The sequence below is a fragment of the Rana temporaria genome, chromosome 10, assembly GCF_905171775.1.
Source record: "Rana temporaria chromosome 10, aRanTem1.1, whole genome shotgun sequence".
Classification (NCBI taxonomy): domain Eukaryota; kingdom Metazoa; phylum Chordata; class Amphibia; order Anura; family Ranidae; genus Rana; species Rana temporaria.
The window spans coordinates 98,518,723-98,590,811 of NC_053498.1; the positions used below are offsets into that span (position 1 = coordinate 98,518,723).

Below are 72,089 nucleotides of genomic sequence, written 5' to 3' on the forward strand. Positions count from 1 at the left end.
AACGCCATGCATTAAGGCATCTAGACATGGTGAAGACAACTTGCTGAAGTTCAAACAGCATCAAAATGGGGAAGGAAGGAAGAGGATTAAAGGAGCAGTAAAGGAAAAAAAATGTTTTGCTGAAATGACTGTTTACAGGGTATAGAGACATAATAGTTAACTGATTCCTTTTAAAAATGATTAAAAATAGATAAAAAAAAATCAATCATATAATGTACCTACAGTTTCTGGTTTCGTTTTTAAACTAGTTTCATGTTTCTGTGAAGTACAGACACACACAGAACAAAAACAAACAAACACAGGGCAGTGTTCGTTTTTAAAATGAATCTGATTGGTTCTGAGGAGTTTTAGACACACAGTAATCACACCTTCTTGATAATGGACCACAGTGAGAAGCTCGCATGAGTTTTTTCATAAGGAGCCAGACAAGCAGGAAGTGTGGAGATCAGAGCAGAATTACAGCAACTTCAAAGCAAAAACGAACAATGAGGACATGAAACCAGGACTGCAGTTAGGTAAAGGAAGCTATTTAGCTAGGTAAAAAAATTCCTTTAGTGTCCCTTTAAGTGACTCTGAATGTGTCATGGTTGTTGGTGCCAGAAGGTCTGGTCTGAGTATTTCAAAAACTGCTGATCTACTGGGATTTTCACATACAACCATCTCCAGGGTTTACAGAAAATGGTCTGGAAAAACAATGGCAGTTGTAGGGACAAAAATATCTTGAGATGATAGGTAACAGTAACTCAAATAACCACTCGTTACAACCAAGGTATACAGAATACCATCTCTGAATGCACAACACATTGAACCTTGAAGCAGATGGGCTACAGCAGCAGAAGACCATTTGTCAGCTAAAAACAGGAAACTGAGGCTACAATTCGCATAGGCTCCCCAAAATTAGACATTAGAAGATAAGAAAAATATTGCCTGGTCTCATGAGTCTGTTTTAGCTGTGACATTCAGATGGTAGGATCAGAATTAGGCGTAAACAACATGAAAGCATGGATCCATCCTGCCTTGTATCAATGGTTCAGGCTGAACGGACCTTGGTGAATCTATGCCACAAGAATTAAGGCAGTTCTAAAGGGTAAAGGGGGTCCAACCCGATAAAAGCAAGGTGTACCTAATAAAGTGGTCAGCGAGTGTATATACTTGTCTATGATAACAGAAATTAAAGAAAATTGATAAAATATGTACAAGAGGAAGAGCTTACAGACAACTCCTGTCAGGGAGCACTGCAATCAGAAAACCTCGGGGCAGATGGATGCAGGATCAGGATACAAATAAGAATTCATAACACAGCAAGAAAGCTTCAAGGACAATGCAGGAATTTTAGAAGGACTAAATCCCTGAAGGAGAAAACAATAGTATACAGAGCCTTAGGCTAAAAGTGCCGACCTGGCACTGACGGGACGTTTCATTACGCAGCAGTTTGATGATTCATAGCTGTTAAAGAGCTTTCTTTTTTTAATTAATTAGAACCGATTTCCTGCGCCATTGGCAGCGACTTTCCATCGACGTATACGTACTCTAGTGATGGCTGCATGCAGCCTCTTGTAGTCTATCAGACGCTCATGTGACAGGGTGATGGTGTAGAACAGTAGGGAGACCGGGGCACAATGTTACCCTATTACAAGGACTATCATGGCAGAATAAGGTCTGCTTATAAATCCAAGTGTCAAAATGCTTCAGAAAGAAGAAAAAAAAAAAAACACACACACATTTGTACATTTAGGCATCGTAGCTTGGGGTTCTGCCCTACAGCTGATGCCCCCTTCTGGTAAGATCTCGGGGGATGGTTAGTACCTCAAATCTCATTAGAAGACGCCCCTGAACTGTGCTGGAGGTATGTGACCCGGAGTACTCCACACTTCCTGGGATCTTACATGAGCGATTGTGATGCCACGCTCTCTCCTAGGCCTCAAAGGCATGGGAAAGGTTTGTATAGCAACCCCCTCTGGCTGCCTTATCAGACTTTCAGTGGGCAGTAAAAAGGCAGCTTAACTGCCCATTTTTACCAGGCTTAAAGCAGAGGTCCACACAAAAAGTGTGGAAAAACTCCGCTTTTCGGAACCCTTCTGCCCTCCAGTGTCACATTTGGCACCTTTCTGGGGGGAGGGAGGTGCAGATACCTGTATAATACTGGGAAACACACTGGTCCCGGGAGACAGCGGGGACCAGTGAGGGCGCGCGTCATGCGCAGTAGGGAACTGGGCAGTAAAGCCGCAATGCTTCATGATTCCTTCACCGAGGATGTCGGCGGGTGGGGTCGCTGAGAGACAAGTTATTGCTCGGCCTCGGCTGCTGACATCGTGGGCGCGCTGGACAGGTAAGTGTCCATTTATTAAGTCAGCAGCTGCTGCAGTATTTGTAGCTGCTGACTTTAGAAAAAAAAAATTGGGTGGACATCCGCTTTAAGTCTACATTCACATTGGCAATTAAGGCCAGTGAGAATTGTAGCAGCAGTTCCTGGTGCTGCCTTTCAGCAACTAGGTGCGGCAGCCAGCCCTGTTCGCTATAATGACAGGTCACCACTTTTTGCAGCACTCTACACAGCCAGCTATTACCTGTGGTGTTTGCTTCTGAACGCACACAAAATAGCTGCAACTAATCGCTGAGAGAAGCAGCAGGAAGCCGATTCCTGCCATTACTTTTCGCACCAGCTCTAATCACCAGGGTTAATGTAGCCCTTAAATGGGTAGATTTACCAAAACTTGAGCACTCAGAATCTGGTGCAGCTGTGCATTGTAGCCAATCAGCGTCTAACTTTTTCAATTACGTTTTCACAATAAAACCTGGAAGCCGATTGGTTTGCATGCAGCTGCACCAGCTTTTGCACTCTCCAGTTTTAGTAAATAACCCCCATAGTGTCTGGCATGCATCCCAGTCCAACTCTGCAGCCTAAATAGACTGGTTTACACACCTGCATGATCCTAAGTAACAGAGTTCCTGTTTTTCAGGTTATCCAACTGCTAAATTGTATACACGGCAAAATAGAAGCGGCAACAGGATTCTCAACAAAACAGGACAACTTTAGAGCAGCAAATTCTTCCAAAAGTGAGCATACACCTCATTCCCTCTGGCCATACATCATGTTCACATAATAAGCTTCTGTTGGAGAATAGTGCAGTGTTTAATTAACCTCTTGACCACTGGGCACTTAAACCCCCTTCCTCACCAGACCAATTTTCAGCTTTCGGTGCTCTCACAATTTGAATGACAATTACTCAGTCATACAACATTGTACCCATCTGAAATTTTTGTCCTTTTTTTCCCCACAAATAGAGCTTTCTTTTGGTGGTATTTGATCACCTCTGCGATTTTTATTTTTTGCGCTATAAAAGAAAAAACACGGAAAATTCTGTAAAAAAAAAATAGTTTCTGTCATATTATTTATTTATTTAAATGCTTATTGGGAGCGCAGTCATTACCAGCAGGCCTCGATGCGCTCATAGAACCAACATATAAAATACAGAACACATCTATCATTACTATAAAATCACATAATAACATTTAAAAAAGCTAAAATACCATACTAATACTACTATCTTACCCTAATTAGGACCATACACTTGAACAAATAGGAAAGTTTTTAAAAACGTCCTGAATTTTAATAGATCCTTCTCACGTCTTATATATAGAGGTAGAGAATTCCAGAATATTGAGCCCTGCGCATCCAACGTATTAGCAGGTATTGCGGAGTAATGGGTGGTATTGCGGAGTGTTGGGTGGTATTGCGGAGTATGGGGGGGGTGGTATTGCGGAGTATGGGGGGGGGGTTTATTGCAGAGTATGGGGGGGGGGTTTATTGCAGAGTATGGGGGGGGGTTTATTGCAGAGTATGGGGGGGGGTTTATTGCAGAGTATGGGGGGGGGGGGGGGTTTATTGCAGAGTATGGGGGGGGGGGTTTATTGCAGAGTATGGGGGGGGTTATTGCAGAGTATGGGGGGGGTTATTGCAGAGTATGGGGGGGGTTATTGCAGAGTATGGGGGGGGTTATTGCAGAGTATGGGGGGGGTTATTGCAGAGTATGGGGGGGGTTATTGCAGAGTATGGGGGGGTTATTGCAGAGTATGGGGGGGGTTATTGCAGAGTATGGGGGGGTTATTGCAGAGTATGGGGGGGTTATTGCAGAGTATGGGGGGGGTTATTGCAGAGTATGGGGGGGGTTATTGCAGAGTATGGGGGGGGTTATTGCAGAGTATGGGGGGGGTTATTGCAGAGTATGGGGGGGGGTTATTGCAGAGTATGGGGGGGGTTATTGCAGAGTATGGGGGGGTTATTGCAGAGTATGGGGGGGTTATTGCAGAGTATGGGGGGGTTATTGCAGAGTATGGGGGGGTTATTGCAGAGTATGGGGGGTTAAATGCAGAGTATGGGGGGTTAATTGCAGAGTATGGGGGGTTAATTGGGGGGTATGGGGGTATTGCAGAGTATGAGGGGTTAATTGCAGAGTATGAGGGGTTAATTGCAGAGTATTGCACAGGGAGGGAGGGATGGATCTGTGACTGCATGTGTCACAGATCCATCCCACAGCAGCTGCTTCCCCCTCTCCTCTCACACTGTACCGATCGGTACAGAGAGGAGAGGGAGGAACCGGCTTCATGACATGACGCCGGTTTGTTTACAAGTGATCGCTCCGTCATTTGACGGAGCGATCACGTGGTAAACCGCCGCTATCAGCGGCGATTTACCGCGATCTGTGATGCGCCGGGTCTTCTAGACCCGGCACTCACAGATGATTCCGCGAGCGCGCCCCAGGGGGCGCGCGAGTGAAGGATTCTGGGAGGACGTCCCAGGGACGTCGTCCCGGAATAACTACACTGCGCTGTAGCAGTATTTTCGCTATGGCGCGGTGGGGAAGAGGTTAAATGTAGGGATTGCATTAAAGTAAAAAGCACCCAGCCTTTAGAACCAAGTGTCGGTTCTTACTTCTGCGAGATCGATGTGATGCACTGCAAATCACATGCGATGTCCGTGCAATGCGATTTCAACCATACATATAGTATGGCTGCTATTGCATTCAGACCAAACTCACACAGGAACCTTTTTTTGGTCCGCACCAAAATCAGATTGCATGGTCTATTCCTTTCGGTAAACCTTGCATGCTGTCACAGGGTGAAGGCTTGGATTACAGCACACAGTAGTCAGAGAATGGTGTCACATTTGCGATGCACGATTGATCACCACTGAATGTGGACTCGTTGGACTTTTTCTATTTGTTCATTACACTAAATCTGTGTTATTGTGTTTTTTCATGTGATGGATACAATAGCGCAGCACTTTGAATTTGCTTGTGTCACACTATGTTTATATCACGAGATATACTGCAGCTGTGTCATCCTGGTTAATGTATAGTGTTACCAAAGGACTGTATACATTCTCTTCTCTATATAATACAGAAGAAAGCAGCAGTACCTGAATCTCACAGCCCCATTCATTCTGTGGGTCTGGTGTGTAAGTGATAACAGGATCCCCGTATACATTTACAGCAGGATGGTGTAGAAATAAATGAGGTGTGTGTCAGAGTGAGAATGTCTCCGCACATACAGATAAATCTATCACTACATACGATCAGTTACCTGAACACACAGCCGCAGACCAGCTCCCCCGCACCTTCCTTCCTGCAAAACCGGAAGTAGGAAGCGAGCGGCTCAGGGGGAAGGTGGAAGAGAGGACACGCCCGCACTTAGGTGACACGTTCCGTGTGTTCCAGGCGGCGCAAGGCGACTGGGCGGAGCTTGAGCTTGCTGCAGTGCTGAAAACCACAGAGCTGACTGCGAGGAGGACGACAGGGTCAAAGTCAGTCACGTGCTAGCTCCCCCTGCTGGTGGCTGGGGTTATTGCAGATGTGTGATGATGAGCTGATTATATGGGGAGAACACCTATCAATGCAGTCATGTATTCATTCCAAATTAAAACTGAGTCTTAGATTTTTTTAACAATAAATGGTCCTATACCCCGAATATTAGAAAGCAGTACCACATTCCAATGATGTGTAACCCATTACCTGCACACTGCTGCTACATATAAACATCCTCCATTAATCCCGCTGGATACTGCTTAGAGCGGTGATCTCTCAGTGATGCAGGGGTTAATAACAGTGGCTGTGAGTGTGAATGACTTATGCCACTCCACTCGTTTATCATTTCGTGTCCCATAGCCATTCACACAACTTTTGTCTCCTTATAGTGATGGTCAGTGCAGACGTGGCCCCCTTACATTGGTGGTCAGTATAGAAGTGGTCCCTTACATTGGTGATCAGTGCAGAAGTGGCCCTTTACATTGGTGGTCAGTGCAGAAGTGGCCCCTTACATTGGTGGTCAGTATAGAAGTGGCCCCCTACATTGGTGGTCTGTGCAGAAGTGGCCCCTTACATTGGTTGTCCAGCAGCCAATCAAGTCCTCCATGGGAAGTGACCTCTTAGGAAGTTACCTCCACACAGGAAATTACCTAACAGGAAATCCTTCCAACAGGATGAGTTAATACAAACAACCAATGAATAATGGCTAAAGGAGTCCTATGGGTGTATCTGAGCAGAGACAGGGTGCATGGAAGCTTTGCAAAAGAAGCCGCATGGCTTTCAAGCATGGACTCCGTCTCTGACTGTAACAACCCAAAAACTCCTGTATTTCCACTGATAGGAATCCTTTTTCTGTGTTGTTCCAGAGAACAAAGCATACCCGGATTATACTACCATTCCTTGTGGATGGGAGGCTATCTGCAAGTGTACGCTACAAATCTCAACCTGTGCTGATCAGACACAGCAGAGACAAGAGCATACATCCCCCTATAACCGATAATGTCCTTGCAGAGCGAAACATATCCCCCCCAGATGAATGTCTGTGCTAATGCACAGGGGCCCCTTCGCTGGCGGATATATCCCCACACCTCTCTCCACCTCTCTCCAACCCCAGGAAGTTTTCCACTATCAGACGGGACTCAACCAGCGTCAGTCTGCCCCAGTCAGCTCTTTAGAGCGAGGTGCGGGTGTACTAACACTGGGTGACACTATGACAATACATATTAAATACATCTTCATAAAATTTCCACAACAGTGTAGAAGTGTCCCCTTACATTGGTGGTCAGTATAGAAGTGTTCCCTTACATTGGTGGTCATTGCAGAAGTATCCTCTTACATTTCTGCTCAGTGCAGAAGTGTCCCCTTGCATTGGTGCTCTCCCCCTCCGGTGTCACATTTGGCACTTTTCAGGGGGGGGGAGGGTGCAGATTCCTATCTGAGACAGGTATTTGCACCACTTCCGGGTTCTGACTCCCGCGGGGAGTCCAGCCCCGTGACATCACACCCTCGCTGTCTTCTGGGAAACACATTTCCCAGGAGAGAGCGGGGACCAGTGACGGCACGCCACGATCCTCGCGCATGCGCAGTTCATTTTGAGTAATACACTGGGACAGATTCAGGTACATCTGCGGCGGCGTAACGTGTCGCATTTACGTTACACCGCCGCAAGTTTTACGGGCAAGTGCTTGATTCGCGAAGCACTTGCCTGTAAAGTTGCGGCTGCGTAGCGTAAATCCCTCCGGCGCAAGCCCGCCTAATTCAAATCATCCGGGTAGGGGGCGTGGATCATTTAAATTAGGCGCGTTCCCGCGCCGAACGTACTGCGCATGCTCCGTTTTGAAATTTCCCGCTGTGCTTTGCGCGAAATGACGTCGCACCGACGTAATTTTTTGAACGTAGACGTAAGTTGCGTCCTTTCCACCCGATCGGGTGAGGACATCGCGGGCACCCTGGATGGGTAAGTGTCCATATTTTTAAAGTCAGCAGCTGCAGTATTTGTAGCTGCTGACTTTTATTTAATTTTTTTTCAGTGGAACTCCGCTTCCACAGAATCAATCAATGACATTTATTCACCAGGCATGTATTCATACAAAACAGTTATATATATATATATATATATATATATATATATATATATATATATATATATATATATATATATATATATATGTGTGTGTGTGTGTGTGTGTGTGTGTGTGTGTGTGTATATATATATATATATATATATATATATATATATATATATATACTGTGTGACATAAAATGATGTTTGGGGGTTGTAAGTAATTTTCTAGCAAAAAAAAGATTTTTAAATGTAAAGCTGTGTACACACGATCGGTTAGTTTGATGAAAAAAGTCAGATGGACTGTTTTCATCGGACAAACCGATTGTGTGCAGACCCCATCGGTCTTTTTTCCATCGGTGTAAAAAAATAGAACATTTTTTAAATTTTTCCTATGGATAAAAAACCGATAGGAAATTCCGATCGTCTGTGTGGAACTCCATCGGAGGAAAATCCCTGCATGCTCAGAATCAAGTCGACGCATGCTCTGAAGCATTGAACTTCATTTTTTTTGGCTCGTCGTAGTATTTTACGTCACCGTGTTTTGGCACGGTCGGAATTTAGTCTGATAGTGTGTATGCAAGACTGATGAAAGTCAGCTTCATCGGATTTCCGAATCAGAAATCCGATCGTGTGTACGTGGCATAAGAGCAAAGTGCTGAAATGGGCCCAGATGGCAAGTGGTTAATTAATTTTAAATATTCAACACAAACTCCCACATCCATCCATCGTGTCCCTGATTTCGAGGGACTGTCTCTGATTTGGAACAAAGTCCGTCTGTCCCTCTTTTCTCCTCATTTGTCCCTAATTTTGGTCTGATCTATATAGTTATATATAAAATGCACATTTTATCTTTCAAATAGTGTTTCCCAGTGCTAAACCTTTCATCCAATTGCTGTCTAAATTGCTGCATTTGTAAATGTCAAAAGCCAATATAAAGGAATAGTAGTGGTAAAAAAAATGTTGGGAGATAAGCATCCATGCTTTATTTTGCTGATAAAATACTTTAAGAATCATCGCCTAGCATTTCTAGCCAATGCCATCTTGAGGGCAGATGATTCATATAACATTTACTTTCTGGAATCCATCAGCCTTTAGCTCAGGTATACAGGCATTAGGGTGTGCTTAAAAAATGCCCCTGAAGACTCATTGGGTGTTTGGCATCATTTGTGCCTAGTCCAGAAATCAGGAAGCAAACGAAGAAATATAATATACTTTTCTATCTATGTACTAATTTTAGCAGCATAAGGATTCAATATAGTTTTTGTTGATTGAAATATATGTTCAGTTAGATTTCAGCTTCATTTTTATTTATTTTTTTGTACACAGGTGTTTTATATAAATTCTTGCTTGTTTTCTATACATGTAAGTGCATGTAAAGCATGTCACATAAATCTCATAAATTTGTGTACACAAGTCCTTACATTGCTGAAAAAAGTGACTACAAGGACTCGTAGTACAGTATATCCATATTAGATAAAAAAGGTACGCTGCTGACACCTGCTGGGCACTTCAATTATTACAGATTTCCTTTCCCTTTTAAAAAAACAAACACCAATTTGAACCACATTTTTCTAATATAAAAGAACAAACCCAGTAAATATAGGAAAGGCAAATGCACAAAAAACTTAAGGGTATACACTGAAATAATAATCCAAAATATACTGTATACTCTCTAAAAATGTCCTGTGCTTTCCCCTTAAGAAAATCATTGTTTGGAGGAGGACTAGATTGTATGTTGTGTGAATATTGTGAGACCCCTTGCACACTGGGGCGTTTTTCACGCGCTTTAGCGCTAAAAAAAGCGCCTGAATGAAGCCTGATCTGCAATCCCAATGTGAAAGCCCGAATGCTTTCACACTGAGGCGTTGCGCTGGCAGGGCATCAAAGGCAGGGCATCAAAGATAGGGCATCAAAAAAAGTCCTGCAAGGAGCTTCTTTGCAGCGCTTTAGGAGCGTTGAATACACTGCTCCTAAAGCCCCCTTCCCATTGAAATCAATGGCTGCTTTTAACTCTTTATTCAGCCACTAGTAAAAAGCACCCCGCTAGCGCTTGAAAAAAGATCGATAAAGCGCCGCCAGTTTTAGCGGCGCTTTACCAGTGTATTCTGGGCTCTAGCAGTGTGAAAGGGCTCTAATGGCCCGTACACACAATCGGAATTTACGACAACAAAACCGTGGATTTTTTTTCGACGGAATTTTGGCTCAAACTTGTGTTGCATACACACTGTCACACAAATGTTGTCGGAAATTCAGAACATCAAGAACGCGGTGCCGTACAACACGACGACGAGCCGGGAAAAATGAAGTTCAATGATTCCGAGCATGTATAGGAGTTTTGTGCGTCGGAATTGCATTCAGACGATCGGAATTTCCGACAAGAACTTTTCCCGTTGGAAAATTTGAGAACCAGCTCTCAAATTTTTGCTGTCGGAAATTTCGACAGAAAATGTCCAATGAGGCCTACACACAGTCAAAACTTTTCTTGTCGGAAATTCCGATCGTGTGTACACGACATTGGAGTATGGATTTTTTTTCATAGGTACATTGGTCCAGCTTGGAGCGAGTGCTGAAGTGGAGAATCACTATAGTAGCCACCATTACTACACTGATGTCACAGTCTTCAGGGTCCTGTGCCAAGAAACTGCCCTGCTGTATAGTGAACCCAGGGGGTTGGTCGATGGGTACAGGCACCATTCACAGAACGCCTTGCATTTTTCTTAATTAATGCAAAGCATTCACTGTTTGGAGAAACTAGAGATTGTTACATCACCTTCCCTCCTCTCCACCTCATCCAGTCAGAGAACCCCTTGCATTCATTGCCCTGAAATACAAATCTGGTAGAACTATGTTTTTCATCTGTGTTCAACTTTAACACTGTAGTTCACATCACGCGCAGTCAACCAACTCTAGATTAAGAGGTCTGAAAACTGGTCTTTCGGCATTGTACACCTGTTGCCGCACACGTCTGTGCCTCCTTGGTCGTCTTAGGGGCATCATGCACAGCAGCGAGAGAACATTTTTTACAGCTCTCAACAAGTGGCCTGGAGGTAATTGTAAATCATGTAAAGAATCAATCCTTCGCGCTAAAGGTACTAATTAGTGATTAGGCCTTCCGCTGCTGACATAGGTCAAAACATGAAATAAAACTTCTAGTTGGAAAGTTCCTTTCACAGGTGCCTTCCACTGGTTCTACTGTGATAGAAAGTGCAAATTAATATTAAGCATGTGACCAGTGAAAGTTCCTCTCAAAAGTGCTTCTGTGCGAAAAAAAAACATATGATGCTGTAAACAGGTGCATACAGTAGGGATGAGATGTTTAAGTCGAACATAAGTTCGATTTGAACATTGGGTGTTCGCTTGTTCGCCAAATTTAGAACATTATGGGGCATTCACTGGAAATTTGAGCGCCCGCGAAATGCCCCATAATGAATGGCGAGACCATCAATGCACTGCGAGATCACAGTGCATTGACGGCTGCTGATTGGCCAAAGCATGCACCTGACCTGCATGCTTTGGGCAATCACAGCACGCTCTGCTGTGAGAACCATTATTGCCCAAAAGCAGGGTCCCTTTGGCCAATTACCCCGTACTATGTTAGGCTGCTTAGATAGCGGCCATACATAGTTTTATGAATGAGAGCAGCAAAATTTTGTTTTTTAAGTTTTCACTGGTTACATGTGTAGCGCCCCCTTGCTTTCAGCATGGGCACTACGCTTAAATTTAGTGGGAAGGGAGAGTTACTTTGCTCCCTTCCGGTGTTTGTTTAAATTTGGGACCTCTGTCATTCTGGAAATGTCCACTGGGTCAGTCTGCGGTCAGGGAGTGCAATGCCACCCCTGGCCGGCAGCTGGCGCCAGAGGGGTTCTAGCAGAACAGATCTTCTCTCAGCAGCCAATTAGAGCATGTTTTCCCTCGCAGGGCATGCTGGGGGAGGGTATATCTGGAACAGAGGTCATGTGTTGGGGGCCTTCTTTTTCTTCTTTCCGCGGGGTCCCCGTTCCAGGTGCGGTACCCACCTTCAGGGTACATGCATCCATGGACCCCTCAGGCGTGGCCCACCTGGCCAGAGCTGAACTCTGCAGCGAACCTCATCCTGATGAGAGAAGGGACCTCAGCGTTCCACTGGCCTATTGAAAGAATCCCAGCCTGGGATTGGGTGTCCGGACCACTGACAGGTATGCTTGCTGTCATCCGGGGACCATTCATAGAAAAGACTACTGGGAGGATTCTCTTTTGTTATTCACTCAAGTCCTCTATTGAAATTTGCCCGTGGCAGGGGCCCTAGAGACAGGTCTGTGTGAGAGACCTGTTCCTCCCAGTATTATCCTAAGTGACGCTCCGGCTGCCAGGCCTATCATAGGGGTCTGTCCGAGGGCACTTCACCCACTCAGAGTAGAGTGGCGACGTGTTACCAAATTGGTTCAATGCAGAGCAGTGTACTGCTCGGTTCTATATCCAGGCCTGATACCGCATGGTTCTCTTCTTCTTCCTTCATCAACTTTGATCTCCCTAAATTGTGTTGATGTTGGCCGTGTTTGACCTAAGCAATAAAGCATTGAAACCTTTTATTGAATGTCTGGACCTCCACTCACTGTTGCTGTTTTCACTGTTACACCCCTAGACACTGCCAGGGTAACTTAGTAGGCCGATTCCCAAATCAACCAGCGGCTCCTTCGGGGGTGGCGCTACACGTGCTTGATACATTTTTGCATTGTTGGATTGTTTTGCACTTAATTTTGTATGCACTACAGTTGCACTTTATTGTGTTCATTCAGGATGTCAGTGCTGTGGTATCTATACCTTTTTCTTTCAATTGTAAATCATACTAACCTCCCACTGTGCTTTTATTCAACTGTGCATGCCTTACTAATTCAGAGCAAAGTATGAGATTAATTTAAAGCAGACCTTGCGATAGAATGCAAGGTCTGCATATAATATTTGGCCCCCTCACCCTTAAAAATCGCCCAGTGTTAGTAGTTTCAAAATGTACCCATATAGAAGGTCCAATTTATGTGCCACACCTTGCAGAAGCCTTCACTTGCCCTTCTATTTGTGTTCCACAGTCCCTCAAGCCTCGTACACACGACCGGATTTCCCGTCGGGAAAACTCCAATGAGAGCTTTGGCCAGGAATCCCAGCCGTGTTTATGCTCCTCACAGTTTTTCCGACGGGAAAACTACCCAAAAACTGTCAGACAAAAAAAAGAGAACCTGCTCTCTTTTTTCCTGCCAGGATTCCCGGCTGACTTTTTCCCAGCAGTTTTCTTATGGGAAATACACACAGTCAGGATTCCCGACCAAAGCTCTCATCTGAGTTTTCCCGACAGGAAAACCCCTTGTGTGTATGGGGGAAAAGTTACTGAGCAGGTTCTCGGTTTCCCCCCCCAGGATTTCAGACTGATCTTTTTGATAGAAAAAAAGCATGACGGAACCACTTAAATATGAGATCTGGGGTCAAAAAGACCTCAGATCTCATATTTACACTACAATGCAATAAGAATAAAATAAAAAATGTAATTTGAAAAAAAATTATAATAAAAAATAAAAGTCCCTTTAAGATCTAAGTAATCTAAGTGATGTTTCGACGTCGCTTCCACCCTGCAATGGTATGTAGGTGGGTGAGGATCATCTTCCCCCATCTTCCTGTCAAGCTGGAAAAATGATCCCATCGCCGCTGTCAGTGCCTCTGGTAAGCGGCAGAGGGCACCGGAGCACAGTGGTAGGGGGGGCCCTCTCCCGCCACCGATAAAAGTGATCTTGCGGCGAATCCGCCACAGAGACCACTTTTATCTGAAACTAGGCTGCTCACTGAAGAAGAGGATACTGGGGTTATGGCAGCTAGCTGCTGTAATAACAACGATATCCCTTTCAAAGTGTGGACGTATAACGACGTGAGCCGGTCCGGAAGTGGTTAAGAACAGTTTTGTAGATGATTCATTCCTTTTAATCACTGAAAAAATGTTTTTTTTTAGACTTGGACTTGGCTTTATTCTTTTCATTAAAAAATGTTTATTGGGTTTTACAACATTACAAAACGTACGTTTCAAGTCAGGTTGTACATACATGACTGTTCATAAATGTTATGGGATGTGAAGCCAGCATATGTCACATGCACCAAGCATAGTGACAGTCATCTCAGTATGTGGGCTGAAGCTAATTATGTATGGGGTGCTGTGAAAAAGTGCAGAGAAAACACTGTTCCATAGTATAGACCTCATTGTACTTGACTCAAGCCTGTAAGAAGATAGAAAATAGAAAAAAATGAAAGAAAAAAGAAAAGGGTAAAGAGAGAAAGTGTAGTAAAGAGTGCAAGAAGAGGATATAAGGACAATGACAAGCAAGAAGGGGAAGGAGTAATTAAGCTGAATGGGGCAAAGGGAGTTTGGGGGTCTGGTGGGGGATCAATAAGGGTGCTTGTAGTCCACTCGGACATCCCACATGGAGTGTTGCATCAAAATCATACTAGACGTCTATCAAAAGTAAATGGAGATTTTGTCAAATGTGACCATTCTGTCCAACAGCTTGCCATAGTTTTCTCATAGATTAGAGTATCCTTGATACGGCTTTGACCTTGTGGAAATTTACAGTGGAGGATTTCCAGGATTTGACCATGTCTATTTAATTTGGTTTGTGGCTTCATTCTAGATGTGCATCCTCAGTTAATGTCACTTGTTCTTGAAGGTAAGTGGACACTTGGAGGTGTCCCAACAGGGCTGCCCTATGCATTGCATTAAGGCCCAGACTGTCTTTTCTATTTAGAGAGGCTCCATCCTGAACCAGCAACTGTATGACACTGAGGTGTCCGGCACCCGCTGCTCTGTGTAGTGCTGTTCGTCCATGCTTATCTGGGATGTCCACCTGAGCTTTTCTCTCCAATAGCAGCTGGACCACCTGTGAGAGTAGAACAAGGTTGGAAAGTTAAAGTGGATCTTCACTGAATCTGAGCACCACAGACCAAAAACACCATGTAATTCATTTTCAGTATTCCAAGCAAATTCCTCCAGCCATCAATATCTCTATTCTTTATTTTGTTGAGAAATCAATTTGAAAAACACCCCCTAGCATTTGTGGCCTTGGCCATCTTGAGTAAGGGCAAATGATTCATGTAGCATTTACTTCCTGGAATCCATTTGCCCTTAGCTCAAGCATGAATGCAGGAGAGTGTGCTTAGCTGAGATAACCCCTCCTCCTCTCCTCCCATCTTGAAGATCCCTGGGATGTATGACATCATTTGCCTAGGCAAGAAACCAGGAAGTAACTGTTTAAAAGTTTAAAACAAGTAAGGCTCCATTCTCACTTGTAGGACTCCAAAATTTCTCAGACTTTGGAGTGTAACTTTGGATGGGTGCAACTTGGATACGACTTTGGCTTTGACCAGTGATAATGAACAATTGTTGCATTGTATAACATTTAGGTATGAATTTCATGCAACTTTTGAGGGTTAACATTGAAATCTATGGCCCTCAAGTTGCATGAAAGTCGGACCAAAGTAGTGCATGAACTACTTTGAAGTCGCTGAAACTTTAAGTTGCACATATATTAATGGTTATCAATAAACATGTGTACACTGAAATATTTTGTTTCGGAATTTCGTTTTCGTCAGAAAAATAAATCAAGTTACTCCCGAAATTCGTTTTTATGTATTCCGTTCGTTAAAAAATGCATTAGTCCGAAAATCCGAATTAATTAAGGTCGGAGCAGTTAAACTGTACGTCAAATCGTACATTTCCGGTCGAATGTTCTGCCTACAAGCTATAGAAGAATTCTAATGTTGTATGACACTAGTAATAATTATATTTATTAATTATTATTACTAGTCAACCAACATTCAAATTCTTCTACAGCCTATGGGCCGAGCATTTGACCGGAAATGTACGATTGCGGAGTCGTACAGTTTAGCTGCTTGTCGAATCTTCTTAGAACTTTCGACAGACACCATAAGCCTTCAATGACAGATTCAACGTTTGTGGGCCAGATTCACATACAATTGTGTTACGCTGCGGCGGCGTAACGTATCCCATTTACGTTACACCGCCGCAAGTTTACAGCGTAAGTGCTTGATTCACAAAGCACTTACCTGTAAACTTGAGGCGGCGTAGCGTAAATCCGCCCGGGGGAAGCCCGCCTAATTCAAATGGGGCGGGGACCATTTAAATTAGGCGTGTTCCCGCGCCGAACGTACTGCGCATGCTCTGTCCCTAAAATTTCCCGACATGCATTGCGCTAAATGACGTCGCAAGGACGTCATTGGTTTCGACGTTAACGTAAATGGCGTCCATCGCCATTCACGGACGACTTACGCAAACGACGTGAAATTTAAAAATTTGACGCGGGAACGACGGCCATACTTAACATTGGTTAGACCACCTAGAGGGCATGCTTAGTTTTACGCGACGCATCTCTACGGAAACAACGTAAATTTAGATCGACAGGCAAAACGGACGTTCGTGAATCGGCGTAACTAGTAGTCATTTTCATATTCTACGCCGACCGCAATGGAATCGCCACCTAGCGGCCGGCCTAGAATTGCAGCCTAAGATCCGAAGGTGTAACACAGTTACACCTGTCGGATCTTAGGGCTATCTATGCGTAACCTGATTCTATGAATCAGGCGCATAGATACGACAATCATATCTCAGAGATACGACGGCGTATCAGGAGATACGCCGTCGAATCTCTTTTGTGAATCTGGCCCTGTATGTTTTTCGCTGCTTCGTCAAATTTTTGTCATTCATGTCGAATGGTCTATAATGTCAAATCTTTTCTCTCTATGTCAAATCTTTCCTCTCTATGTAGAATAATCTTGGACTAATAGAGTTAAAGGGTCACTAAAGGAAAACATTTTTTTTGCTGAAATGACTGTTTACAGGGTATAGAGACATAAAAGTTAACTGATTCCTTTTTAAAATGATTACAACTAGATAAAAAATCAATCATATAATGTGCCTGTAGGTTAGTTTCACTTTTAAACTGGTTTCATGTTCCTGTGAACTAGAGAGATACACATAACAAAAACAAACAAATCCAGGGCAGTGTTTTGTTTTTAAAATGAATCTGATTGGTTCTGTTAAGTTTTAGACACACAGTAATGACAGCTTAGACCTACAGTGAAAAGCTCCCAGTACGATGGTTATAAGGAAAAAAGACAACCAGGAAGTGTGGAGATCAGAGCAGAATTACAGCTACTTCAAAGCAAAAACGAGCAATGAGGACATGAAACCAGTAATGCAGTAAGGTAAAGAAAGCTATTTAGCTAAAAAAAAAAAATTCCTTTAGTGATCCTTTAAGGTTAGGCACATTCGACTGTAGGTTTGATAGACACAGATTGCTATTGTCAGCGTCATGTCGAATCTCCTATCTATATCTAACTGTTGTAGCAACAAAAACGGCAAAAGCATTTTTTTATGTCGGATCTTTCAGATTTCGGATTCTGCGCGTTCGTTTTCATTTGTTAAAACGATATTGAAAATACCCAAAATTCGAACGAAAATGCATTTAGACGAAAACGAATGCACATGTCTAGTTATCATTGGAAACATGGGGGAATGATTGTCAAGGCGACTTTGATGTCCAAACATGCATGACAAGTCACACAAGTGTGAATGGAGCCTAAATATGATATACTTTCCTATCTATTTACTAATGCTAGCAGCGTGAGGATTTAAAATAATCAATGTTGATTGAGAGAGTGAAGTTCTTTTTCTGACGGAATGGTGGAATTTCCAATCGTCTGTATGCAGGATTAGAGTACCTCAGGTGGATGGATGGAGCTTGATATCCATAGAGTGGAAGCTGAGATTGTGAATTCCCAATGCGTGACTTCTGCATTGGTAGCTAGTGAAATAGTGAGTGCGGTTTTACCCTCAGTTGCACATGGTGTTCCCTTTTTTGGATGGTGGAAGCAATGCACATTTCTGAAGTCCAAGGACTTTTTAGTTCATTTATGCATTTTTTGTGTGTGATTTTCACTTCATTTACTTGATTATTTTGTTTGTTGTTGCTATATTAAGATGATACCTCTTTAATACTATTATACAATTATATATTTTCTGAAAGTAAAGACCCTGGAGAGTAATTATCATTATCACTTGTTATTAGTGCAAGTGTTCAATAAACCTATATTTCCAGTAACAAAATACTGGTCGTACCTTCACCAATGTGTGGACGTGACTGACCAGCTTTACAGATGGTAAATTTCTCTAATTGAGTCCTGGGTATCAATAAAAACCTGACAGGGGCTCAAACTCTTTAACATTCCACCCATAACTAAGAAAAAAAGTTGTGGCTTGACATAAACTTTAATGCTGCGTAGACACGATAGGTTCGTCTGATGAAAATGGTCTGATGGACCGTTTTCATCAGACGAACCGATCGTGCGTGGGCCCCATCAGTTTTTTTCCCATCGGTGAAAAAACTTAGAACCTGTTTTAAAATTATCTGATGGTTAAAAAACCGATAGAAAAAAACGATCGTCTGTGGGGAAATCCATCGGTTAAAAATCAACGTATGCACAGAATCAAGTCGACGCATGCTCGGAAGCATTGAACTTCATTTTTCTCAGCACGTTGTTGTGTTTTACGTCACCGCGTTCTGACACGATCGGTTTTTTAACTGATGGTGTGTAGGCAAGACTGATGAAAGTCAGCTTCATCGGATATCTGATGAAAAAATCCATCAGACCGTTTTCATCGGATGAACCGATCGTGTGTACAGGGCATAAGAGGGGGGAAAGAATTATTTCACCCCAGTTGTATGGGTGGAAACCATTGGACACTAAAAACATCTTTTTCAAACTGGCTTAAAAGGATTGTTAAGGCAGTGCACACAGCCACTGCGAGCTCCTCTGCTAGGATTTCATGTTGTACAGTATATACTATATGCCATTTTTTTAAATTCTTCTTATAAATACAGTTTTTCTAATCCCTGATCAGCGGTCACATCGCCCGTCTTTCTCCGCTGTATGTATTACAGAGGAAGGGGGCCAAGATCTCCCTTTGATGTCTGCCGGCGGTCACATGACCTGACCTTCCTCTATAATACAAACATTGGAAGAAGACAGTGCCGGGCGGTTATGTGACCCCTGATCTTAGAAAAAGAAAAACAGCATTTATGAGAAGAATTTTAGAAAATGGCATAGAGTATATACAACATGTAATCCTAGCAGAGGGGCAGTGATTGGGAGCAGTAATGTGCGAAATGCTGATATGTGATAGAAGGTGAGGGGAGGAAATGGCTCACACACAGAGCTGACAGGCATGGAGGGGAGGGGGAGGAGGACACAGGAGCAGAGGAGAGCATAGAGCAGGGCTGCAGATGACTGAGGCACGTAAACTGCCCACGGTGTCAGGCTCAGCAGCCATGATACACCTTGGTCAGTTTACAGGGGGAGGGCAGAAACTGGCAGGATCAACCAGGTATTACAGGTGTTATAAGGGGCCAGATGACACAGCACAAGCACTGTGCTGTATAACATACTTTAACCACTTCCCGCCTGGTCAATAGCATATTGACGTTTGAGAAGTGGTTCTGTTATCCTGACTGGACATCTATTGACGTCCAGCAGGATAACATGCCGGCGCAAGCCCGCGGGGGCGCACAGCGTGGCGATCGTGATAAGAAACCTGTCAGAGGCTTCTTACCACGTGATCAGCTGTGACCAATCACAGCTGATCATCGCGTGAACCAGAAAGTGCCGGTAAACGGTAAACAAATTTGCACAAACTTTACGTGCTAGGAAAATGCAACTCAAAATATTCATGTCCTTGAGTGTCCCACAACAATATTTCAGAATTCAATCAAAACAAAGTCCTTTTTGTAATCATAAAGTGCTCATAAATCTACCGTGGCTTAAAAATTCTTTAATGCAATGTCCACTGCAATGTTGAGGGTGTACACTGACCTTATAGGATGGACCCCACTATGTGAATAAATAAGAGGTCAAATAATGCTTAAAGGGGTTGTAAAAAATAAAATAAAACTTACCTGCTCTGTGCAAGGGTTTTGCATAGAGCAGCCCTGATCCTCCTCTTCTGGGGTGCCCCACTGGTGCTCCAGACTCCTCCCCTTCATCGGGTGCCACCACGAAAAATACATGGACACAGACAGCGGGCCTAGCTCTCCGTTCCCGTGTCACTGGATTTGATTGACAGCAGCAGGAGCCAATGGTTTCTGCTGCTATTATTCATTTCAATGAGGATAGAGACAGACGGCGGCTGGAGCCGCTGGGCTCGTGCACATCACTGGATTGGTTCGGCCTCAGGTAAGAAAAAGGGGGGGTCTGGAGGGGAGCTGCAGCAAGGAAAAATGTTCACATTAATGCATAATGACCTTTGAGAAAGACTGGGAGGACGCAACATGTCAGTTGGGCAGAGCAGTGTGACATCATCACACCAGTCATTTGCAAGGTGTCACCTTGGGTTCCTTGTATCAGTGTTTACTTACTGCTGTAATAGTTTTTGTCTATATAAATAGCAGAGCTTTTTTTCTCAGAAAATAGGTGCAGGAACTCAACCACGACCCTGTTCAGATTTCACAAACAGTAGAAGGGTCTTAAAGGGGCATTAAATACCAGGATTGCATTACATACAGAGTGCAGATATCAGAGGGGTTACACACAGAGTGCAGAGCTGTCACTTGTAAACACAGAAACCAAACTTCTGTGTTTACAAGTGATTGTGGTGAGGAGGCACCAAAGGGTCTGAGCCAGAGGTGGTGGAACTGAGTTCCCCCAAGTTCCCCCTGAAAAAAAGCCCTGTGTGTGTATATATATATATATATATATATATATATATATACAGGGCTTGACAAACTCTGGGCGCCAGGTCACGATTGCGACAAGAAATAGTGACCTGGCGCCCGGGGAGCTTAGGCCTGTAGAAGGCCGCAAAGCCGCGGCCTCAATTACCGACTGTGTCTCTGTGCGCCCCCACCTCCCCCGCCGCTTCTACAGGCCTAAGCTTCCTTCTGTGATCTTGTGGTGCGCCATCTTGTGGTGCCCGTTGGCATTACAAGTAAAACAGCAATCCAGCAATTCTAATGTGTTTTTCACTGTGTTTTCACTGCCATCTCCTTCCCTCTAATTAGAGCCCCTAAACATTATATATATTTTTTATTCTAACACCCTAGAGAATAAAATGGCGGTCATTGCAATACTTTCTGTCACACCGTATTTCCGTAGCGGCCTTATGAGCGCTCTTTTTTTGGGAAAAAATATACTTTTTTAAATTAAAAAAATAAGACACCTGTAAAGTCAGCGCAATTTTTTTTATATTGTGAAAGATAATGTTATGCCGAGTAAATTGATACCCAACATGTCACGCTTCAAAATTGCGTCCGCTCGTGGAATGGCGACAAACTTTGACCCTTTAAAATCTCCATAGGCAACTTTTAAAAAATTCTACAGGTTGCATGTTTTGAGTTACAGAGAAGGTCTAGGGCTAGAATTATTGCTCTCGTTCTATTGATTGTGGTGATACCTCACATGTGTGGTTTGAATACCGTTTACATATGCAAGCGCTACTCACATTTGCTTCTGCGCGCAAGCTCGGCGGGATGGGGCACGTTTTCTGGCCCCTAACTTTTTTAGCTGGCTCCTAGATTCCAAGCAAATTTGTCAAACCCTGTGTGTGTATATATATATATATATATATATATATATATATATATATATATATATATATATATATATATATATATATTATCTTCTCACAAAAGTGAGTACACCCCTCACATTTTTGTAAATATTTTATTATATCTTTTCATCTTTCAACACTGAAGAAATTACACTTGCTACAATGTAAAGTAGTGAGTGTACAGCTTGTATAACTTTTGCTGTCCCCTCAAAATAACTCAACACACAGCCATTAATTTCTAAACCTCTGGAAACAAAAGAGAGTACACCCCTAAATGGAAATGTCCAAATTGGGCCCAATTAGCTATTTTCGCTTCCCGTTGTCATGTGACCCGTTAGTGTTACAAGGTCCCAGGTGTGTGGGGAGCAGGTGTGTTAAATTTGGTGCTATCGCTCTCACTCTCTCATACTGGTCACTGGAAGTTCAACATGGAAACTCATGGCAAAGAACTATCTGAGGACCTGAAAAAAATAATTGTTGCTCTACATAAAGATGGCCTAGGCCAGTGATGGCGAACCTTGGCACCCCAGATGTTTTGAAACTATATTTCCCACAATGCTCATGCACTCTGCAATGTAGTTGAGCATCATGGGAAATGTAGTTCCAAAACATCTGGGGTGCCAAGGTTCGCCATCACTGGCCTAGGCTATAAGAAGATTGCCAAGACCCTGAAACTGAGCTTCAGCCAAAACCATACAGCGGTTTAACAGGACAGGTTCCACTCAGAACAGGCCTCGCCATGGTCGACCAAAGAAGTTGAGTGCACGTGCTCAGCGTCATATTAAGACATTGTCTTTGGGAAACAGATGATTGCTGCAGAGGTTAAAGGGGTGTAGGGTCAGCCTGTCAGTGCGCCGCACACTGCATCAAATTGCTCTGCATAGTTACATATACATAGTAGGTGAGGTTGAATAAAGACACAAGTCCATCAAGTCCAACCTATGTGTGTGATTATATGTCAGTATTATATTGTATATCCCTGTATGTTGCGGTCGTTCAGGTGCTTAGCTAATAGTTTTTTTTAAACTATCGATGTTCACCGTTGAGACCACCGCCTGTGGAAGGGATTCCACATCCTTGCCGCTCTTACAGTAAAGAACCCTATATGTAGTTTAAGGTTAAACCTCTTTTTTCTAATTTTAATGAGTAGCTACGTGTTTTAATAAACTCCCTTCTGCAAAAAAGTGTTATCCCTATTGTGGGGTCACCAGTACGGTATTTGTAAATTGAAATCTCAAGCGTCTCTTCTCCAGAGAGAATAAGTTTAGTGCTCGCAACCTTTCTTCATAACTAATATCTACCAAACCCTTTATTAGCTTTGTTTCCCTTCTTTGTACTCGTTCCATTTCCAGTACATCCTTCCTGAGGACTGGTGCCCAGAACTGGACAGCATACTTTAGGTGCGGCTGGACCAGAGTCTTGTAGAGCAGGAGAATTATGGTTTTATCTCTGGAGTTAATCCCCTTTTTAATGCATGCCAATATTCTGTTTGCTTTGTTAGCAGCAGCTTGGCATTGCATGCCATTTCTGAGCCTATCATCTACTAGGACTTACAGGTCCTTTTCCATCCTAGATTCCCCAGAGGTTCTCCCCCTAGTGAGTAGATTGCATTCATATTTTTGCCACCCAAATGCATCATTTTACATTTTTCTAAATTAAACCTCATTTGCCATGTAGTTGCCCACCCCATTCATTTGTTCAGATCTTTTTACAAAGTTTCCACATCCTGCTTAGCTTAGTATCATGCAGTTAGTATATGAACGCATTAAATAGGATTGGTCCCAGCACAGAACCCTTTGGGACCCCTCTACCCACATCTGACGAGTATTCTCCATTTATCACCACCCTCTGAATTCGCCCTTGTGGCCAGTTTTCAATCCATGTACTCACCCTATGGTCCATGCCAACGGACCTTATTTTGTACAGTAAACTTTTATAGGGAACTGTGTCAAATGCTTTTTGAAAAATCCAGATACATCACATCTACGGGCCTTCCTTTATCTAGATATCAACTCATCTACACATAGAAGGTTAATAGATTGGTTTGGCATGAATCCATGCTGATTATGGCTAATGATACCGTTCTCCTTACTAAAATCTTGTATATAGTCCCTTATTATCCCCTCCAAGAGCTTACATACTATTGATGTTAGGATAACTGGTCTGTAATTCTCAGGGATGTATTTTGGGCCCTTTTTAAATATTGGTGCTACATTGGCTTTTCTCCAATCAGCCAGTACCATTCCATGGCTGTCGTCCCAGAAGGAAGCGTCTTCTAAAGATGATTCACAAGAAAGCCCAGAAACAGTTTTCTGAAGACAAACCGATTAAGTACATGGATTACTGGAACCACGTCCTGTGGTCTGATGAGACAAGAATAAACATATTTGCTTCAGATGGTGTCAAGCATGTGTGGCAGCAACCAGGTAAGGAGTACAAGGACAAGTGTGTCTTGCCTACAGTAAAGCATGGTGGTGGGAGTGTCATGGTCTGGGGCTGCATGAGTGCTGCCGGCACTGGGGAGATACTGTTTATTTAGAGAACCATGAATGCCAACATGTACTATGACATACTAAAGCAGAGCATGATCCCCTCCCTTCGGAGACTGGGCCGCAGGGTAGTATAACATGATAACGACCCAAATACACCTCCAAGACAACCGCTGCCTTGCTTAAGAACCTGAGCATAAAGGTGATGGACTGGCCAAGCATGTCTCCAGACCTAAACCCTATTGAGTATCTGTGGGGCATCCTCAAATGGAAGGTGAAGGAGCGCAAGGTCTCTAACATCCACCAGCTCTGTGATGTCATCATGGAGGAGTGGAAGAGGACTCCAGTGGCAATCTGTGAAGCTCTGGTGAACTCCATGCCCAAGAGGGTTAAGGCAGTGCTGGAAAATAATGGCGGCCACACAAAATATTGACACTTTGGGCCCATTTTGGACATTTTCACTTGGGAGTGTACTCACTTTAGTTGCCAGCGGTTTAGGCATTAATGGCTGTGTTGAGTTATTTTGAGGGAACAGCACATTTACACTGTTATACAAGCTGTACACTCACTACTTTACATTGTAGCAAAGTGTCATTTCTTCAGTGTTGTCACATGAAAAGATAATAAAATATTTACAAAAATGTGAGGGGTGTACTTTTGTGAGTACACCCCTATATAGATACAGACACTATATTGCCAAAAGTATTTGGACACCTGCCTTTACACGCACATGAACTTTAATGGCATAGCAGTCTTAGTCCGTAGGGTTCAATATTGAGTTGGCCCACCCTTTGCAGCTATAACAGCGTCACCTCTTCTGCAACAGCTGTCCACAAAATTTAGGAGTGTGTCTATGGGAATGTTTGACCATTCTTCCAGAAGTGCATTTGCGAGGTGTGGACGAGAAGGCCTGGCTCGCAGTCTCTGCTCTAATTAATTTCATGGGTGTTCTAGTGGATTGAGGTCATGACTCTGTGCAGGCCAGTCAAGTTCCTCCACCCCAAACTCGCTCATCCATGTCTTTATGGACCTTGCTTTGTGCACTGGTGCGCAGTCATGTTGGAACAGGAAGGAGCCAACCCCTAAACTGTTTGGGAGCATGAAATTCTCCGAAATGTCTTGGTATGCTGACGCCTTAAGAGTTCCCTTCACTGGAACTAAGGGGCCAAGCCCAACCCCTGAAAAAAACACCACACCATAATCCCCCCTCCACCATATGATTTGGAGGGGTGGCCCAATACTTTTGGCAATATAGTGTGGATGAGCGAGTTTTGGGTGGAGGACTTGACTGTCCTGCCCAGAGTCCAGTGCAGAGTCCTGACCTCAACCTGATAGAACACCTTTGAGATCAATTAGAGCAGAGACTGCGAGCCAGGCCTTCTCTTCCACATCAGTGCCTGACTTCACAAATGGTCAAACATTCCCAAAGAGACACTCCTAAACCTTGTGGAAGAGTTAAAGCTGTTATAGCTGAAAAGGGTGGACCAACTCAATATTAAACCCTATGGACTAAGACTGGGATGCCATTAAAGGTCATGTGTGTGTAAAGACAGGTGCCCCAATACTTTTGGAAATATACCGGTGTGTGTGTACATATATATATATATATATATATATATATATATATATATATATATATATATATATATATATAGGCCCGGATTCACAAAGCACTTGCGCCGACGTATCTCGAGATACGCCGCGTAAATGCAAATATGCGCCGTCGTATCTGTGCGCCGGGCCCACAAAACTAAGATACGCCTAAAAACAGGCTTCATTCCACCAACGTAACTTGCCTACGCCGGCATAGTGTGGGCGCATATTTACGCTGGACGCCTTTGGCGCTCCCATTGATTTTCTATTCAAATATGCAAATGAGGGAGATACGCCGATTCACGATCGTACTTGCGCCCGACGCAGGCTACGACTGGTGCGCGTAAGTTGTACGTCTGGCGTAAAGTTAAGCCCCATAAAGGAGGTGTAACCCAGCAGCAGACATGCAAAGGTCTGCACCAGGGAACTCAAGCCGGCGTATTTTACGTAATTTACGTTGGACGTGAATATGGCCGGGCGTAGGTTACGTTCACGCCGTAGGCAGTGATCCGGCGTATCTTAGGCGTGGTTTTGAGCATGCGCACTGGGATGCGTCCACGGGACGGCGCATGCGCATGTTATACGTATCTGTCTGGTGCTCGGCCCATCATTTGCATGGGGGTCACACCTCATTTGCATGGCTCACGCCGACTTCCACTTACGCCGACTTACGCTTTGGAAACCCAGCGCAGTTTTGGGAGCATTGGCTTTGTGAATTCAATGCTTGCTTCTCTGCGCAGTATATATATATATATATATATATATATATATATATATATATATACTGTATATAAAGTTAGTTTTTTTGTTGCTTTTTTATTTATTGTCCAGACATTTTGAGAGTAACACAAATGTAAATCAGCTATTGGAAAATTCAGCATCAAATGTTAAAGCGGGAGTTCACCCGAATTTTTTTTTTTTTTACATTAGATTGATGCTCATTTTGTCTAGGGGAATCGGGTAGTTTTTTTAAAATCGAAGCAGTACTTACTGTTTTAGAGAGCGATCTTCTCCGCCGCTTCCGGGTATTTTCTTCGGGACTGGGCGTTCCTATTTGATTGACAGGCTTCCGACGGTCGCATACATCGCGTCACGAGTAGCCGAAAGAAGCCGAACGTCGGTGTGGCTCTATACGGCGCCTGCGCACCGATGTTCGGCTACTTTCGGAAAATCGTGACGCGATGTATGCGACCGCGGGAAGCCTGTCAATCAAATAGGAACGCCCAGTCCCGCAGCCCATACCCGAAAGCGGCGGAGAAGATCGCTCTCTAAAACGGTAAGTACTGCTTCGATCCCCTTGACAAAATGAGCATCAATCTAATGTTAAAAGTTACGTTTTCGGGGGAACCTCCACTTTAAGTCATCAAGTGTTTCATTTGATTATATTCCATTGTCACTAGGACAGGAACTGAGGGGAAGTCTTCCCAATAGGGAGAGAGACAGTCATAAAACTGACTACATTTCAGTCTTCCTTTCCCTATTCAAAAAGACAAATATATGAAGAGAGGATAAACTATTTCACATGCCTCTCTAACCTTCTGTGTTGTCTAACAACGTGCCCGTATATGTTCCTGCACGTGAATTTATTCTCCTTTGTCCAGATCAAAGGCATCTTTACAAGAGAACAGTCTCTGCCAGGACTAATTACCTGTCTTTCTTTCCTTGTGTAATGTAATTAAGTACATGTTGTTCTTTGTGTGGGGGAATTCAGTCGTCCTAGTTACAGAAATGAGAGTTCCTTGCCATAATCTGTCTAGCTCTATTGCTTCGTTTACTCACCTCCAAGTTACCATTATTGGCTGCCACAGCCAGAGCAGTCCGGCCTAGCTGGTCTTGAATATTCACATCAATTCCCTTTTCCAGCAGGTAGTACAAAGCTTCTAGTTTTCCCGTCTCTGCAGCAATATGTAGTGGGGTCAGATTCCCCGCAGCTTCTAGTGCTAGAGGGACCCCGTAGTCTTCAAGCAGCTCCATGATATGGACATGATTACTTACTGTGGCCCAGTGCAAAGGACTCCATTGGTTGTTATCACCTATACACGGGTCCAGGTTTTGTTTTAGCAATAGCTGGGTGATGAGTGTGTGCCCATTGGCAGCAGATAAGTGCAGAGCTGTGAGGCCTCCCTTTGTAAGGGCTGTGGCATGGGCCCCACGGTTAAGAAGCACTTCAGTCAGGTTGGTATGGCCACTCCATGCAGCGTGGTGGAGAGGGGTACAGCCTGAGGCATCTTGGATATGAAGAGAAGCTCCCCGTTGGATCAAAAGTTTTGCTGTGGCCGAGTGACCATTTGAAGCTGCACAGTGTAGAGCGGTCCATCCAAGATCATCCCTTAATGAGAAATAGATATGTATTAAATATTTAAAAAAATTATATTAAGAAAATAGTTGCATGCATTGTAAGTATGCGTTCATATGCAGAAAGTATGTGCAGGATCCCGTCGAGCCAAAAAGAGAACATGTCTTCTTTTTCCTCGACGGGAATGGAGAAACTTGCCTTGTCGAGTTCCACGACAGCCTAACAAGGAACTCGACGAGCAAAACGATGTGTTTCGCCCGTCGAGTTCCTCGGCCGTGTGTACGAGGCTTCACTCAGTTTTAGCACTGTTCCTTGTTGGAACATACATTGTTCCTGACCACTGGGCAACTTAGGCTTATGCAGGGCCGTCTTAATAGCATCCTGGGCCCCTGGGCAAAATAATGCTCTGGGGTCCCTACAATGGAGACATCAAGTAGGTAGGAGGCAGACAAACGGAGCTTCCCCCTTTTGGGTGGAGCTCCACATTAACTACATGAACAATCATTCTGTGCAGAAAAGAAACATTGGGAAAATACTACATACATAAAGTAACAAAGCTGTCCTGTGCATATAATATACCTGCTAGATTAATGCCTCCCCAGCACTCTGACCCATCTATATCCCAGATATCCCCCCAGCACTCTGACCCCTCTATTTCCCAAATATCCTCCCAGCACTCTGACCCTTCTATATCCCAGATATCCCCCCAGCACTCTGATCCCTCTATATCCCCCCAGCACTCTGACCCCTCTATATCCCAGATATCCCCCCAGCACTCTGACCCCTCTATATCCCAGATATCCCCCCAGCACTCTGACCCCTCTATATCCCAAATATACTCCCAGCACTCTGACCCTTCTATATCCCAGATATCCCCCCAGCACTCTGATCCCTCTATATCCCCCCAGCACTCTGACCCCTCTATATCCCAGATATCCCCCCAGCACTCTGACCCCTCTATATCCCAGATATCCCCCCAGCACTCTGACCCCTCTATATCCCAAATATCCTCCCAGCACTCTGACCCTTCTATATCCCAGATATCCCCCCAGCACTCTGATCCCTCTATATCCCCCCAGCACTCTGACCCCTCTATATCCCAGATATCCCCCCAGCACTCTGACCCCTCTATATCCCAGATATCCCCCCAGCACTCTGACCCCTCTATATCCCAGATATCCTCCCAGCACTCTGACCCTTCTATATCCCAGATATCCCCCCAGCACTCTGATCCCTCTATATCCCCCCAGCACTCTGACCCCTCTATATCCCAGATATCCCCCCAGCACTCTGACCCCTCTATATCCCAAATATCCTCCCAGCACTCTGACCCTTCTATATCCCAGATATCCCCCCAGCACTCTGACCCCTCTATATCCCAGATATCCCCCCAGCACTCTGACCCCTCTATATCCCAGATTTCCCCCCAGCACTCTGACCCCTCTATATCCCAGATATCCCCCCAGCACTCTGACCCCTCTATATCCCAGATATCCCCCCAGCACTCTGACCCCTCTATATCCCAGATATCCCCCCAGCACTCCGACCCTTCTATATCCCAGATATCCCCCCAGCACTATGATCCCTCTATATCCCCCCAGCACTCTGACCCCTCTATATCCCAGATATCCCCCAGCACTCTGACCCCTCTATATCCCAGATATCCCCCCAGCACTCTGACCCCTCTACACCCCAGATATCCCCCCAGCACTCTGACCCCTCTATATCCCAGTTATCTCCCCAGCACTCTGACCCCTCTATATCCCAGATATCCCCCCAGAACTCTGACCCCTCTATATCAACCCAGCACTCGGACCCCTCTATATCCCAGATATCCCCCCCAGCACTCTGACCCCTCTATATCCCAGTTATCCCCCCAGCACTCTGACCCCTCTATATCCCAGATATCCCCGCAGAACTCTGACCTCTCTATATCCCCCCAGCACTCTGACCCCTCTATATCCCAGATATCCCCCCAGCACTCTGACCCCTCTATATCCCAGATACCCCCCCACACTCTGACCCCTATAAATCCCCCCAGCACTCTGACCCCTCTATATGCTAGATATCCCTCCAGCACTCTGACCCCTCTAAATTCCCCCAGCACTCTGACCCCTCTATATCCCAGATATCCCCCCAGCACTCTGACCCCTCTAAATCCCCCCAGCACTCTGACCCCTCTATATCCCAGATATCCCCCCAGCACTCTGACCCCTCTATACCCCAGATATCCCCTCAGCAGTCTGACCTCTCTATATCCCCCACACTCTGACCCCTCTGTATCCCAGATATCCCCCCCCCAGCACTCTGACCCCTCTATATCCCAGATATCTCTCCCGCACCCTGACCTCTCTGTGTATCCATCACTCTCAGTGCCATCATGGGGCCCCCAATTTGAAGGCAGCGTGGGCTCAAGGACCAGCTGCTTTGGGAAAAGTGCACGGGCCCCCCATGCAGCTGGGGCACCTGGGCAGTGCCCAGGTGTGCCCTCTCATTAAGACAGCCCTGGGCTTATGCGTCGTACACGAGGTCGGACGTTTGACCATGCAAAAGTCCGCCGTGAGTCCGTCGGAAGTCCGACGGAAAGATAGAGTACAGGTTCTCTATCTAAGGTCTGTCGGACTTCCGATCAAAAAAGTCTGATGGAGGCTACACACAGCTTGACTTTCCGAGAAAAAAAGGCTGTCTGATTTTTTTTCTCGGCAAGTCTGACCGTGTGTACGAGGCATAAAGAACAGTGAGGAAGGTTGGAGAGGATAGAAACCCCTATGTATATTGAGGCATAGCAGAGTAAGATGGTTATCCTTCAAGTGATTCTGCTAAAAATTATATAATACATTTAAGTATATTTGAATCGTTGTGTCCTGCTTATTTATATGGGTGCTTTGGTAGGTGCTATTCCTGTCTTTCAGTGGGAACATTGTCTTCCAATACTTTCTGTCCTACTGTCCTACTGGTTGCTATTTTAATGGAAACTCTGAGGCCAGGCTACCCAGGGAAGAGCTTTTGGCTGCTAATGCCTCCTTCTGCTGCCATTTTCCAAAATTTTCACAAAATTTCTTCTGGTGATCCTGAAGTGATGGCAATCCTTATCTCAAATGCTACAGTTAAACCTGGTGGAGGGGATTAGGGTTGGTCCAGGATATATTGATTAAAGTGGACCTTCATCCTGTTCACCTACTTTGCATACTCTAATGCCGCGTACACACAACCGTTTTTTCCGTTGGAATAAACTCCGACGGGTTTTTCCGACGGATTTCCGCTCAAGCTGTCTTGCATACACACGGACACACCAAATTCCGACCGTCAAAAACAGGTTGACGTACAACACTACGATAAGCCTAGAAAATGAAGTTCAATGCTTCCGAGTATGAGTTTTTGAGCATGCATGTTTTTTTCTCCGTCGGAATTCCATACAGATGAACGGAATTTGAAAAAAAGAGAACATATTCTCTTTCTAAGTCCCTCGGAATTTCCGACAAAAAAAGTCTGATGGGTCATACACGCGGTCGGAATATCCGATGAAAAAATTCTGTAGGACTTTTTTCATCGGAAATTCCGACTGTGTGTGTACGCGGCATTAGAAAATTATCGGATTGGCCTAAAGCCCCGTACACACGAGCCAAATGTTGGGAGACATCAGCTGGTTCAATAAAAACCATCGGACATTCGCCCAGTGTTTATGTAAGCTAATAAGTGAGAGCGCTTATCAGTGTTCTGGCTATGGTTGTCCGAATACAACAGCTCAGTGGGGGAGATTGCTGTACTAACGTTGGATGGTTAGTACAGCGGCTCCGACCGGAGCTGTCATTTTTTCCCATTTAACCCCACTGAAAAACTATTAGTGCCAGATTCACGTAGGGCGGCGTAAATGTAAGCGGGCGTAGCGTATCGTATTTACGCTACGCCGCCGCAACTTAGAGAGGCAAGTGCAGTATTCACAAAGCACTTGCGTCTAAAGTTATGGCGGCGTAGCGTAAATGTGCCGGCGTAAGCGCGCCTAAATCAAATGAGGAAGAGGTGGGCGTATTTTATTCAAACTAATCATGACCCCACGTAAATGACGTTTCGAACGAATGGCGCATGCGCGCGCATGTTCAGTATCACGTCAAATTTTCAAATAAAATTACGCCCGCTCAATGCTTAGTCGACGTGAACGTAACCTACGCACAGCCCCATTCACGGACGACTTGCGCAAACGACGTAAAATACGACGCTGTTCGTACGTTTCCCTGATTTATGAGGGGTAACTTTACACCGGCGTATGTCTTACGTAAACGACGTATCTTGATACGCCAGGCGCACGTACGTTCGTGAATTGGCGTATCTAGCTAATTAGCATATTCAATGCGGAAATATACGGAAGCGCCACCTAGCGGCCAGCGTAAATATGCACCCTAAGATACGGCTGCGTAGGAGACTTACGCCACTCGTATCTAGGCAACTGTGAGGCGTATCTGATTCTATGAATCAGGCGTCGAGTTGCGACGGCCCGCACTCAGAGTTACGACGGCGTATCTGGAGATACGCCGTCGTAACTCCTATGTGAATCTGGGCCTTAGTGTGTACCAGGCTTTAAGGTGCCACATCCCCATTTGGATTCAGAAAATGATTTAACATGGCGGGATTTTAAAGGCATAACACAGATTTATAGTTAAAATTTTAAATCATAGCAGCATAATGCTGGATTCACTAGGGACGTGAGTATGTTTATTGTGGGCAACAAAAAGGGGATTTAAATGTAGCATTACCCCCAGTGGAGCTGCTGGATTTTTGAGCGGCGTGTTACCTCGTGGCTCCTCTGAAATTCCTAGGGGTGAATGATGCGTATTGCATGTAGTAGAAGTAAAGGAATGTCCAGACAGGTTCTCTTTGCTGTGCTCTTTATTACCCAGCCGGGTAAAAACAGGCACCATCACCAACTGCCTTTTACCCCATCTGGGGCAGCTACATTTGGTGAGTGGGGACCTATGAGGGGGGAGCACCACAGTCACTTTATCACTGGATCGTGAGAGATCGGCACTGAGTTATATCACTTTACCACATTCGGCATTAAGGGCCAGATTCACAAAAGAGATACGACGGAGTATCTCAGATACTCCGTCGTATCTCTCAGAGTATCTATGCGACTGATTCAAAGAATCAGTTATGCATAGATAGCCAGAAGATCCGACAGGTGTAATGGACTTACACTGTCGGATCTTAGGATGCAATACCGCGGCCGCCGCTGGGGGGAGTTTGCGTCGTAAACCAGCGTCGGGTATGCAAATTAGGAGTTACGGCGATCCACAAAGATTTTTCCCGTCGTTACGTCTTCGCAAGTGTTAGATTTCCGTCGCAAAGATAGGGCACCTTTAATATGGTGTAAAAGTACTCCACCATGTTAAAGTAAGCCCGTCTTTCCCGCGTCGCTTTTGAATTATTTAAAAAAAAAAAATTTTCCCGGCGTAAGTCATTTGATCACATTGCGATTCACAAAACGTTGGCACGTCGTAATTTTGCGCAAAGCACGTCGGGAAATTTGCGAACAATATAAATGAACAATATGATGACAATTGTTCATTTATAATTAGTCGCTTGGGAGGTAACAGAACACAGGAGCCCATACTATACCTCTATGCACATACAGGTTCTCTATCACATTTTTGTTTAACCACTTCCATACCAGGTACTTACGCAGCTTCCCGCCCAAGCCAATTTTCAGCTTTCAGCACTGTCGCACTTTGAATGGCAATTGCGCGGTCATGCTACACTGTACCCAAACAAAATTGGCGTCCTTTTTTCCCCACAAATAGAGCTTTCTTTTGGTGGTATTTGATCACCTCTGCGATTTTTTTTTTTGCGCAACAACTAAAAAAAGGCTGAAAATTTGGAAAAAAAATTACGTTTTTATTTTTTTCTGTTAATTTTTTTGTAAATAAGTTTTCTCTTTCAATTACGGGCACTGATATGGCGGCACTAATGGGCACCGATGAGATGGCACTGATGGACATCGATGAGGTAGTACTGACGGGCACAGATGAGGTGGCACTGATTGGCGGCACTGGTATGCGACACTGATGGGCACACATAGGCGGCACTGATGGGCACACATAGGCGGCACTGATGGGCACACATAGGCGGCACTGATGGGCACACATAGGCGGCACTGATGGGCACACATAGGCGGCACTGATGGGCACTCATGGGCGGCACTGGGCACTCATAGGCGGCACAGATGGGCACTCATGGGCGGCACTGATGGATACTTATGGGTGGCACAGATGGGCACTGCTAGGTGGGCACTGGGCATGGATGGGCACTGTGGGGTGGCACTGATGGACACTGGGGTGGCGCTGATGGACACTGGGGTGGCGCTGATGGACACTGGGGTGGCAGCACTGATTGTTGCCAGTCAGTGCCCATTTGTGGGCACTGACTGGCATCTTTTTTCTGTATGTTTTTTTTTTTTATTTATTTTTTAGACTTTTTTTTTTTTTTTTCATTTTTTTTTTTTTTTTTGCCCACCCTGGTGCTCCAGGGTGGGCATCCCTGGTGGTCCAGTGTGGCGATCCGAGGGGGGGCTGCGCTGATAAACAATCAGCGCGAACCCCCCCTGTCAGGAGAGCCGCCGATCGGCTATCCTCTACACGCGTCTGTCAGACGCGAGTGAGGAAGAGCCATCGACGGCTCTTCCTGTTTACATCGTGATCAGCCGTGGTTGGACACGGCTGATCACGTGGTAAAGAGTCTCCGCCGGAGGCTCTTTACCGAGATCGGAGATGCAGGGTGTCAGACTGACACCCCGCATCACCGATCGCCGCGATGCGCGCCCCCACGGGCGCGCGCGGCATGAAATCCTGCAGGACGTTCTAGAACGTCCTGTCAGGATTTCATAACCACTTCCCGGACGTAAATCGGCCATAGGCCGGGCGGGAAGTGGTTAAACAATATTTATCACACATGGGTATTATCATTTCCAGCAACCTGCTGGACTGCACAGGATCCTGACCATCTGTACAGAAGCACATACTTATAAACCCATATATATTTTATATATTTGTTCATTTTTATTTATTATTTCTCACACACGATACCTGGAAAGCAACAGAGGTTGGTGGCCTAGGCATAGACACCTTTTTTTGGCACATCTATTACCAGTATAAGGGTAACCTCAACACACCATACCTTTATTCCAATGTGTTATTATTATAGGGAGTCCACCCTTTATTGGATTTAGCCCTATCACAGGTTACCCGACACAGATATACTTGTTTCTGGGAACCCACATTCATCTCATTAGGCCCCCTGACTGTCACAGCAGCGCCACCTACCCTCTTCTTGCTCTAATTACTATATAGGTCTCTTTACTGAGGTCCTACAGGGAGGCAGCAGCTTTTTACATTTTACCTTAGCGTGGATTCTATTTTTGTGTGAGTGTAAACAAACCTCTCCCCTTGCTTCCTAGTGAGCCTGTCACTGATCGTCTGTTCCCTGTCATAGGGAACGACGATCAGTGATGTCACACGCCCCCCCTACAGTAAGAAACACACATTAGGGAACACTTTAGGGAACACACATTAGGGAACACCCATTTAGCGCCCCCTACATGTTAACCCCTTCACTGCCAGTGTCATTTTCACAGTAATCTGTTTGCTGTAAAAATTACAATGGTCCCAAAATAGTGTCAAAAGTGTCCGATGTGTCTGCCATAATGTCGCAGTCACGATAAAAATTGCAGAACTGCATTACTCGTAAAAAATAAATTATTAATAAAAATGCCATAAAACTATCCGCTATTTTGTATACGCTATAACTTTTGCACAAACCAATCAATAAACGCTTATTGCGATTTTTTTTTACCAAAAATATGTAGAGGAATACGTATCAGCCTAAACTGAGGAAAAAAATGTTTTTTATATATTTTTGGGGGATATTTATTATAGCAAAAAGTAAAAAATATTGAATTTTTTTCAAAATTGTCGCTCTATTTTTGTTTATAGCGCAAAAAATAAAAACCGCAGAGGTGATCAAATACCACCAAAAGAAAGCTCTATCTAAAAAAGGAAGTCAATTTTGTTTGGGAGACACGTCGCACGACCGCGCAATTGTCAGGTAAAATGCTGCAGTGCCGAATCGCAAAAAGGGGCCTGGTCCTTTAGCTGCATAATGGTCCGGGGCTTAAGTGGTTAACGGCACTCAGCCATTCACAGAAAGCGGTGTATTCTATCAATGAAAAAAAAGCTTCCTTTGATAGGTTGAGTCATAGAGGAGGGCTGATGATGTCACAACCTCTAACTCAGGCCAATCAGAGTTCACCTTTAAATCTGTAGGTAAAACTGTACATTCTCGGAAAAGAAAAGAGAAAAAATTCTGTCTCATACACATAAGTCTTCCATATGCACCAGGGTACAGGAGACTAATTACAAGATCTTAACCGGGAGGTATAGAACCCCAGACCTGCTACACAAAATCTTCCCTGCGACGTCGGACAGATGTTGGCGTTGCATGGAAGACAAGGGCACACTGTTACATGTCTTTTGGTCCTGCCCTCGCCTCCATCACTTCTGGAGCGAGGTTCGACGGATTACGCAGCAGTTCTCAGACCGTGAGATCCCTGATGATCCAGCATTCTTCCTTCTCCACGCGACTGATGCCCCAACGTGGGTGTACAAGAAATCAATTGTTCGTCATCGGTTAGACGCTGCCAAGGCCTGCATTCCAGTCCGCTGGAAATCGCCTCTCCCGCCGACTATCGCCATGTGGTTGCAGAGAATAGATGAGATCAATAAGATGGAGGATATTATCCTTACGAGTCAGGATAGGCAGGAAGCTTACACAGACACCTGGCGTATCTGGAATATCTTCTCCTACTCCGAGGAAGGTATTACCCTAAGAGGTGAGAGCGCCTCGACCTGAACTCTTTTGATTTAGTCTGTAATAAGCTCTCCACAGGGGCCTTAGGCGGTGGCACATTAGTGATGGCCCTGATGGTGGCGAACAAGATGTGCTGTCCATGTTCACGACCCCCCCAATACCTAGCCCCCCACCCCCTCCCCGTTCACCTTTAATCCTCTTCTCCTCCTTTCTCTCTCTATCTGTACACTCTAAGAGAGTGCTCGCTCTCTATCTTTGTCTGCGCCTATCTCTTTCTACTCCTATTTTCTACATAAATCTGGAAAGTAAGGGAGACGGGACCATGGGACCTTGACGGCTGGTTAGATTTTAGAGGCACGTGTTGAGAACCACGCGCAGACGGAGGGGAAAACAGGGAGAGGTGGAGATGACGCCGTGAGGCGCATAGCTATGTCCCTATACAGATGGTTGGATAACTGATCCCGTTGTTGTGATGGATAATGTTGCTCTGTAATGTATACAATGACCCGTCTTTAATTCTGTGTTATGCCTTTTGATGTTTTGTTTTATCCTATTTACCTTGCCGATGACTGTAATGCCGGGGAGGTTCCCGTGGACCCCCTTTTCCCTGTTTATAAATAAAAAAAAAGAAAAAAAAAATCTGTAGGTAGCTTTAATTCAAATAATTCCTGGTGATCTTGCCATGAAGGTCTTTGTTCAGGTTTTTGTTCCGCTGTCTGTCTCCCAATGGTGCTTCTATGTTATCACCCTATCACTTGGGCCTTTGATAGAAAATACAAGTGCGCTTTCAAAAAAAAATTACGCTGGCATGGACCATCAGTGGGGTTCATGCAGCCATCACTAGTGTACTATCACGCATCTACGCAGTAAGTGGCTTCATAGAGGCAGTAATAAAATGCAAAAAAGAAAAAAAGAAAAGGCCAGTCATTTATTTAAAAGACATTTTTATGATGCATAGTGCTTAGGCAAACTTTTCGGTTAAGATTTACATTTACAGTACTTTAAATAACTCATACATCTTAATGAAATGGCTGACAAAACAAAAAATTCCTATGTGCTCATATTAATCACTTTCCAAACATTGGCAAATAATTGTTTTTCTACATGTGACAGGGCTCAAAGAACAACATAAAAGGCTTTCAAACCATTGGATTACTCTACACTAACAAATGTTCTGTATCTCTTTTCTGTTGACCAGCCAGAGACTTGCAGCCAAGAAACTTCAATAAATAAACGGTGACATGTGCAAAGTCTTATGTGTTCAATACACATCAAGGCTAGCAAAGGCTTAACTTTATAAATAAGTGGTACATTCAGACAAAACCTCAATGCCTTTAACAGATTTTATATATGTAATGGAATTTTACTAAATAGGGTTGAAAAGAACCAGTACAGCCGTTGTATGTAGTCAATAATTATATTAATATTATGATATGTCACCACAATAAAGAGGTATTGTAAAAATGTGCTAGCTGTCATATCATTCTCTGTAGTTTCCTCTTGGCTAACGCGTTTCACCCAGGGAAGTGTGCAGCAGTGCTTTCTTGGATTGTCTACCATTAATTATCTTACTTTCAATATTTCAATAAAAAACAAACAAAAAATTATCCCCTGTATATTTTGTAAGTTTGCCCCCTTACAAAGAAATTAAGGGGCAGATTCACAAAGGAGATACGACGGAGTATCTCAGATACTCCGTCGTATCTCTCAGAGTATCTATGCGACTGATTCATAGAATCAGTTACGCATAGATATCCCTAAGATCCGTCAGGTGTAATTGTTTTACACTGTCGCATCTTAGGATGCAGTACCGCGGCCGCCGCTGGGGGGAGTTTGCGTCGTAAACCAGCGTCGGGTATGCAAATTAGAAGTTACGGCGATCCACGACGGATTTTTGCGTTCGATACGTCGCCGCTAGTCTAGTTTCCTGTCGCAAAGTTAGTCGTCGTTTTTGGTGCCTTATCTTTACACAGCAATCGTATTGCTGTATAAAGTATGGCCGTCGTTCCCGCGTCGAAATTTAAAAATTGACGTAGTTTGCGTAAGCCGTCCGGGAATACGGAATTACGCTACGCGCGTCGCCGTTCAAAAAAATTACGTCATTTCGCGCAAAGCACGGCGGGAGTTACGAAACGTAGCATGCGCAGTAGGTCCGGCGTGGGAGCGCGCCTAATTTAAATGACACACGCCCATTTAAATTACGCGGGCTTACGCCGGAGTTTTCATCGCAAGTGCTTTGTGAATCAGGCACTTGCGATGAAAACTTGCGGCGGTGTAACGTATCTATGATACGTTACGCCGCCGCACTTCTACCTGAATCTGGCCCCATGGGCCTATATTTGTTATCATAGGCGTATTTTAAATGATAGAGATGGAATATCAACCAAAAATCCAGAAAAAAACATGATATAAATATTATAAATTGAGTTGCAGTTCAGTGAGTAAAATAAATATTTGATCCTCTACCAACCAACAATAATTCTGGCTCCCACAGACTGGCTACAGTATGTGCTCATGTGGTACACAGATGAGTCCTGTCAATTTAGGTAACGACAACTCGTAATGTGATGTGTATAAAAGACACCTGTCCACAGAATCTCTTTCTTCTATTCAAACCTCACCATCATTGGCAAGGCCAAAGAGCTGTCAAAGGACCACAGGGACAAGACTGTAGACTTGCACAAGGCTGCAATGGGCTAAAAGACCACCAGCAAGATGCTTGGTGAGAAGGATACAACTGTTGGAGTGCTTTTTCAAAAAAAGGAAGAAATACAAAATAATCATCAATGGCCCTCGGTCTGGAGCTCCATGCAACATTTCGCCTTATGGAGTAAGAATGTTAATGAGAAAAATGAGGGATCAGCCTAGAACTACACAGGAGGAGCTTGTGAATGATCTCAATGGAGTCGGGACCACAGTCACCAAACAAACCATTGGTAACACAATACGCAGCCATGGAGTCATGAAAAAAATCGCTGATCGCCGCCATTAGTAGTAAAAAAAAAAAATATTAATAAAAATGCAATAAAACTATCCCCTATTTTGTAAACGCTATAAATTTATACCAGTGAAGGAATATTTTATATGCATTCTCTTGGGCTAGAGCATTATTGGAACATTTAGCCAAATTGGTTTTACTCCATTCAGTGATATCTAAAGAATTTTTCAAAAGGTCTTAAGAGGGTCAGACATGTTAAGGAAGAAGAAGAAGAAGAAGAGAGAAGGGTATTTATAAAATTTGTAATTAGAATTAAGCATAATGGGCCAGATCCAGGCGTACTTTCAAATTTCCCGCGTCGTATCTTTAGTTTGAATCCTCAAACCAAGATACGACAGCATCTGGGTTCGATCCGACAGGCGTACGGCTTCGTACGCCTTCAGATCGTAGATGCAATACTTCGGCGTCCGCTGGGTGGAGTTTGCGTCGTTTTCCGCGACGGGTATGCAAATTAGCTTTTTCCGACGATCCACGACCGTATGCGCGGCCGTCGCATTCTCTTACGTCGTCTCTAGTCGGCTTTTTCCGGCGTATAGTTAAAGCTGGTATTTTGCGGCGTATAGTTAGACTTGCCATGTTAAGTATGGCCGTCGTTCCCGCGCCGAAATTTGAATTTTTTTTTTGCGTAAGTCGTCCGTGAATAGGGATGGACGTAATTCATGTCTAAGTTAAAAAAATTACGTCGTTGTGATGTCATTTAGCGCAATGCATGGCGGGAAATTTAGGGACGGCGCATGCGCAGTTCATTTGGCGCGGGGACGCGCTTCATTTAAATGAAACACGCCCCCTACTCGCCGATTTGAATTACGTGCCGAGAGATACACTACGCCACCGTAACTTACGGCGCAAATTCTTTGTGGATTCGAAGAATTCAAAAGTAAGTTACAGCGGCGTAGCGTATCTCACATACGCTGCGCCTATCTAAATGTATGTGGATCTGGCCCAATGAGTCTAATAGAGGGCGATGCCAATGTTTCGAAAGATAAGATTGTGTTTTGATCCCTTCTTTTTTTTTTTTTTAAAGTGTATTTTTTGTGCGTGTACTCGAGAGAGGAGCCGGACTGCAGGAGTTGGGAGTAGGCAGGCCTCCCCCAGAGGCAATCTGCCACCTTTCTCCATGCCCCGGGTGGCAATGGTGGCTGTGTGAGGGGGTCCTCCCACACAGCCCGCCCTACCTGCTCCGCTTTGAAGCCCAACGGGGCAGAGGGACTCCCTATAAGGGAGTGAGAGGATCTAGCCCGCTCAACCAGCCCCGTTAGTCCTTTGCCTCTCTTTTTAGAGACCGCGTGGTCAAAGTGCGTGCATGTTAGCCCAATTTCGAGTGCGTGTAAGTGTGGGGGTTTTTGCGGGAGGGGGGTGGGCGTACTAAGCGCAAGCTTACCTCGCATAGCACACCCACCGGGAGCCGGGCTGAGACCACCAAACTCAATTCACATGTAGCTGAGACCGGGATCCGAACCTCTAGCTGCAGAGGTGAATGGCTTGTCAGCGCAGTGCCAATCGCCCCTGAGCCACCGCAGCTCCCCGTTTTGATCCCTTCTAATGATAAGAGGTCATGTATAAATTTAACATTTTAATTAATTAATTAATTAATTAAAAATAAAAATTTCTGAATCCTCCATGGTTTTCAGGTTTAAAACAGGCCATGAGTAGACAACATATAGCCTTCTAGCTGTCTGCCAACCACCCTACTAAAAGTGATTAACCCTTAATTCAGAGTATCGGCTAGGGCTGTTGCCAGTGTAAACAAGCCCTTAAGTGTAAAGTAAGCCTGTTTAATTCTCCAGTATGAGCAAGTTTGTAGAGCTGAAGAAAATTCCACAATCAGATTGTACAGTGTATTGCCAGCCTTAAGTTTATGGTAACTAACCTGTCATCAATTTTTTCTCCTTGTTGGAGTAATTGTTTTACAAGACGTGTGTTCCCATTCCAGGCAGCCATATGAAGAGCTCTCCATTCTGCATTGGTATTGCCTTGTTTATCTGGCAGGCTCATCTCCTCGCTCAACTGCAGACATCTCCTAGCCAGCTCTACTTCGGGAGTCAGTCTTCCCACCCTCTGATGCATACCTGAAAAATTACACATACAGCTTCATTACGGCTCATTTTTAGAAATAAAGCTGATTTAGCAACAACAAGAGTTTAACAAGGAGCACTGCGCAGCTCACGCACATGTAGTGGGAAGCCAGCTGTGAAGCCACAAGGAGTCACAGCTGGCTTCCTACAGTTAGCAAACTAGTGGCAGAGACCCAAAGACCAGTGAAGACTGTGCTGGATCCTTGGACAGATAAATGTCCTTTTATTAGGTGGTAAGTGTCAAGTAACATCCACATGGATGTCAGAACCCAAAGTTTCACAGCAGAACATGGCCCAAAGCATCACCCTGCCCAGTGGCGGCTGGCGCTCAAATTTTTTGGGGGTGTGAAGAATGTGGAAGAGGGGGAGACATTTTTGACACGTGTCATGTGTTATGTCAATAGTCTCTTTCTTCCAGGCGTTTCGTTCCCAATATACAAGACTTAGGCTCTCTTCATAACTACGAAGTTTATTCTTCAAGATTGACAGGCAAAAGACAATGCTTACATTATGGCAGCTGGTAACACATGGCAAGATGCTAATTCAGAAGGTTTCAGAATTAGATGGTACATCTTTCTGCTAGGTAAGGTCCCTTCCAGCAGGGTCGGATGACCCCGAGTTCCTGCAGGGTCGGGAGACCCTCAAGTTCCTACTAGCTACTCAAACCACATGGATTCTTATACTGTTCTTAAAGCCAAGCTAAGCATAATTTACATTTAGAATAACTCCAAGAAAGATGGTGATGCTCCTGTCACAAACGTAACACCCACTTGTGTATATTAAGTAACATAACTCCACCCACTGTCTTGACGTAGAACTCCAAAAATACTTGTAACCTACAACAGATGACCTTTCTCTTTCCTCATCAACCTTCAAAATTAACATGTTTTCAATATAGATGTCAGAAACCTTTATCACTTAAAATAGTAATAAATTCAAAATCTAACAATTCCCCCTTAATGCACTATACGGTAATTAACAAACAAAATAAGTGCATTCATCTTAAATAATAAATGTTTCTGATCCTCTTTTTTTCCAATACAAACAATACAATTTAGCATTTTAGATATTGTACATAAACTTTTTCCAAAACTCTGAAAAATTCCTGTGAAATATTTAACCATTTCATTCCATCAAGAATCTATAAATTATTATTATTAATTAATTTTAATTTATTCTCCATCTAAATTATGTAATATTAAAAAAAGTTCTTCCTTTACCTCCATAAATTTTACTTTTTATAACTTCAACCATATCATATAACTATTTTAACATAAAGAAGAAATAAATATATTTGTATCAAATTATATTACTCTATAATATAATTTATTTATCTATCTATCCATTTAATTTGTTTATCTAGCCATGACCAACAAGCAACTCTTTCTTTTATTTTTTTTCAATGTTCCATATTATTTAATTCAACAATAACTCTGTTTGGACACGTTAAAATCCTTTTCTTCCACACAAGCCTGTATGTACCCTAACTATATTAAAGCGGAGTTCCACCTAAAAATGGAACTTCCGCTTAATCCACTCCTAGCCCCCTTACATGCCACATTTAGCATGTAATTTTTTTTGGGGGGGGGGGAGTGGGGGCTTCAGGATGAGTGGGACTTCCTGTCCCACTTCCTCCTTTCCGCCGAGGGGCTGGTAAGGCAAATAGCTTAATCGCCTTATTGCAGCCCCTCCTTGTAGGCGAGTGCCTGTCCAATCGGACGGCGCCGCGCCGCTCGCGCATGCGCAGTGCCGCTTGCGCATGCGCAGTGGGTGCCCGGCCGTGAAGCCGAAAGCTGTCATCAGGAGCCTCTTTGTTCTAGGTTCTTTTGATTGGGTTTTCCCAAGACTTGAGCAATCATGAAAGTTTTCATCTCGTCTCTTCATCTCCCCTTTTTTGTCAAGTATTTAGGGAAAAATTTACCAATATGGCTGGCTTTGGCAATGAAGAATGTGAAAGAGGGGGAGACATTTTTGACACGTGTCATGTGTTATGTCAATAGTCTCTTTCTTCCAGGCGTTTCGTTCCCAATATACAAGACTTAGGCTCTCTTCATAACTACGAAGTTTATTCTTCAAGATTGACAGGCAAAAGACAATGCTTACATTATGGCAGCTGGTAACACATGGCAAGATGGTAATTCAGAAGGTTTCAGAATTAGATGGTACATCTTTCTGCTGGGTAAGGTCCCTTCCAGCAGGGTCGGGTGACCCCGAGTTCCCACAGGGTCGGGAGACCCTCAAGTTCCTACTAGCTACTTAAACCACATGGATTCTTATACTGTTCTTAAAGCCAAGCTAAGCATAATTTACATTTAGAATAGCTCCAAGAAAGGTGGTGATGCTCCTGTCACAAACGTAACACCCACTTGTGTATATTAAGTAACATAACTCCAAAAATACTTGTAACCTACAACAGATGACCTTTCTCTTTCCTCATCAACCTTCAAAATTAACATGTTTTCAATATAGATGTCAGAAACCTTTATCACAAACGTAACACCCACTTGTGTATATTAAGTAACATAACTCCACCCACTGTCTTGACGTAGAACTCCAAAAATACATGTAACCTACAACAGATGACCTTTCTCTTTCCTCATCAAACCTTCAAAACCTTCATATGCAGCTTCTGTGCCCATCATATGCAGCTTTTGTGCCCATCATATGCAGCCTCTGTGCCCATATTATACAGCCTCTGTGCCCATCTTATACAGCCCGTGCCCATCTTATGGTGGCTGTGCCCATAATATGAAGCCTGTGCCCATAATATGCAGCTTATGTGCCCAAAATATGCAGCCTGTGCCCATAATATGCAGCCTGTGCCCATCTTATAAAGCCTATGTTCCTATCATATGCAGCTTTTGTGCCCATCATATACAGCCACTGCGACCCCCTCCCCCCGCTCGCCCACTCACCGTATGACCTGTACACACTTACCCCATCCTGGTGGCAGATCAGGCAGCGGGTCAGGCAGCAGGTCAAGCGACGGCTCCTACATCCTCCATCGTTCTCTCTCCTCCCGTGCGTGCGTCTCTTCTTCCTTCTGGATCTAATCAGGTGCTTCAAAAAAACACCCCCACCGCTGTAATTAAGGCACCAGGGTCCAAAAAGGGGCCAGACGCGATGTTAAGCATGAATCTATCCATTTTACAAAGAGGTGGGTGGCTGGAGAGTGGGGGTGGTGCCTGTGCGCCGTTAATGGATGCACTGCCAATGACCCTGCTTCTGCCAGCTTGCCTATACTACATCCTGGTGCCATCTCTTCCTCAGGTAAGCAATGCACATGCACCCAACCATCCCCGTGATGTAAAAGAAAACATGATTTATCAGACCAGACCACCTTCTTACATTGCTCAATGGTCCAGCTCGGATGCTCATGTGCCCATTGTAGGTGTGTTTGGCTGTGGACACGGGTCAGCATGGGCACTCTGACTGGTCTGTGGCTACACAGCCCCATACACAACATTTATCTTCCTTTCTTCCTGTTTGAGTTATGTTCACCAGGGCTCAAAATTTAAAGTCCTGGCCTTAAGAGTTACTCGCCACCAGTTGCCCCACCCAACCCCTACCCTGCCCCGCCCCTAAGCAAGCTCTAGTAAATTATCTGGAGCGATCGCTTACTATGTCCAATTCAGAAAAGGAAGAGGCCAGTAAATTACAGATCCCCCACAGCATCTGGCGGGAAAGGAGAGGAGGGAAGTCGGCTGCATGGCACGAGGAGGGGTGGAGAAGAGGGGAACGGAGGAGCTGTCAAAGCATGGGGGGGGGGCGGAGGAGGAAGACAGGGGACAGCAGGAGTGTCTGGAGGAGCACCCAGGGGGGCGGAGGAGGAGGATACGGAAGGGGGTCTGAAGAGGAGGACACAGGGAACAACTGGGGATGACCGGTTCGGCGGGAGGGACAGCTGTGAACACTGATCTTCCTGCATAGCTTTTCAGCTGCCAGGCGCCGAAGGGAGAGGAGGAGAAGCGTCTGTCAGCTGAAAAGCTATGCAGGGAGATTGGTGTTCACAGTTGGCACTCCTGCTGCACCAATCATCCCTGGCTGTGAACCGGGGACCACCCATGTGTGCAGTGTGAGTCACAGTGCCCCCCCCCTCAGGGCCCCGTGTGCATTGAACACCCTGCACCCATGTATGATACGCCACTGGTTTATGCACATATGCTTCAACATGGCATATCTTTATGAACATGCATGGATAAATGCATTTATGCACCAAATTGAGCATTTTTTTACACTGGATTTTTTTGTCAGTGGCTGGCAGAAAATCCAACATAGATAGGAGAATTTTAATATACCTGTGTGTTAACCCTAAGGCCGACCATAGATGGTTCAAATCAATGCCGCCAGCTTTTTTTTTTTTTTCATTCAAACCATGTATGGGCAGCAGTGGCGGCTGCTGTTTTTTTTTTTGGGGGGGGGGGGGGGGGGGGCGGCAAACAACCACCCCCTTCCCCTGCTCCTGGAAACTGGCAGCGGCTCCTGAGTCCTCTTCCCCATCACATCGGCTTCCGCCATGCGTCTCCTCCCTTTCTCCTAGACGTCGAGTAGGATTACCTGTCCTTTCAGCCAATCGGGTGACGTGACTCAAGACTCGCTTCCTAATTGGCCAGGAGGTGATTCAGTGTTACAAATAGCGAATATTGATTCGCTATTGTAACACACCTGGATGGGATCGTTTGCATTCTCTGCACCACAATCCCACCCTATTTTGAAGCCTATTAGAGCCTCTGGCTCTTATTAGGTGCTTCAAAAAAACACCCCCCCTGTTGGAATGTGTCCAGCATCCTGCATAGGGGCTGGCCGCATGAATTAAGGGTGGTGGCTCCCCTAATCGGCAGGCTGAACATTTCAAGTTGGGTACAACCAGCCTGTGTGATTTTACATGCAATTATCGCTTGCTAGCAAAAAATCACTGGTTTCGTCTGACAGGGGCGGCTTTGCCCAAAAATACAATTGCTCAGCGGGAGGGATGCCCCTGACAACACTATAGGGGTTATTTACGAAAGGCAAATCCATTTTGCACTACAAGTGCAAACTACAAGTGCTCTTGAAATTGCACTGAAAGTGCATTTGGAAGTGCAGTCGCTGTAAATCTGAAGGGTAGATCTGAAATGAGGGGAAGCTTTGCTGATTTTATCATCCAATCATGTGCAAGCTAAAATGCTGTTTTTTTATTTTCCTTGCATTTCCCCCTCTGATCTACAGCGACTGCACTTCCAAGTGCACTTTCAGTGCAATTTCAAGTGCACCTTGCACTTGTAGTTTGCACTTGTAGTGCAAAGTGGATTTTCCTTTAGTAAATAACCCCCCAATATTTTGTACTTTTTGCTGTAATAAATAGCCCCAATATTTTTATTTTTTATTTTTATCCTCAGTTTAGACCGATATGTATTCTTCTACATATTTTTGGTAATAAAAATCGCAAAAAGCGTATATTGATTGGTTTGCGCAAAAGTTATAGCGTCTACAAAATAAGGGAATGGATTTATGGCATTTTTATTATTATTATTATTATTATTTTTTTACTAGTAATGGCGGCGATCTGCGATTTTTATTAGGACTGCGACATTATGGCAGTCATATTGAACACTTTTGGAGAGGAAAAAAGTGATTTCAGTGAAAGTCCGCTTTAAATCACCTCAGCTTCCAGAGGGGGAGGGACATATTTTTTTTCATTTTCACCTTAGGCATCCTGGGACCTTGTCACTGTTTCAGCACAATGCCACTTATCACCTAAGTCTTAATTTACAATGGATGCTAATTACCCGGCATCAGATTAGGTTTAATAACAAAACATTATAGAGCTCTGAGCAATAAAGCAATCAGCAGTTATTAATGGGAGCACAAAAGCTTGTTTTATTTCCCGATCAGCAGGAGATGAATATCAGACAATAACATGCAATTACTAGTTCCCCGTTCACATAAAACCACATCTACAAATACACAATGAAGAAATAAAAGCTGCAATACTGCTCTACAAACACGAGAGACCGCAGGTTTATAAATTCGTCATCCGCTAATTTACCATATCATGTAAAAGTGCTGCTTTACCCCTAAAAATGGCCATACATGTACAGATTTCTTTAATTTAGCCTGCAGGCTTACCAAAAAAAAAAAAAATCAAATAGATTCCTTCATCCATGCTAAGGCCCCTTGCACACAAAACATTTATGGCCAGATTCACATACGACGGCTTAAACTTGTGCGGGCGTAGCGTATGTAATTTACGTTACGCCGCCACAAGTTAGAGAGGCAAGTGCTGTATTCACAAAGCACTTGCGTCCTAAGTTACGGCGGCGTAGCGTAAATGTGCCGGCGTAAGTGCGCCTAATTCAAATTGTGAAGAGGTGGGCGTGTTTTATGTAAATAAAGCATGACCCCACGTAAATGACGTTTTGAACGAACGGCGCTGTCTGTGGACGTAACCCAGTGCGCATGCTCCAAATCACGTCGCAAATAGTCAATGCTTTCGACGTGAACGTAACCTACGCCCAGCCCTATTCTGAATCGACTTACGCAAACAACGCAAACGACGTGAAATTCGACGGCGGTTCCGACGTCCATACTTAACATTGGCTGCACCATCTTTTTGGTGGTTTATCTTTACGCCTGAAAACGCCTTACGTAAACGGCGTATCTTTACTGCGACGGGCGAGCGTACGTTCGTGAATAGGCGTATCTTGCTGATTTACATATTCTAGGCGTAAATCAGCGTACACGCCCCTAGCGGCCAGCGTAAATAGACAGCTAAGATACGACGGCGTAGGAAGACTTACGCCGCTCGTATCTTAGCAACATTTAAGCGTATCTCAGTTTGAGCATACGCTTAAATGTAGGACGGCGCGGATTCAGAGTTACGACGGCGTATCTACTGATACGCCGGCGTCACTATACCTGAATCTGGATATTAGTCTGTGTGTGTCCAATCCCAGCATTTTAGCGTGTTCAAGAGAGATAGGAGCAGCATCCAGCCCATTGCCTACTGACGACAGCCTTTTAACGTCCAGGGCAAGCTAAAATTTCCTGTGGTTTGACAGGGCTATCCATTGTGCTGAGTGGTACTTAGGGTCCTATGCGTGGCCGCAAAATGTGCACTTAATGAAACATCAAAAAATAAATAATAAATGAAAGAAGCAAAGGAAAAAAAAGTCCACTTTAATTCAAGTGATCCAATCCAAACGCATGTGCAGTGAGAGATCTCACGTGCTACAGTACATAGATTCATCAATAAAGAGTGCTGTGTCCAGACCTCCACCCAGTGATGATCAACACAAGGCTTACTAGACAATATTGACCATCAACTACAGCTAGGTTGATATGCACATATGGTATAATGGTATCCTCTGATTCTCAATGATACTGGACCATCCTGGGCAATATCACAGTGTACCCTGGTGACAGTTCCTCCTTAAAGAGTGTATTAAAGATAAAAAGAGAGACCCCTCATAGTGTACAGGTATCTCTGTATAACTTAATTTAATCAAGGTAACAAATTGCTTCCGATATTGACGTGCTGACGTCACAGATTTCTCCGACCTGCACTTTTCGTCATACCTGATGTCATTAGGGGCATTTTACTGTGACAAGTGCTTTTATTTGGAGATCTTGTGAATGTATTTTTGTTACCTTGATTAAATGAAGTTATACAGAGATACACAATGAGGGGTCTCTCTTTTTATGGCCTATCTGTAGTGGATAGTCAATTTTGTCTGGTAAGTTTTGTGTTGATCATTGGGTGGAGGTCTGGACCAGGGATGTGCTGTCAGGGGAGGCAGTTGAGGCAGGGCCATGAACATAAAAAAATTATAATCAAGCTTTGAGGGTTGTAGCTCAGTGACCTGTGGTCACAGAGACCCCAACTTATGTAGCCTAAGTCTTACCCCACCACTGGTAACATTTGGGGTTCCTACGACCTATGCTTCCAGAGATATGGGGCTCCTTGTGCAGCCTGTCAGAAGCTAAATACAGAACAGACACTTTAAATACAACCTGACACACTTTGTTTGCAGCAGACTGAGAGGTTGAGCTCACAGTGCCTCTCACTTGTCAGAGGCACTGAGCTCAATGAACAGCTTGGAGTCTTGGACCAATGGTAAAGTACCATCGGTCCCAGCTGTCCAACACAAATCCTGCAGTGGAGGCACGCCTCTCACTGCAGTGTCATAAAAGGAGCATGTGTCTAATAGACACATGCTTCCTTCCAGCCCAGCCCTCTTAACTACAAGGAAAAAACATGGGGTTATGAGTATAAGATTTACCCACAACCCCATGTTTTTCTCACACAGTTAAGAGGGAGAAACTAATTCTGTTGAAAAGGTACTGTTATATTCAAGCTAAATCATATATTTATATGCTATATCAGACCTCATTTTCCACTCGCCTACTCGCATTTTGCGAGTGGAAAATGAGGTCTGGTGAGGAGCTGGGCTGCCTGGGAGTGGGGGGACGAACACCGCTGGTGGGCGGAGTTAATTGCAAGACGTTCTTCCAGTGATCGCCCCGATGGCAGAGAGCATAGAGAAAGAGGAGAGCCGCGGGATCGCAGAGCGGTATAGCATGCTGTTACAACTTACGTTGAAATTTCCTCCGCTCTGCTCGCTCCCACAGCCCCGCCTCTTACTGACCCCGTGCCTGTGAAGCCTCGTACACACGACCGAGGAACTCGACGGGCGAAACACATAGTTTTCCTCGTCAAGTTCCTTGTTAGGCTGTCGAGGAACTCGACAAGGCAAGTTTCTCTATTCCCGTCGAGGAAAATGAAGACATGCTCTCTTTTTGGCTCGACGGGATCCTCGGCAGTTTCCTCTTCGAAAAATGTACACACGACCGGTTTCCTCGGCAAAAAAAAAATCCCAGCAAGTTTCTTGCTGGTATTTGCAGAGAAACTTCGTTGTGTGTACGAGGCTTGATAGACAACACATCTCAGCATTGGACCCGCATTCTGTCTATTACAGGCGCGGGGTCAGGAGGATGGCGGGTTGGCAAGCCCATAAGGCGATGCTTCCTCCACAGCGGTAGCTTTTGCCACAGGCAGAGTCTATGGTAAAGTTCAGGATAGACACAGTGGGTGTGGGTAAACCATAGCACATCAGTGTGAAAGCAGTCTTAGGCCCTTTTCACGCGATCAGCCCAAACAAATGGGACCCTCAATTCACCCCTATAGAGAGACAGATGTCTGTTTACCCCACCTACCTCCAATCTGAAAAACAGAAGGGAATTTGTCCCCTTCCATCTGGGTGGATCGGAGGGCCTATAGAGTAGTCGTAACCCTTCATCCGCCCGCTCTGCTCATTGTGGCCCGCGACTGGTTACCAAGTTGCTTAAGTGGTCCTCGTGCTTCAAAAAGTTGGGCACCCCTGATGTAAACGATCTCTAAGTCTGCGAATGGTTCTGCCTATGTAATGTATGTGGCATTCTTCACATGTAATAACGTAGACCACAAATTTAGTGTTACAGTTAATGAACTGTAAGATATCAAAACTATTGTTGTTAGAACAAGATTTGACCCTTTTTTAATGAAATGGCAGTAGTTGCAGCTCTTAATACCACATTTAAATGTACCCTTAAATTTCAACCAATTCTGAGCAACCGTAGTGCTCAGAAAAAGGCTGGGTGAAAGGGAGCTCCCTAAAGTGGGTGCTCTGCGGGACACTGACTTAATACCCTTCGACAGTATCTCGCTATAGGTTGGATCATTAAGCAGGATAGGGAGATACTTGTTGACTGTATTCTTAAATTTAGTGAATTCACTAAAATTAAGAATACAGGCCCGGATTCAGATACATTATCGTATCTATCGGCGGGCGTAGCGTATCTCAGATACACTACGCCGCCGTAACTTAGGGCGCAAGTTCTGTATTCAGAAAGAACTTGCGTCCTAAGTTACGGCGGCGTAGTGTAAATATGTCGGCGTAAGCCCACCTAATTCAAATGTGGATGATGTGGGCGTGTTTTATTTAAATTACTTGTGACCCCACGTAATTGACGTTTCCGTCCGTGAACATTTCCAAGTGCGCATGCTCCAAATTACGCCGAAAACTGTCAATGCTTTCGACGTGAATGTAACTTACGTACAGCCCTATTCGCGAACGACTTACGCAAACAACGTAAAATACGACGCTGTTCGTACGTTTCCGACGTCCATACCTAACATGACTTACCCCTGCTTTATGAGGGGTAACTTGACGCCGGAAAAAGCCTTACGTAAACGATGTAAAAAAATGCGCCGGGCGTACGTACGTTTGTGAATCGGCGTATCTACCTAATTTGCATATTCCTCGCGTAAATCTACGGAAGCGCCACCTAGCGGCCATCGTAAATATGCAACTAAGATACAACGGCGTAAGAGGCTTACGCCAGTCGGATCTTACCAAAATTCCGGCGTATCTTGATTTCTGAATACAGAAAAAAGCTACGCCCGCGCATCCTAGAAGTTACGCAGCGTTTCAATAGATACGCCAGCGTAACTTCGTTCTGAATCCGGGCCACAGTCAACAAGTATCTCCCTATCCTGCTTATTGATCCAACCTATAGCGAGATATGTGTTGTATATATACATGCATTGGGATTGGACTATGATCTGTATGTACATTAATATCGCCCTATAAGGGATGTGAATTGAATCAACCTTCCATGTATTGTGGCCATTATGTGCATTTTGATGAATTTCTTTGCTTGGGTCATTCCTTTGACCTGGGGGATAATTTACATTTTATCTTTTAAATAGTCAACCCCATACAAAGCTATCCCGTTTCCATAAAGCAATCTAGTCCCAATATAACACATGTTATAGTTGATTCATATTTTATACTTTATGTCCATTTTGGTCTTAATATTCTTTTTATCTTTATTCATATCTATCAACTTCATATTTTACTCATCTTCACATAATTTTTATTCATGTAGAGAATTGCAATTCATATAATACGTGTTTTCGGACATATTTCATTATTATTTTTGCTCACATTATCTCACATACATATCTTCTAAATTTATGCAAATACGGTATATATGTTCACTTATGTAGATTTTTGACAGAGATCTTTTTTGGATTCTCAATCTTTTGCACTCATCACTCACATATATACATATATTTATCGGGACACATATCCCTTGAATATATTTTATTTTTTATTTATGCTAGTCCTGTATTCACACATGTTTAATATTTCTATTATGTTTATCACTATACACTATGCAATTAAAAGGATTTCGTATTTGCAATCCTTTATACATGTATTGTTCACAGATAGATATTATATACATAGGAACTTCAGCATTATTTTGATTCACTTTATTTGTGTTTTTTCATTTCAGGACTATTTCTGGAATGAGAATAACTATATGTGTTTTTCTAAATCTCATATAAGTGTGTTTGCTCTCTCAGCCATGTAATCTGGATTTGTCTAGTTTCACACCAGATACCAATTGGTACCTTGATTATTGGATTGCAGATTGGGTTTCCAGCTGCTATCCTTTTTGTCACGTCACCCATAGTTGTATATATACTTGACATCCACTTTCTATGTTGTAAGCTATGAATAAGCACTAAAGTTTGGTGTGAAACGCGTCAACTTTTACCCCGTCTGCTGTGGCATGCTTTTTGTGTTTTTTTTTATTTTATAATAAAAGCAATACATTTTTGGAGTGCGGCTGTCCAGAACGTTTTTCCTCCATGTTTGCATTATTCCATGCATTGCCAGCACCCGTGGCTTTGCATCAGGTGAGGAGACTTCTTGATTAGTATCCTAGAGCAGTGATTTCTCTCTTTCATCTCTTGTATCAAGTCTTCAGTCTCTGACCATCCCGCAGGGATAAGCAATTAGCGGACCTCCAGATGTTGCCAAACTACAAGTCCCATGAGGCATAGCGAGACTCTGACAGCATCAAGCATGACACCCAGAGGCAGAGGCACGATGGGACTTGTAGTTTGGCAACAGCTGGAGGTCCGCTAATTGCTTATCCCCGCCTATAGCATGTCTTCAGTCTCTGATTAGCTCTTATATCATGTCTGCAGTCTTTGACCCTCTCTTGTATCATGTCTTCAGTCTCTGTCCATCTCTCGTATCTTGTCTGCAGTCTCTGATCATCTCTTGTATCATGTCTGCAGTCTCTGACCATCTCTTGAATCATGTCTGCAGTCTCTGACCATCTCTTGAATCATGTCTGCAGTCTCTGACCATCTCTTGAATCATGTCTGCAGTCTCTGACCATCTCTTGAATCAAGTCTGCAGTGTCTGACCATCTCTTGGCTGCAGTCCCAGACAGCTTTGGGCACTATAAGTAGTAGTACCCAACTTTAGTTGGCCCGAGCCCATCCCACTGCACTTCTGTAAGAGTAGATACTTGTCTACCACAGTTCCATCCAGTTGAGGCAGTGTGCTGGCACTAAAGCACATCAAAGCCAAGGAATACAAATATAATATAGTGCAATTTACTAATCCTGCGCTGGCGATATTAGTTTTTTTTTTTCATCCCTTTAATTATGTCTATTGATCCTGCCATTTACACATGTCCTGTCCAAGTGTGACAACTCTTACTCAACTCTCACTGTACTATACCTACAGAGGAGCAATATTGTCATCTTAAGATAGAGGGGAGGTGTTCTATAGTCTAATGTAATGAATGTAACTAATAATATAGCAGAGAGCTCGGGAAGCTGTTATACAACACACACTTGTGATGTTTTAGTATGCAGAGAACAAGTGCAAGAGCCTGAGGAGGCTGCGATGTGAGTGATAGGTATGCCGCATAGGTTTTCATTATTTTTACAATGATAGTGAGGACTAGGACTATGGTGTGTTTGTTACTGCTATGTGGTTATGGTGACTAGAAATTCTGATTTGGCATTGTGACATTTTATCAGTTGTTATTTGCATTGTTATTGCAATTAGTTTGATTCAGCCATGTCCTACCATTGTTTTTCATCTTGCCCTTGCCCACATGCAGTATCTCTAAAGCTCAGTGCTCTCAGCCATTGGTTTCCCAACATGCCTGTTCAACAGGACACACCGGCTGAATGTAGTCTGGTTTCTGTTGGAAAGGCCCATACCGGACGATATTCAAGGATTTTCCCTCACCTCGAGAGATTTCTTCTCACTTCCTATTGTGTCTCTGGGACAGGAAGTGGATGGAAATGTACCCAGTGGGATACAGAAAGCAAAAAAAAAAAAAACTTTACTGCCTCTCACGCTATCACATGCTCATCGTCTATAACAATGTCCCTCAACCAGGGTGCTATTTGGGTTCCCCCAGGGTGCTGTGAGACCCAGTTTTCCTTGGATCAGAGATTGTTGAGTGGACTATGTGATCGGGGCAGGGTGGACTCTGATGTGACGGGGAGGGGACATTGTCATGAGGGCACTCTGATGTGATGGGGGACCTCTAATGTATAGGGGTACTCTGATATGATGGGGTGACTCTGGTATGATAGAGGACCTCTAATGTACACGGGGGTATTGATGTGGAAGAAAGGCTCTGAGGTGCTGGGGGGTCTCTGATTTGATGGAGGACCTCTAATGTAGAGGGGAGGTATTGATATGGAGGGAAAGCTCTGATGTGATGGGAGGGGGTCTCAGATTTGATGGGGGGACTTTGGTATGATGGACGACCTCTAATGTATGGGGGGGGGGGGGGGTTTGATGTGAAGGAAAAGCTCTGATGCGATGGGGGGTCTCTGATTTGATAAGGGGGAAGTCTGGTATGATGGAGGACCTCTAATGTTAGGGGGGGTTTGATGTGAAGGAAAAGCTCTGATGTGATGGGGGGGTCTCTGATTTGATGGGGGGAATTTTGGTATGATGGAGAACCTCTAATGTTAGGGGGGGTTTGATGTGAAGGAAAAGCTCTGATGTGATGGGATCTCTAATTTGACCGGGGGACTCTGGTATGATGGAGGACCTCTAATGTATAGGGGGGACTTTGATATGAAGGGAAGGCTCTGATGTGATGGAGGACTCTGATGTGAAGTTAATGTCATCAAGGTAGTTGTCTATATCATCCCAGGCTCAGGTTTCCCGTTGATAAGTCACAATCAAGTTTTATTTTTTGGCAGGATCAACAGGATTTTCAAACACATAGGCCTCGTACACACGACCAAGGAACTCGTCGTAAATGAAACATTGTTTTCCTCGACGAGTTCCTTGTTATGCTCCTCGAGAAACGTAACAAGCTTTCTCTGCGTACACACTGTCAAGACAAAATCTCGTCATTCTCAAACGCGGTGACGTAAAACACGTACGACGACACTATAAAGGGGAAGTTTGATTCCACTGGCACCACCCTTCTGAGCATGTGCGGGTTTCTAAGCATACACACGAACGTATTTCTCGTCGAAAACCAGCCCGACGAGGAACACGACGAGGAAATTGAGACTCCCGACGAGGAAAAAGAGAACTTGTTCTCTTTTTTTCTCATCGAGTTCCTCGACAGTTTTATCGATGAAAAACATACACACGACAGTTTTCCTCGGCAAAAAATCTCTGCCACCAAGTTTCTTGATGGATTCTGTCGAGGAAAACGGTCGTGTGTACGAGGCCTTATAAGAATAAACTTTCAATGGTATTTAACAGACCATAATGGAGCAAATAAGAGAAGCTCATTGTGAGGCCTCGTACACACGACCGAGAAACTCGACGGGCGAAACACATCGTTTTCCTCGTCGAGTTCCTTGTTAGGCTGTCGAGGAACTCGACAAGCCAATTTTCTCCATTCCCGTCAAGGAATTAGAGAACATGCTCTCTTTTTGGCTCGTCAAGTTTCTCGACAGTTTCCTCGTCGAAAATGTACACACGACCGGTTTCCTCTGCAAAAAAATTTCTCCCAGCAAGTTACTTGCTGGTTTTTGCCGAGAAACTCGGTCGTGTGTACAAGGCCTGAGAGTTAACATACAGTTGGAGGGCTCATTCACACATGATAGCAACTATCACAATGCATGGCAATGCACCTGTTCTATGTGTGGTGTGTTGTGGTGCCAATCATTGCGAATGGCCCCCAATGCATTGTACAGTAAAATCCAATACACTACACACCGCATATATTGCATATATCTTGTGTGATGCAATGTATTTAAAAAAAAAAGGGTCAAGCTTATTTTTTATCCGCAGTGTTGCGTCGCCGGCAGACAATTTATAACGAATGGGCCACCTTAACCTCCCTGGCGGTATGATTATTTCAGAAAAAAGGTGCTGAAAGCGGTACCATTATTTGCAAGGAAATTTGGCGTTTTATACTGTAGGCCTGTAATTTTTAGGAATAACTCACTTAAATCTGACCAAACAAGAGACTAGTAGGCATCCCGGGTATGACATTTTTTTAAAAACAAAATTATAAATTATAATATAATAAATAATTATAACACGTAATAATATAATTATAATAAAAATTATTCAATAATGTAATCAACTCAAAATCACTGAAATTTGCTCAGTTGCAGAATTGTCGCTGTCATTACTTTTATTTTTTTATGACGAATTTCCCCACAAATCGCTATCGCACAATTCTGCAAGTGATTATAATTTATTATCGCTGTTTTCTAGCTGCTCTAAAACCATTTTTGACATAAAGGGACACTTTTGGTTGCTATGGACAATCTACAGTTTGCAGTCAGAAAGAACCGTTTTTATTATATAAAAGTACATGCAGGACACTGGGCAGACCACTAGGGACAGGGGGGTGTGTATTTTTTACATACAGTACTGTAATCTATAAGATTACAGTATACTGTATGTAATGTGTTTGTTTACGTTTTTGAATTTGGCGCCGTTCTCCGCTCCCGTGCGTCGTAACGTTGCAGGGAAGGGAGATCGGCGGCACAAGAGGACACTGTGTGAATCGAGCAAGGTTCCGCTCGCTCACACAGCGCGGTGGCATCGCTGGATCCAGGGACAAGGTATGTAACTTTGTCTGCTGCTGTAGCGAGGCGAGCCCGAGTCTGACTCGGGGTTACCGCTTTTGGTATAAAAATCTTACCCCGAGTCACGCTCGGGAATACCGCCAGGAGGGTTAATGCAATTCCCACTAACGCAATAGAACGCTTTAGTGTGAATGGGCCCCTATTTAAGCCTCTTGCCATATACTGTACAGTATATCCTTACCTGTTATACGGTGCCTTCCTCTTGGTTCAGCGAGGATCTAGTTTGCCTTCGGGGCACCAAATCCTGTGACCTGCGCTACGAAGGGTTGGGTTGCTCCAGAGATGAAATGCAGTCTGCTCCTTCGGACTTCTAGCTGCTCGCAGCAGGTTGACGTGCAGGGAAATTGAGAAGGAGATTAAACAAAAGAGATCTTGTGCAATTACTCCCTGGATATTCCGGCAAGTGTGAACATGTTCCCCTACAGAGCTTCCCTCTGTTAAAGGGTAATCTGTTAATGATTCTGGTCAACTTTACAAAGGAGCAGGGACTGAGGGAGGGGGACAGGAGGAGGGACATACGAGAAAAGAAACAAGAGAACAATGTTTGTCAGGAGGACAAACCAGAGCTGAGCTCTGCGGCACAGAGGATCTGGTGTTTGAAACTCTCTGCCATGATCTAAAATAGATTATTGTGTTCACATGTTTCACGCTGTGTAAAGACTGCAGGCGGCAAGGCAGTCCCTGTGTCCTCACTGGATCAGTGGGGTTCATTTACTAAAGGCAAAGTGCAGTTGCTCCAGAGCTTAGTAAATGAGGTAAGGCTTCACTTTGCAAAAAATACCCAATCACGTGCAAGAAAAATAAAAACAGCCTTGATTGGATTATGGAAGTCAGCAGAACTCATTTATTAAAGCGGACTGCTGCTGACTTTTAATATTAGGACACACACCTGTCCTGGAATCCAGCAATGTTGGCACCCCAGCTGATGTTTCCATCAGCTCTCGGGTGCTGCCTAGGGTTGCCACCTGTCTGGGATTCACCCAGACAGTTCCTCTGAAACCCAGACACATTATTCAGACAGGAATGTGTCTGGGAACAGGGCCTGACAAAAGGGCGAGGGGGAAATATGCTCCCCACATTACTATTCTCTTTGGAGCCCCCAAAGGTGTCCCAGGTCTATTATCATATATCAGGGATATGCAATTAGCGGACCTCCAACTGTTGCAAAACTACAAGTCCCATCATGCCTGGGTGTCATGAATGTGGCTGTTAGAGTCTTGCTATGCCTCATGGAACTTGTAGTTCCGCAACAGCTGGAGGTGAGGTGCCTCACATGCCTGACGAAGGGGTCCTGCGTGATTCCGAAACGTTGCACTCTCCTTGTGTTTTGATCATGCAATAAACTATCCATTTGGATGCTACTTTGTGTCGATCCATGGTGTGCTGGCAAATATCTTCGTTGCTATGCCTCATGGGACTTGTAGTTCCGCAACAGCTGGAGGTCCGCTAATTCCATATTCCTGTCCTATAGTGTATACTAAAAAAATTAATTTGCTGTGCTCTGCTAAAGTGTTTGGGTTTGGCGTGAAATAAAAGTGGCAACCCTAGTGCTCCCACCGCCATTGTCTGTAAGGAAAATCAGGTACCTGCTCCTCCCGGAATAGTGCCAAATGTGGCATCGGTGGGGGGGTCAGATAAGCGGAGTTTCCACTTTTGGGTGGAACTTCGCTTTAAGCTCTGGAGCAACTGCACTTTGAAAACTACACAGTCTATTTGTCTTTAGTAAATCAACCCCGGTGACTCTAATGCCGCGTACACACGGTCGTTTTTCGGCATGAAAAAAAATGACATTTTTAAAAACGTCATTTAAAATGATCGTGTGTGGGCTTCACATCGTTTTTCGGCTTCTGAAAATTTTGTTTTTCGGGTTGTAAAAAATTATCGTGTGTGGGCTAAAACGACATTTTAAACCCGCGCATGCCCAGAAGCGAGTTATGAGACGGGAGCGCTCGTTCTGGTAAAACTACCATTCATAATGGAGTAAGCACATTCATCACGCTGAAACCGACAAAAAAGCGCAAATCGTCTTTTACTAACACGGAATCAGCTAAAGCAGCCCAAAGGCGAATAGAACTTCCCCTTCAGAGTGCCGTCGTACGTGTTGTACATCACCGCGCTTTGTTCATCATTTTTCAAAAACGATGGTGTGTGGGCAACATCGTTTTTAATGATGAAGTTGGAAAAACTTTGTTTTTTGGACATGCTGAAAAACGTCGTTTTTTTTTCATGTCGAAAAATGACTGCGTGTAAGCGGCATTAGGGGTGGTTTTACTAAAGGAAAATATACTGTGCCCTTTGCAAAGTGCAGTTGTGCTCTGCAGGAGCAGTTGCTCCAGAGCTTAGTAAATGAGCAGAAAGAAGTTCTGCTGAATTCCATCATCCATCATCATTTTTTTTTATTTACCTTGCAAGTGATTGGATATTCTTTGTAAAGTGAAGCTTTACCTTCAGGTTTACTTAGATTGAAAACAACCATCCATTTGACCCCACTGATGATTAAAAAATTGAATGAACGTTCTTCAAACCTAACATTTCTAACAAAATGATGTGTGGCCAGCATAGGTGTGCGCAGCCTATTGCATTAGGGTGTGCACCCCAAAGTTTAAACACACATGAGTGCCACCTGCTGTCACAGGGAGGAGGTTCTGGTGGTGGGAGATTGGGACCATATTACGTTACACCCTAAAAACGGGTGTAATGTGTTCCTAAAGTTGAACCTAGTCTTTAATATTTACACTGGCACCCCCAACCACCCACCTGGTGCTGCCCCTGGATAATGCACATGAAGTGATTAGGGTTTGCCCAGGCACACTCAGCACACCCTGTACGCACGCCTATGGTGGCCAGCTTAAAGCCTCGTACACACGACCGAGGTACTCGACGGGCGAAACACATCATTTTCCTCGTCGAGTTCCTTGTGAAGCCGTCGAGAAACTCGACAAGCAATTTTCTCCATTCCCATCAAGGAAATAGAGAACATGCTCTCTTTTTGGCTCGTCAAGTTTCTCGACAGTTTCCTCGACGAAAATGTACACACGACGGGTTTCCTCGGCAAACAAATATCTCCCAGCAAGTTCCTTGCTGGTTTTTGCAGAGAAACTCGTGTGTACGAGGCCTAAGGGTCTTTTCACACCATGCAGTGGCTGATGTGCAGGGCAGCCATCAGAAATTATTGGGCCCCTTACACAGGAGACCCAGCCAATCCCCAAAAGATGTGTGTCCAGTAGGTGGCTGTAAAGCCCATAAATAGTCTGAAGTCAGAGAGTGTTGGATCCTGGGTTCAGTCCTGCCAACAACCTAAAACACCTGAAAACTGCCTTAGTGTTAAAGGGGTCCAACTTGATTCTTGCTGACTCACTGCTCTCCTAATGTAAATATTTACTGTCTTTCGTAGATCCGGCCAGGGTGTGTGGGACATCCCACTAGTCCTGCTGCGTGCGGAGTAATCTTTTTAATTTTTTTAAAAGTGACCTTGTCTTGGCACTGCCAGCAGCACATTTGGGGGTGCGCTATGCCTGGTTTGTGCGGATGGAGGAAATGAACAGTGTGGGCAGCTTTACTCAGATCTAATCTCTTTGTGGGCTGGTGATAGTGTGCACTACTCTGTCTTTTGTGGTTGTTTTTCTGTGTCGTCGTATACTTTGTACTGTAGTGTCTACATGCAGCTAATCCCTTTGAGTGTTTAATACACAAATGTCAGATTACTTCTACTGAATCCGTATCTAAGTAATACAAAGTTTTTCAAACAATACAAGTTATGTACATACTCTGCCCTGAGGGGAGGAATAGTTGTGCATTTGCCAAAGTGTAAACATAGTGGGTTCGTCTCGGGGAAGATAGGATAGATGTCCTACAATGACTATACACGTGAACTGTCCGTCTGGAACCGAATTCCTCTGTCCATCTACCTAAAGGACAATGAGGCCATTCAATAAAGCATTGTCAATCAAAGCCAAAGGGTGCGTTCATATGCATAAGTTCAAAATAAACGCTCTGTGGGCATTACCCCTCAAACCAACCAAAATAACACTCGTCACCTTCAATGTATGCAGGGTGATGGTAAATGAAATGGGACTATATGTGTGCTTACAGAGTGATACCAACACCAAAGTAAAAAATAATAACATTTAATTACAATAGTTAAAACATGCATTTCACACTCATAAGGTGTGACCATCCATAAATTGTTACTGAATCCAGCATATACACTCACCAGCCACTTTATTAGGTACACCTGGCTAGTACCATTTTGGACAACCCTTTGCCTTCAGAACTGCCTTAATTCTTCATGGTATAGATTCAACAAGGCATTGGAAACATTCCTCAGAGATTTTGATCAAAATCATGCAGTTGCTGCAGATTTGTGGGATGCACATCACTGATGCAAATCAGCCGATACGCCACATCCCAAAGGTACCCTGTTAGATTGAGATCTGGTGACTGTGGAGGTCATTGAAGTACAGTGAACTCATTGGGGGTTATTTACTAAAGGCAAATCCACTTTGCACTACAAGTGCACTTGAAAGTGTACTTGAAAGTGCAGTTGCTGTAGATCCGAGGGGGACATGCAAGGAAACTAAAAAAACAACCTAACAACAAGTTACCTTCAAGGAGTTATGCATTGTGGGATTGCAAGTAGCTGGAGATATGGACTCCATTGACTCTTAGGAGAAACAGACTACTTAGTGCCACCCCACAGGCCGCAGACATACGTTCGGCCTCCCGCTGAAACTTAGAGGCCCAGTTCGCTGTTTAAGTGTTCTATAGAAGTGACTGGTGCTGACGAGCGATCGGTTCACCAACTTTTATTGTTCCAGATACTTTGTTGTGTAATTCTTACACTGATAGCCACTTGTGGATTACAAATTTAATGTGCACCGACCGGCCGCAACGTGGACATTAACTGTTCTGCAGAACTGCTCGCTAGAGGGAGCTCACGAGCATAGACTTCCTACCTAAGTTTAAGTAAATAGTACTATCCTTCAGTTTGAACCATTAATTTTTAGTATTAATTGCCGATTCCTGCAAGGGCCCTTGCGGAATCATAGTGAGATATTGTCTAACGCAGGGATCCTCAAACTATGGCCCTCCAGCTGTTGCGGAACTACAAATCCCATGAGGCATTGTGAACCTCTGACATTCACAGACATGACTGAGCATGATGGGAATTGTAGTTCCTGAACACCCGGAGGGCCATAGTTTGAGGACCCATGCTCTAACGGTTGTTTGTTGTGATCTAAACCTATGCTTGTTCTTCAAGGTCACATAAAGTAAACTTATCTTTTATTTAAAATATAATCACTGTGTGAAGTGTATTTTCTCGTCTGGAGGGACCTTCCATGAAAGCAGGTAATACTATTTTTTTATTGTCACTGTATATTGTGTGCCTGCTATTGTGACTAGGGTTGTCCAGATACCGATACCAGTATCGGTATCGGGACCGATACCGAGTATTTGCGGGAGTACTCGTACTCGTGCAAATACCCCCGATACCTAAATAGAATACTTCCCCCCGCCGCTGCCGCCGCCGCCGCATCGAAAGCCGCCGCATCGCACCGCCGCATGGGTTAAACGCCGTGCGGGAACATCACAGCTATTCAAATGAATGCTGTGATCTTCTCCATGCGGCGGCGGCAAAGGTATGGGGGACATGGCTGGACTCGGGACATGGCTGGACTCGGGACATGGCTGGACTCGGGACATGGCTGCATATGTGAGGGACATGGCTAGAGGGACATGGCTGCATATGTGAGGGACATGGCTAGAGGGACATGGCTGCATATGTGAGGGACATGGCTGCATATGTGAGGGACATGGCTGCATATGTGAGGGACATGGCTGCATATGTGAGGGACATGGCTGCATATGTGAGGGACATGGCTGGGGGGGGACATGGCTGCATATGTGGGGGACATGGCTGCATTTGGGGACACATTTAAAAAAAGTATCGGTATTCGGTATCGGCGACTACTTGAAAAAAAGTATCGGTACTTGTACTCAGTCCTAAAAAAGTGGTATCGGGACAACCCTAATTGTGACCCCCAGCCCAGCAGAGGTCACAATACCTTACCCACCAGACTTCTAAAGTGTCAAGGGAGGGTTCGAGCTAGTTAAATAGGGGTGAGCCAAACCAAGAGAGTAGATCCCAACAACAATCAGCGGCTCCTTCGGGGGTAGCGCTACATTATCATTTATGATTTTGTATTTCAAACTTTATTATTTCCAAGATGTCTAAAAGACTCTTGTTTTCTTGAGAATTACAGGCCTACAATATAAAACCTAAAAATTCCATGCAAAACAATGTACCGCTTTGAGACGCAAAAATATGACATATCATACCGCCAGGGAGGTTAATGCTGTTTGTGCCCCCTAGTAAGGACCTTCATTCTATCTAAGGGGACTCTTCTCACTGCCTATTGTGTCGCTAAGACAGGAAGTGAAGGGAAATCTCCCCAAGGGAAGCAAGTGGCAAAAATAAATCTTCCTTCAATCAAAAACTATTTTTTTAATTTGTCTTCAGATGCAAAATTCAATGGTATACAGTAGGGATGTCCCGATACCGATACTAGTATCGGTATCGGGACCGATACCGAGCATTTCCCCGAGTACTTGTATTCGGGGAAATGCTCCCGATGCTTCACCCGATACTTGGGCGGGCAGGCAGAGGAGTTGCAAATCTTCTCTCCCCCATGGTCAGTGTTGTCTTCCCCTGTCCGTGCCGTTCTCTCTCCTCCCCTTCCCCCGTCCGTCCATCCATCCATCCGTGCAGTTCTTTCCCCCCCCCCCCCCCGTCCGTCCAGATCTCTCTCCGTCCGTCTGTGCAGTTTTCTCTGCATCCCCCCCCCCCGTCCGTGTCTCTCCCCCCCCGTCCGTCCGTCCATCCATCCATCCGTGCAGTTCTCCCCCCCCCCCCCCGTCCAGATCTCTCTCCTCTTCCATCCGTGCAGTTCTTTCCTCCCCCCCCCGTCCAGATCTCTCTCCGTCCATCCGTCCAGTTCTTTCCTCCCCCCCCCCCGTCCAGATCTCTCTCCGTCCATCCGTGCAGTTCTTTCCTCCCCCCCCGTCCAGATCTCTCTCCGTCCGTCCAGTTCTTTCCTCCCCCCCCCCCCGTCCAGATCTCTCTCCTCGTCCATCCGTGCAGTTCTCTCTGCATTCCCCCCCCCCCCGTCCGTGCCGCTCTCCCCCCTCAATCTGTCAGGGGGGAGAGCGGAGGTAGGAGCCGCTAAGCCCGGCTCCTACTTTTTCCGAATGAACAGAGTCGGTGATCACCGACTCTGTCCATTCATATAACTGAGCATCGTAACCTCCTGTGTTTACGATGCTTCAGTTTATGAATGGAGGAGCTTCCCTCCATTCATTTCAGCTGAAGCTGCTGAGAAAGGGACTGGGGAATCTGTTTCCCTAGTCCTTTTCTCTGTCTTAAAGGGGAGATGCCAGAGGTCTGTTAAGACCCCTGATATCTCACCAAAGACCCCCTACAGGGCTGATTAAAAATAAAATAAAAAATTGCAATAAATATTAAAAAATAAATAAAAATAAAATGTAAAAAAATAAATAAAAATAAACACACTGACAATTCACCCCCCCCCCCCTAAAATAAATAAATAAATAAAAATCACTGTAAAAAAAAAAAATAGTAAAAAAAAAAAGTGAAAAAAATAAATAAATACTGCCACTGTCACATGACATTAAAAAAAGTATCGGTATTCGGTATAGGCGAGTACTTGAAAAAAAGTATCGGTACTTGTACTCGGTCTCAAAAAAGTGGTATCGGGACAACCCTAGTATACAGTCCTGATCACTGCATGTACAAAAATAAATATACACTCACAATCCAAAAAAACTGCAGATAACTTTTTTTTTTTTTAAATCTATTAGTGGTTGATAGGTTCAGTTTTTTTTTAAAGATAATATGTTGGGTTCTAAATTTCGTTGTCATCTATTCATCCAGAAACCTCTAGGATCTATACAACAATGACAATTTGCTGCACACTTTAATAGCTACAAAGCCATCTCACTCACTTTCTGACTTGTCAATAATTCACTGCATTGTGAGCAGGGCTGCTAGCGGAGCGTGAATAGAATGGCTGCTTTGTATCATGAATGTGTTTCCAGGAACAGATCCACGACAATTCCTGTTAGAGCATTTAGGGACTAAGTTCTATTATAATATAAAAAATAAAAAAAAACATAACAATTGAAATATTTTATATGATACCCAAGCAGTGAATTAAATATCTTTCTTATATATACTGTACCTATTGCTTATCATTGGATTCATGGGACATGTGTATGCAAGTGCAAAAATTGGTGTATATCTGTGTTAGAATAAAAAATACATAGTTGCTGTACACTGTGTCCTGATACAAAACATTGAATACATGATAAAACAATAGTGCAGCTCCAGCGCTCAAGTGCTCAAATGCTATATGCAATGGAACTTCAATAGTCCATAAAGTGAAGAAATATATATAGGGCCAGATTCACATAGAATTACGTTGCCCCACGACAGCGTAACGTATGTGATTTACGTTACACCGCCGCAGGTTTACAGCGTAAGTGCCTGATTCTCAGAACTCTTACCTGTAAACTTGCGGCGGTTTAACGTAAATGCGCTCGGCGCAAGCCCGCCCAATTCAAATGGGGCGGGCACCATTTAAATTAGGCGCGTTCCCGCGCCGAACGTACTGCGCATGCTTCGTCGGGTAAATTACCCGACGTGCATTGCGCTAAATGACGTCGCACGGACGTCATTTGTTTAGACGTTAACGTAAATGGCATCCAGCGCCATTCACGGACGACTTACGCAAACAACGTTGTTTTTTAAATTTCGACGCGGGAACGACGGCCATACTTAACATGGCTTAGAACAACTAGGGCTCAGCCCTAATTTTACGCGGCGTAACTCGACGGAAACGACGTAAAGTTAGATCGACGGGCAGCGCGGACGTTCGGGAATCGCCGTAACTATTCATTTGCATATTCTACGCCGACTGCAATGGCCTCGCCACCTAGCGGCCGGCCTAGAATTGCATCCTTAAGATCCGACAGTGTAATTCAATTACACCTGTTGGATCTTAGGGCTAGCTATGCGTAACTGATTCTACGAATCAGTCGCATAGTTAGGACGGCCCTAACACAGAGATACGACGGCGTATCAGAAGATACGCCGTCGTATCTCTTTTGTGAATCTGGCCCCCTGTAACCAAACAAAGTCCAAAAAAAAGCCCAGAAGTATCTATTTCAGTGATCCCACAACCGTGATGGAAAAAGAAAGCCAAATGACACTCTTCGCTCTTATGTACTGCTTACCAAATAGAGAGTTATCCCTTGATAAGGGTGGTCCACATGCAGTGTCTTTACAACATCTCAAACAGGCAGGAGGGTCCCTTTAACCACTTAAGCCCTGGACCATTTGGCTGGCCAAAGACCAGGCCACTTTTTGAGATTCGGCACTGCATCGCTTTAACTGACAATTGCCTGGTCGTGCGGCGTGGCTCCAAAACAAAATTTAAGTCCTTTTTTTCCACAAATAGAGATTTCTTTTGGTGGTATTTGATCACCTCTGTGGTTTTAATTTTTTGCGCTATAAACAAAAATAATAATTTCGAAAAAAATGCAATATTTTTAACTTTTTGCCATAATAAATATCCCCCAAAAATATATATAAAACATTTGTTTTCCTCAGTTAAGGCCGATACATATTCTTCTACATATTTTTGGTAAAAAAAATTTATCGTGACTGCGACATTATGGCGGACACATCGGACACTTTTGACACCATTTTGGGGCCGTTAATGCACTGATTACTGTAAAAATTACACTGGCAGTGAAGGGGTTAACCTGTAGGGAATGCTGAAGGGGTTAAGTGTGTTCTAGGGAGTGATACTAACTTTTAGGATGTGTGGCTACGAGTGACACGTCACTGATCGCTAGATATGTGCATTCCTGTTCGTACGAATGTTCTTTTCGTACGAAAATTTTCATTTTCGTACCCGCAGAATAATGTGTACATACGAAAAAAATAAAGCACCAAAATACGAAAACGACAGGATTACGAATGAGCTGCATAACGAACAACCACAAATACGAACGAACGATCAGACGAAAATACGACAAAACGAAAACGGCAAAAGAACAAAAATTACATCTATAACAAAAGATTTGCATTCTGTATCCTGTTTGAATCCCCTCTCTGCTCGTATCCTCAGCCGTATGTTCACACGACATCCACAACAAAAGATTTGCATTCTGTATCCTGTTTGAATCCCTTCTCTGTTCGCACCCTCAGTCGTATGCTCACACGACATCCACAACAAAAGACCCGCACCCTGTTTTTTTAATTCCTTTTTTCTGTTTGTATTTTGGATTCAACAGAATGCAAATCTTTTGCCACAGATGTCACACGAACACTCGACTGAAAACACCAAAAGAAAAAGGACCCAAAATACAGAATAGAAATCTTTTATTATAGATGTCATTTTCGTTTTTTTGAATGGGCAGTGAGTGTAGTTAGTAAAGCAGCTTCTCTTTTGTGCTGAGTAGTACAGTAAAGCCAAATAAACTTTTCTGTGGATTTTCATCTGAAGGGAGATCAGTTGGCCAGACTTTTGAACCCAAAAATGGTTTTCTGATGGAGTTTAAAAACGAACAAATTTTCTGAGAACGAACGGAAAACGATCGTTTTTATGTTTGTTGTTAAAAAAGTCTGACCAAGTGTATGGGGCTTAACAATCGTTAATATGGATGAGCCGCGTGTTGAAAGTGCCGCGAATCCCCGCGATATATTTACGAAAGTACAAAATGACGAAAATCCTTTTTCTGTTCGTATCTTCAGTCGCATGCCCACATGACATCCACAACAAATTGTCATAGATGTCACACAAACACACGACCGAAAACACGAACAGAAAAAGGAATTCAAAACACAGAATGCAAATCATTGATGAAAATTCACGAAAATTATTGTCTAACAAGTAATGAACATGAATTAAACAGAATAACGAACCATCCCGCATGTACGAAAATAAAACGGTAACGAAAATACGAAACGATCGGAATACGAAAAAATCTCGTCATACGAAAAACGAACGTGAACGAACAGGAAAATGGGCGTCTTTCGAAAAACGAACGGAAACGAACCTACGGAACGATACAAAACAGAACAAAAAAAAACGAAAAAAATTTCTGTGCACATGTCTACTGATCGCTGTTCCTGATGAGAGGGAACAGACGATCATTGCCATGTCACTAGGAAGAACGGGGAGATGTTGTGTTTAGACTGACATCTCCCCATTCTTCAGCTCTGTGACCCGATCGTGGGACACCAGCAGACATCGAGTCTGCGGGTCCCGCCGACACGGTCACAGAGCTCACGACAGGGTTGCGAGCACGACCACACGGCGGCAAATTAAAGGGGACGTGTATATATATGCCCATTTGCCCAGCCGTGCCATTCTGTCAACGTATAAGTTCGTGCGGCGCTTGGCAAGCGGTTAAGGATGGCAACCGAAACACCTCCAGCAACCAAGCAGCGGCAATAAAGGCTTAACACCAGTTCAAGAGCGGTACAAGGCCAAATATAAAAAAGAAAAGCACTCCAATAGTGTAATATTGTTAAAACTATTGTTACTTTATTACAGAAAAGATGCACTCACATGTTTGTAATGATATCAGGCATATATCCAGCGTCACGAAAGTCAACAGACCGGTCTTCCAAAAACAAAGATGGCTGTCGTGTAGCCAGTGGCGTATCTAAGGTATGGCAGCCATGGAAAGTGCCATGGGCGCCATATGAAGGGGACGCTGTTGAGTGGCTGGGCAGCAAGGCACTTACCAGGGTCTGAGGGTCTCTTCTTCCCTCCTCCCGAGCATAGGCAGGATCTCCTTTTCAGCACCTTTGCTAATGGACAACGGCAGCGCTATCCCTGCTGCGTTCAGCCACAACCCTCCCCTGTTCTCCCAGGCTCTCCCATTCCATCTGGTCGGTTTGGAAATGCACAAAGGAGGAGGAACATCAGTTTCTCCCTCTCCTCTGTGAAAGGCCTTAAGTGATGAAGATGTCATCACTTCTAGTATTGGTTCTGCATTTACCTGGCCTTGGAGGGCAGAGGAGGGATCAGGGGTCTAATTAACCCCAGATTTCTCCATAAAGAGGATCTGTCACTACCCAAGGTATCACATGGGATAATAAATATCACTAGTTTTGTTAGCTGTTTTTTTTTTGTTAAGGTTATCTGAAAGATGGGTTTCAAATGTTTCGACAGGGGCGCAGTTTCAGTGCTTGCCATAGGCGCTATTTTCACTAGATACGCCTCTGCGTGTAGCTATTCATGGCTCCGGCCTACGCGTTATATCCCATCTGACATTTTGTTCTGATACACACTTGTGAAGTGACTGGAAAAGTCTTAAAGGATAGGTTCACCTTGTGTGCATTTATTACATAGTATCGCAATCACTGAATGGCAGGTTCTACCGTGTTTCCCTGAAAATAAGCCGGGGTCTTATATTAATTTTGGCAACAAAAGACACATTAGGGCTTATTTTCGGGGTAGGTCTTACTAATGTGCTGTCTTCTCTCCCCCTCTCTCGCCCTGCCTGACAGGAATCCCCAGTGTGAACTGAGATAAAATGCTTGTAAAATCCTATAATCCACTCTATTACAGTATTATATAATGTACAATGTGTGTGTTTCTGTAAGATAATTATGCCAAATACCTTTGTTATAGTGCCGCTCTGCGCTTCTGTGACCTGCCGGAGCTCTCTTCCCCGCAATTATATTACAGAAACACACACATTGTACATTATATACTACTGTAATAGAGTAGATTATAGGATTTTACAAGCATTTTAAAATAGAGCTTATTTCCAGAGTAGGGCTTATATTGTGTCCCTCCTGGAATATAACGCTAGGTCCTATTTTTGGGGTAGGTCTTATTTGGACAGTGCCAATTACGTCACTTAATAAAAAGGTGATATAATCTGTGCTTATGGTAGAAATGATTCATAAACAGCAGCAGTACCTCCTTTTTAGTGGGACTTCCTGTCCCACTTCCTCCCTTCCCTTCTTGGCCGCCTAGGCGACTCTTCCTCTCCCCCTAGGCAGCCCCTCTCTGCCAGCAACCTTTTGGGACACGTCACAGGTTCACAGTTTCCAGAAGATTGCCTGGCCAATAGCAGAGCGTGGTGTGACTCACGCATGCTCAGTGCACGCCCGGCCGTGAAGCCATATGCCAAAAAGACCCCAGATCTGATATTTACACTAAAATGCAATATAAAAAAAGCCCTTGAAAAAAAGTTTTTTTTCTCCTTTTTTTTCTCCCTTCAGAACATTGGACGGAAGTGACGTTTGGAAATAACAAACATGTTATACTTACCTGCTCTGTGCAATGGTTTTGCACAGAGCAGCCCCGAGTATCCTCTTCTTGGGTTCCTCTTTGGCGCTCCTGGCCCCTCCCTCCCGTTGAGTGCCACCACAGAAAGCAGCTTGCTATATGGGGGTACCTGAGCCGAGCCGCAGCTCCCTGTGTCCATTCAGATAAGAAGCCATGGCCCAGCCCCACTCTCTCCTCATTGGATCACTGACTTTGATTGAAAGCAGCGGGAGCCAATGGTGCTTGGCTGCTGTCTCAGCCAATCAGAAGGGAGAGTCCCGGGCAGCCGAGTCTCTCGTGCAACATCGCTGGATCGAGATGGGGCTCAGGTAAGTATTGGGGGGCTGAGGGGGGCTGCTGCACACAGAAGGCTTTTTATCTTAATGCATAGAATGCATTGAGATAAAAAAAACTTAAAGTGGTACTAAAGCTTCAATTTTTATATGTTTTTTCTTAAATAACAAACATATCATACTTACCTCCACTGTGCAGCCCTGATCGTCCTCTTCTGGGGTCCCACGGCGGCTCTCGCTGCTTCTCCCCGCAATAGATAACCCCCTCTGGGAAGCTCTCTCCCGAGGGGGTTACCTTGCGGGCGGTGGTAACCTAGGATGCATTAAGGTGAAAAAACACGAAGGTTTACAACCTCTTTAAGTCTGTACAACCACTTTAATTATTCGGGTAGACAGCAGCATACACATTGACCAAAGGATTAGTGCATTTTCACTTTCAAAGTGAAGTAAATAAAAATATATCTAAACCCCAAAACAAAAATGTTAAAATTTGGCAGGCCCTCAACATCCCTACTTACAATACAAGACTGCTTGGTCCTGCATTGCACGTGATGACATCAGAGTGTGACCGACAGACAGTGATTGCATGGAGAGGAGGAACCTGCAGGAACGAGGATTAAGGTAAGTTAAGGTGCTTTTTTAAAACAATATTAAATTCTTTTTTTAATAACAAACATGTTACCTTTCTCTGTATAATGATT

The 72,089-nt window shown here is 44.2% G+C and overlaps 2 protein-coding genes across 2 annotated transcripts in view; both read right to left on the reverse strand.

Moving 5' to 3' along the window:
• Nucleotides 1-5,690, reverse strand: part of SDF4 (stromal cell derived factor 4) — a 55,651-nt gene extending 49,961 nt beyond the window's left edge. The window contains exon 1 of the mRNA XM_040325798.1: nt 5,584-5,690. The gene's annotated coding sequence lies outside the window, so the exon portion shown is untranslated. The remainder of the gene's footprint in view (nt 1-5,583) is intronic.
• Nucleotides 5,691-13,853: 8,163 nt separating this feature from the next.
• On the reverse strand, nt 13,854-58,211 carry ANKRD65 (ankyrin repeat domain 65). The gene is made up of 4 exons (XM_040325799.1): nt 57,904-58,211; nt 41,602-41,800; nt 27,361-27,910; nt 13,854-14,759 (listed from the first exon to the last, which is right to left on the reverse strand). The coding sequence occupies exons 2-4, from the start codon at nt 41,796-41,798 to the stop codon at nt 14,505-14,507; spliced, it is 1,002 nt and encodes a 333-aa protein (XP_040181733.1). The 5' UTR covers nt 41,799-41,800; nt 57,904-58,211; the 3' UTR covers nt 13,854-14,504.
• Between the last annotated feature and the right edge of the window lie 13,878 nt (nt 58,212-72,089).

Coding starts and splice junctions, on each gene's coding strand:
- ANKRD65 (XM_040325799.1), bottom strand. CDS start 41,798: ATGCATCAGAGGGTGGGAAGACTGACTCCCGAAGTAGAGCTGGCTAGG. Junction 27,911..41,601: donor GGAGAAAAAATTGATGACAG/GTTAGTTACCAT, acceptor TTTCTCATTAAG/GGATGATCTTGGATGGACCG. Junction 14,760..27,360: donor CCAATAATGGTAACTTGGAG/GTGAGTAAACGA, acceptor CTACTCTCACAG/GTGGTCCAGCTGCTATTGGA.